General features: G+C 33.2%; 3 protein-coding genes across 3 annotated transcripts; 1 reads left to right on the top strand and 2 right to left on the bottom strand.

The window, feature by feature from the left end:
• The first annotated feature begins 22,520 nt into the window (after window positions 1–22,520).
• LOC139857643 (protein POLLEN DEFECTIVE IN GUIDANCE 1-like) lies at window positions 22,521–28,300 on the top strand. The gene is made up of 11 exons (XM_071846461.1): window positions 22,521–23,363; window positions 24,156–24,307; window positions 25,049–25,152; window positions 25,397–25,485; window positions 25,590–25,663; window positions 26,125–26,275; window positions 26,410–26,577; window positions 26,680–26,777; window positions 27,055–27,177; window positions 27,724–27,792; window positions 28,100–28,300. Exons 1-11 carry the CDS (start codon window positions 22,652–22,654, stop codon window positions 28,298–28,300), a joined length of 1,941 nt encoding a protein of 646 aa, XP_071702562.1. The 5' UTR covers window positions 22,521–22,651.
• A 6,676-nt stretch (window positions 28,301–34,976) lies between these two features.
• On the bottom strand, window positions 34,977–35,880 carry LOC139859575 (uncharacterized). Its single transcript, XM_071848360.1, has 2 exons — window positions 35,620–35,880; window positions 34,977–35,324 (listed from the first exon to the last, which is right to left on the bottom strand). Exons 1-2 carry the CDS (start codon window positions 35,878–35,880, stop codon window positions 34,977–34,979), a joined length of 609 nt encoding a protein of 202 aa, XP_071704461.1.
• A 543-nt stretch (window positions 35,881–36,423) lies between these two features.
• Window positions 36,424–37,390, bottom strand: LOC139859574 (uncharacterized). Its single transcript, XM_071848359.1, has 3 exons — window positions 37,283–37,390; window positions 36,890–37,045; window positions 36,424–36,744 (listed from the first exon to the last, which is right to left on the bottom strand). The coding sequence occupies exons 1-3, from the start codon at window positions 37,388–37,390 to the stop codon at window positions 36,424–36,426; spliced, it is 585 nt and encodes a 194-aa protein (XP_071704460.1).
• Window positions 37,391–72,089: the final 34,699 nt, after the last annotated feature.

The following is a 72,089-nucleotide window of genomic DNA, read 5'->3' as shown; positions in this document are numbered from 1 at the left end:
CTTGTGGTCTATATATATATTGCTGCGCACTAAACCTATATCTCACCAACTTTATGTTGACGTTTTTAAACATGTTTATTCTCAGGTGATAATTAAAGCTTCCGCTGCATTATGTTGAATCTAAGCAGGATCATGCGTACTCATATTTGTGTCAAAAATAAAACTGCATATCCGAGGACGTGTGTTGTAAAATATGCTAGAAATCGTGTTGTTATTATCATTTGTAAAGTTTGTAAGTCGAAGATTATCGTTAAACGATAATCATCTTTTTATTGTCTAAAGCTTGTAACAAAAATAATGGTTTGGTTTGTAATGTATAATATATGCAGTTTTCCTTTTTAAAAATGTCGCATATAGAGGTCAATACCTCGCAATGAAATCATACGTTATCTAACACGTTCTTATGGTTAAGGACGAGTTATGACATGTGGTATCAGAGCGTTGGTCTTAGCGAACCAGGTCTGCATTAGTGTGTCTAACCGAGAAGCCGTTAGGATACATTAGTAAGTCTGGACTTTGACCGGGTCTGATTTAAAAAAAAAAAAACCATTGCTTATCACTGTTGGTTAAAATTTATATGTAAATATTATATAAGTACTAATGGGTTAGTTGTTGTGTGATAGATGTCGAGCTCAAAAATTGTTATCACAATCAACGACTCCGAATCAGAATCTTCAGATGGCGTTCCAGTCATTAACCTGTCCGATGACGAAAATGATATCCTTGGGGAAGACTCACAATTTCCGGATGAACCAACTATAGAAATATCGGAAAGTGAACCCGAGGAGGAAAGTGAACCCGAGGAGGAAAGTGAACCCGAGGAGGAAAGTGAACCCGAGGAAGAAATACAGGAAATTACAAAAGACGAGTTCGAACTAGGAAAGAAACGAAAGGCTAATGAATTAGAAAATCCAAATCCCGAGTTTAATGAGAATGATGTGGCACCAATTCCACTCAACACTACTACCCCTATCCCCGCTATTCCTATTAGTGCTATCCCCGCATCTAGTTCTTCGGCACCTCAGCCAAAACGTAGGGAGACAGCTAGGATTCGCGTTGGGGGATTCCCTGGACATAAATGTTTTGGGAAATAGACCAAATGATGCGCTGCCGTATTAAACCATGGAATCACATAATGTTTTGTATAATATTATTAGTGTGGTTTGTTTAAAGTTTGATGTAAGCATATGTAAAATAGCGAAGTATGAAATGCAATAATTTTGCATGGTTAAGTATTATTTAGATTGTAGTAATTGGTTCTGTACTAAGCTATTAAGTATGAACATTAACGGGTAGGTACTACCCAAGATATAATTATAAAATGCTAATAAGAAGAAAAGGCTTTTATAATAATACCTGGTTCATATTATTAACAAGCTATAATGTACTATAAATACACACTACATCTATAATAATCCATGTGAATAATTATTTTCTTTCATTAGGAAATGGCGCGATTGAATCGAATGACGGAACAAGAACTCGAGGAACTCATCAACCAGCGAGTGAACGACAGAATATTATGGGTTGAGGCTGCAAGAGCTGCTGCAGTTAACCCAAATCCTCGTGTAGGATGCTCCTACAAGACGTTCCAAGCTTGCAAGCCATCATCATTCAGTGGAACGGAAGGACCTATCGGTTTAACCCGATGGATAGAAAAGATGGAGACGGTGTTCAAAATCAGTGGTTGTGATGAAAAAGACATGACCAAGTTTGCATCATGCACTTTACAAGATAGTGCACTCACATGGTGGAAGAATTATGTGAAGGCGGTAGGAGGAGATGTAGCTTATGATACTCCATGGGAAGAATTCAAAGCAATGATAATCACCGAGTATTGTCCAAGGAATGAGGTTATTAAGTTAGAAGATGAGTTACGAAGTTTGAAGGTGGTTGGTACTGAAATCACCAACTACAACCAGCGATTCATGGAATTAGTTTTGCTATGTCCTGAATTGGTTCCAACCGAAGCACGGAAGATTGAAATGTACAAAGGTGGTTTGCCCAAAAAGGTCAAGGCAAACGTTACAGCATCGAAACCTAAGACAATTCATGAAGCTATAACCATGGCGAACGAGCTAATGGATCAGGTCATTTTGGACAAGAAAGCATTCAATACTGAGGTGAAGGTATTGGGAAACAAGAAAAAGTGGAATGGAAGTTATGATCGAGGTAACCAACAACAACCTTATAAGAAACAAGAAACCACGAAAGGTGCGGGTAGCGGTTCAGGCTTTGGTTACAAAGGACAAAGTCCTTTATGCAACCGTTACCACAAACATCATTTTGGTTACTGTAGTGTGTTGTGCACTAAATGCAATAGACAGGGACATCTTGCTGAAGATTGTAAGGCTCTCGTTACAAATGCAAATGGTAACAAGACTCCTGCCACCAACGCAAATAGAACTGCTTTGGCTAACATTACTTGTTTTGGGTGTGGAAAACAAGGTCATTATAAGAGCCAGTGCCCGAATCAGAATGGCGGACCTGCACGTGGAAGAGCGTTTGTTATTAATGCTAGAGAGGCACGAGAAGACCCGGAACTTGTTACGGGTACGTTTACCATTAATAACTTATCAGCATCTATTTTATTTGATACTGGCGCCGATAGAAGTTACGTGTGTATAAATTTTTACACTAAATTGAATTGTTCATCATTACCTCTAAATGCTAAGTACTTGATTGAGTTAGCTAATGGTAAGCTAATTAAAGCCGATAAAATTTGTCGTGATTGTGAAATAAATCTAGCTGGAGAAACGTTTAAAATCGACTTAATACCCGTAGAATTAGGAGGTTTTGATGTAATAGTCGGCATGGACTGGATGTCCAAAATAGGAGCGGAAGTTGTTTGTGCCAAGAAGGCAATTCGTATTCCTGGTAAGGATAAAATGCCAGTGATGATTTATGGAGAGAAGGGTAATTCAAAGCTAAAACTCATTAGCTGTTTGAAAGCCAAGAAGTGTTTAGAAAAGGGATGTTACGCTATTTTAGCACATGTTAATAAAGTCGAAAAGAAAGAAAAGTGCATCAACGACGTGCCTGTGGCAAGAGATTTTCCTGAAGTTTTTCCGGAAGAATTGCCGGGATTACCTCCATTTAGATCGGTAGAATTTCAAATAGATTTAGTACCAGGAGCTGCACCAGTGGCTCGTGCTCCATATAGACTTGCACCGTCCGAGTTAAAAGAACTTCAAAGTCAGTTAAAAGAATTACTGGACCGTGGATTCATACGACCGAGTACTTCACCGTGGGGAGCTCCAATTTTGTTTGTTAAGAAGAAAGATGGATCTTTTAGGATGTGTATAGACTATCGTGAATTAAATAAGTTAACTATCAAGAATCGGTATCCACTACCGAGAATTGACGACTTATTTGATCAATTGCAAGGATCATGTGTTTATTCAAAAATCGACTTAAGATCGGGCTATCATCAACTACGCGTCAAAGAAGAGGATATTCCGAAAACTGCTTTTCGGACACGTTATGGTCATTACGAATTTTTGGTTATGCCGTTTGGGTTGACAAATGCGCCAGCTGTATTCATGGACCTCATGAATCGAGTTTGTAGTCCGTATTTAGATAAGTTTGTTATCGTTTTCATTGATGATATTCTTATCTATTCCAAGAGTGAGCAAGAGCATGAGCAGCATGTAAGGTTGATATTAGAGTTGTTAAGAAAAGAACAACTTTATGCTAAATTTTCTAAGTGTGCTTTCTGGTTGAAAGAAGTGCAATTTCTTGGTCACGTTGTTAATAGCGAAGGAATTCAGGTTGATCCAGCAAAAACTGAAGCTATTGAAAAATGGGAGACTCCTAAGACACCAACACAGATACGCCAATTTTTGGGTTTAGCCGGTTATTATAGAAGGTTTATTCAAGATTTTTCCCGAATAGCTAAGCCGTTGACAGCGTTAACGCAAAAAGGGAAGAAATATGAATGGACTTCCGAGCAGGAGAGTGCATTTCAATTACTGAAAAAGAAGTTGACTACGGCGCCTATTTTATCATTACCAGAAGGGAACGATGATTTTGAAATATATTGTGACGCTTCGCGACAAGGTTTTGGTTGCGTTCTTATGCAACGGAAGAAAGTTATTGCATATGCATCCCGACAATTAAAGATTCACGAGCGGAATTATACGACGCATGATCTAGAACTGGGAGCAGTCGTGTTTGCATTGAAGATATGGAGACACTACTTGTATGGGGTTAAATGCACTGTGTTTACTGATCATAAAAGCCTTCAACATATTTTCGATCAAAAACAGCTGAACATGAGGCAACGTAGGTGGGTCGAGTTAATAAACGACTATGATTGTGAAATTCGTTATCATCCCGGGAAAGCGAATGTGGTGGCTGACGCTTTAAGCAGAAAGGAACGAGAACCAATTCGAGTACGAGCAATGAACATAAAAATTCGCATGAATCTCAACTCACAAATCAAAGAAGTTCAACAAGAAGCACTCAATAAAGAAAACATAAAGAATGAAATAATGAAGAAGTATGAGAAGCAACTCGTTATACGGGAAGACGGAATTAGATATTTTGCAAATCGTATTTGGGTACCGAAGTTGGGTGGATTAAGGAAGTTGATATTGAACGAGGCACATAAGACAAGATACTCGATACATCCTGGAGTTGGAAAGATGTATCAAGATCTTAAGACACGTTATTGGTGGCCTAACTTAAAGACCGACGTTGCAACATATGTTGGGGAATGTTTGACTTGTTCCAAAGTCAAAGCAGAACATCAAAAGCCGTCAGGGTTACTTCAACAACCAGAAATCCCAGAATGGAAATGGGATGGTATTACCATGGATTTCATCACGAAGTTACCAAAGACTGCCTGGGGATACGACACCATTTGGGTGATTGTTGATCGTCTCACCAAGTCTGCACATTTCTTGCCTATAAAGGAAACAGATAGAATGAAGAAACTATTACGATTGTATATAAAGGAAGTTGTTTCAAGGCATGGAATACCTATTTCCATTATATCCGATCGTGATAGTAGATTTACCTCAAAATTTTGGCAATCACTACAGGAGGCACTAGGAACTCGGTTGGATATGAGTACCGCATATCATCCACAAACCGATGGACAGAGTGAGAGAACGATTCAGACTCTCGAAGACATGCTCAGGGCATGTGTGATCGATTTTGGAAACGGATGGGATAAATATCTACCGTTAGCAGAATTCTCGTATAATAATAGTTATCATGCGAGCATTGGAGCTGCACCATTCGAAGCATTGTACGGAAGGAAGTGTAGATCTCCTATCTGTTGGAATGAAGTAGGAGATCGACATTTAACTGGTCCCGAAATCATACACGAAACGACCGAGAAGATAGTACAAATCAAGGAGAGATTGAAAACAGCCCGTAGTCGCCAAAAGAGCTACGCCGATGTTCGAAGGAAACCATTAGAGTTTCAGGTCGGGGACATGGTTATGCTAAAGGTGTCACCTTGGAAAGGTGTAATACGTTTCGGCAAAAGGGGTAAACTGAACCCAAGATACGTAGGCCCGTTTAAGATCATCGAACGCATTGGACCGGTAGCTTATCGACTCGAGTTACCACAACAACTCGCCGGAGTACATAATACCTTTCACGTCTCAAACCTTAAGAAGTGTCTTGCAAAGGAAGACCTCACCATTCCTCTCGAAGAAATCCATGTCGACGAGAAACTACAATTCGTCGAAGAACCAATCGAAATCATGGACCGTGAAGTTAAACAGCTCAAACAGAGCAATATACCGATTGTTAAGGTTCGTTGGAATGCTAGAAGAGGTCCCGAGTTTACGTGGGAACGAGAGGATCAAATGAAACAAAAGTATCCACACTTGTTTCTCGATAACGCAAAATAGGTACAATTTTAAAATTTCGGGACGAAATTTATTTAACGGGGAGGTAATGTAACGACCCGCACTTTTTCGATCATTCTATACTTATAAGATTAATATTTACATAAATTAAACCTTGCCAACATGATAAGCAATCCAAATTGTCGAGACTGATATTTCCGAAAAGAGTTTTACACAACGTTTGACCGTCTAGTTTGACCGATGATATCACGAACCATACAATATATGATAATTATACGTTTGTGTATATATATGTATATATACATATTTAACATGATTAAGGAATGTTTTAATACCTCATTTTATATTAATAACAACAAGTTATATGTGTATTTTGAAACTACTAACTTAAGTTTTCAAAACGATAACTATACGTAACGTTATTTGACATAAATACTTAAGACATATAATGTTTATACATATATTGTATAAGTAATGTATTTAATCACTTTTAAGAACTTAAATACATAAAATCATATAAGTGTATTCACAAAAGATAGCTATATTTGAATCCTCATTCCATTTTTCACAAAATTTCTATACGTATACCTAGAGTATTTGTACTCGTATCATACCAAGCTTCTATACGTATTTACTATTGGTATATACACATCAAATCACCACCTAACCAGCCCTTATTCATGCCTTATGTATAAGGTAATTACTTTTGAATCATTGCAAGACTAATTACAAAAATACAAACTAGAATTTTGTCATGTTATCCTTAAAGATCACATTTTTAGGAGTATATATGTATCATCATTTTTGATTCATTTTTACTTCAATCTCTTAACTAAAAACACACACTCTTTCTTACTCTCTAAACTCCATAACAATCCAGCAAAGTTCCATAAAGATCTAGCTTCAAAAACCATACTAAAACACCATAAGAAAACCATACAAAAACACTTCAAGAAAACCTTCCAAGAACACCAACTTACTTCCAATCTTTCATCCACTTCTATCACCCTTTTGATTCTAGCTTCTTACTCCTCTTTTACAGCAAACTTATCCAAGGAACTTGAGGTAGAATCTATGTTCATAATCTTATTCAATTCATATATATATAGCTATCTTATTTTGTGGTACAAAAGTTTAACAACAAGAACATAGTTTGAATGTTTTCAAACTTGTTTGCAAACTAAATAGATCCTTCTAACTTAACTTTTAAAATACTTCAAGACCTGTAATATAACTTATGTATATGCTAATTTAACAAGGTAAAACTTGGTTTTTCAAAGTATAAGTATTTTTAGAAAAATGGTCATTAAATGATTTTAAAAATGTTTAACTTCATATGTTTCACTAATGTTTCACTTATGCCGTATGATTTTGAATACAAACCAAGGTATTTACAGTTCATAGTCTTAAAGAAGAACTCGATCCAAGAAGATGGCAATTTGAATCAACGAAAACGGATTTGTAACGAAGAAACTATGACCGAAACAAAATTGGTTATCCTAGATCATTTCAACTACGGGATCAATTGAAAAAAATGATATAAATCACATATTTCTAAGATAACATGATATTTTATATATATGTACTTATAATTCAATTTTATATGGTTCAGGATCACCCGTAAACAACACGAGAAGATTAATCATAAGATCCCATGATTGTACGCAACACGTCATTTGACAACACCGGTACTTTATGTACGCAACACGTCATTTGACAACACCGGTACCATGGGTCAAGATTAATCTCGACCAATACATATACGATGGGGTTTTATTTATTTCGTTGGGGGTTTTGTTTATTGCGGGTATATTAAACATCTAAAAATGAACCATTAAAAATTGAATTACTAACATCGGAATGCTAACTACGGACTAAGGAAATATTCAAAATATTAAAAGTATAACAAGTATATATATATATAACGTTTGTTTTAAAATGAAAACATATTGATATATTATATATGGATAGGTTCGTGATATCAACCGGAAGACCGAGTCAAAATATATATATCATCAAGACAAGAGTGAGTATATAGTCCCACTTTTAAACTCTAAATATTTCGGGATGAGAATACATGTATTTTATGTTTTACATTATGGACACAAGTAACTGAAAAATATATTCTACGTTGAGTTGTACCACTGGCATACTTCCCTGTAGCTTGGTAACTAATATTTACAGCGGTATTGTAAACGCGAATCCTGTTGATAGATCTATCGGGCCTGACAACCCCAATCGGACTGGACGACCAGTATTCAACGGTTGCACAGTACTTCGTTTTGTGACTACACTTGGTACGGTGTAGTAAGATTTCATATTAAAGGGAATATGCGACGTGAAAATGTTAAGTATGGTTACCAAGTGCTCAACCACTTAGAATATTTTTATTGAAATGTTTATATACGAAATCTTGTGGTCTATATATATATTGCTGCGCACTAAACCTATATCTCACCAACTTTATGTTGACGTTTTTAAACATGTTTATTCTCAGGTGATAATTAAAGCTTCCGCTGCATTATGTTGAATCTAAGCAGGATCATGCGTACTCATATTTGTGTCAAAAATAAAACTGCATATCCGAGGACGTGTGTTGTAAAATATGCTAGAAATCGTGTTGTTATTATCATTTGTAAAGTTTGTAAGTCGAAGATTATCGTTAAACGATAATCATCTTTTTATTGTCTAAAGCTTGTAACAAAAATAATGGTTTGGTTTGTAATGTATAATATATGCAGTTTTCCTTTTTAAAAATGTCGCATATAGAGGTCAATACCTCGCAATGAAATCATACGTTATCTAACACGTTCTTATGGTTAAGGACGAGTTATGACAACGAGTTTCGAGAGGTCTCGGGTTCGAGCCCCAGTGTGGGCGTTTATTTTTTTAAAAACCTAATCTTTTGAGGTAAAATTTATATTCTTTTATTATTATTATTATTATTATTATTATTATTATTATTATTATTATTATTATTATTATTATTATTATTATTATTATTATTATTATTATTATTATTATTATTATTATTATTAATATTATTATTATTATTATTATTATTATTATTATTATTATTATTATTATTATTATGATTAATATGTTGTTGTTATGGCTAGTATTATAAATATTATTATTATTAATAATATCATATTTATATTTATAAGTAATAGAAACTTTGTTATCATTATGTATTATTAACATTATAAATTTTAGCATTTAAGTTTTAATATTATTATGATTATGATTACTATTATTAATAATATGAAAATAATAAAAGTTATTATTATTTTCATTAATACTAGTATTAAGTATTATGTATTATTATCAAAATTATAATTTTCAATATCATTATTATTAAACTTTTCATCTCATTAAAAACTACTGCTATTATCATTATTATAAGATATAAGATTTATTATTAAAAAATATCATGGTTAATAGAATCATTAATATTATTATCATTATTATTATTATAAATACTAGTATTATCATTATCATTACTAATATTATTTTATGTATTATTATAAATACTATTTTAACAAAAAAATGATCTTCATATAAATATATGTTTAGCTTACATAACTTAACTATATTAATATCTTTATTTATTTAAAATATATGAAATGAATATATTTAAACAAATAAGGAAACCTATAATTATTAATATAAAAATGATATCACTAATAAATATATATATATATATATATTCAATTACAAGTATATGTTTTAATATATATACAATTAATATAGGTTCGTGAATCCGAGGACAACTCTGTACTTGTTCAGTGCCATCATATGCATATTTACTACAAACTATCATATCGTATCGTGAGTTCCTCTGCTCCCTTTTTATCTATATTTTTGGGCTGAGAATACATGCGCAACTTTTATAACTGTTTTACACGTATCAACTATTAAACTGTAATATGTTGGGCTATGACCAGCAAGTCCCCAACCGACAAATATAAACGATAACTTGTTACGGGGTAAACTGAAAGTCTAGTCTAAATACAAGTACCAACTATTAAACTGTGATATGTTGGGCTATGACCAGCAAGTTCCCAACCGACAAGTATAAACGATAACTTGTTACGGGGCAAACTTGAAAGTCTAGTCTAAATATCAGTACCAACTGTTAAAACTATGCTATACCCGGCTATGTTACTAAGTCCCTACAGTGATATTTTTAATTGCTGCGGCATTCTTAATTATTGGGGATAGGCCTATCGGGAGTAACATCCCCGATACATTTGACTAAGTCTTTATATTACTTAATAATGAAATTAAAACGACAAGGACAGAACAACTTGTCATGGGGCAAACAACGTTTAGTCTAAATAAATATCATGCACTGGCATAACTTTTTGATCCTGCGGGAGATCAACTTGACTGGATCTGAGTGATCTACTTATGAAAACAAATCTTGTGGTCTAACACTATTACTGAAATCATTATTTATGATAAACCTAAGAACTCACTCAACCTCGTGTTGACCTTTTTAAGCATGTTTATTCTCAGGTACTTAAGTATTGCTTCCGCTGTATATCTACTGCTTTGATGATGATTGCTTGCTATGCTTGGAGTCTTCATTACATATCATATCAATTAAAGACATATTTATCTTCCGCTGCAAAACTCAACAAAACGTCTCATGTAGAGTCGTTCTCGTTTATACAACTGTGAGTTGATATAATTAGTCACAAATACCCCAGGCCCTATTTGGGGGTATGACAAGTGTGTGTGTATATATATATATATATATATATATATATATATATATATATATATATATATATATATATATATACAAATCATGCTAGTGGAGATATGCACCAAAAACAGTAACATAAATCAATAAATATCTAATGTGTGAAGAATGAGAATCAACTAGCACATCAATATCCAATTAGGCACAGTTATAATCAATCATATTCCTCATTCACGGATAGTTAATAGGATATATAGTACCATAATATTTGTAATAATTAATTTACTCACAATTATGTGAATGTAAAGAACGTGCAGTAAGAAAGATATAGAATAGTTTAGCCGCCTCTACCAACGGTTTTAATTTTTTTTGAATATTGTATCGTGGTCCGTTATATATCAATGACAGATAAAAGTGTTCAGAAAAATCTCATATTTTTAAATTAACTATTTTTATTTATTTTGGTCATTATGGTATAAAATTTGGCCAATAATTGTTAAATAAAAATTACATCAACTGTCCCTCTCAATTCTGGGTAAAATATCAAAAGTGTTAAAATTTAATAACTAGATCCTAAATACATTTTTAGTAAGCCTAAAATTTATAGAACTCATTTTTTGGATCACCGTTTATTTTAAAATCATACGAGTTTGGATTTAACCTGCTTAAATGACCAACGAGTGCTACAGTTGTTTACTAAATAGATTCGAACTCATAAAATATATATTCTATATATTTTTATTTATATATAGATGTATTTTAAATATTAATTATTATAATATCCTATTTTTTTATTTTATTTTATCTAATTAATTTTAATAACAACAACTTTTAATATTTCAAAATTGTACTTCTAGTTATTATTTATTTATATATATACACACACGTATCTATTTACAATTAATGGTTCGTGAATCGTCGAGATCCGCAGGAGGTCAATTGAATATATGAAACAGTTCAAAATTCTTGAGACTCAACATTACAGACTTTGCTTATCGTGTCGAAATCATATAAAGATTAAGTTTAAATTTGGTTGGAAATTTCTGGGTCGTCACAGTACCTACCCGTTAAAGAAATTTCGTCCCGAAATTTGAATGTGGTAGTCATGGTTAACGATAAGAATATTTTTATGACGAATATGAGTTGATAAATAGAATTTTTATTACCATAGAGTAATATGAATAAAATGATTTGATTATTCGAAGAGTACGAATGAAGCTATCACTAAATAGTGAAGTAAAGAAATAGAGGTTCGTCTTATCTTTTGACGTAGTCACTGTTGAATTTAGAAAATAAGGTGCGTCTTAGCTTTTGACATTGTCTTGGTTGAATTCCGGAATTCAAGGGATTTAAAGAAAATCTTCGAAATCTAAAAGATCTTATTCTTCGGCGAGTAAGGAAATTAAGATCTCTATAATTAAATACGGTGATCTATCTCGATTACTCTGTCTGATATTCCCATTATAAATTAAACTTCTTCTGTTCCATTATTTTCACCATTCCTATACTTTCTTTCTTAGTTCATACATCCAAAAGATTGTGAAAACGCTTAATCTAGTTCTGATCATTGTCCTTATCCTGACTATCGCAACAATCATTCTCCTATTCTAACTTCCACCCGAGGAATTCGTTTACTTCTACTTCGCCCTTGGGGTTATAGTGTTTTTAATTCTCCCGTGTCTTTATGTTGCGATAAACATTGATATACACGGTTTGTAATTTATGTATTGTTATTGGGCTTTAAATTTTCCCTTGTATTTAGAAGTTCCATTCTTTTGTCTCCTCTTCCCGACTTCAAGTCAAGCGAATAATGGTCCAGAATTTGTAGGTGTGGAGTTTCGAATGATTACAATATTCCAAGCAGGGAGAAACGTAATAGCATGATTTGATTTGTTAAATTACCAGAATCACAAAAGATAGAACTATCAAGAATGTATGTTCTTGATGAGTTTAGAGATTAGATATAACGTAAGAGTCGTGTAACATGGCACATGATGACGTTATGACCTGTGAATCATCACGTTCTATTAGAAACTCAGCATGACTTACTGTAATATAATCACATTGATCAAGTGTCATTATATTATACTAACTCATACTTCAGTTCCCAACACTACTTCAAAATTCATTCATAGTTTATACTTAGCTTTTACAGAAATTTCCAATATAATGTATTACAGATAGTACGAAGAGGTATATAATTTCGGACGAGATTATTTTTGAAAATATCTTCAGAAGTATCGAAGATATTTATGATGATGTTTTGGAATTTCTAAGTTCGAAAGTTGATAAGGAAAAATTTTCTGCAAGATTTTTAACATGACTTCGGAGCAGGATATTCTCTAAAGATTTTATCGGATCCAGAATTGCCTGGATTCTTTGAATATAGGGTATGGTCCTTGTATTTGTCCTTGGTCTCCTTCGTGGTTAGCTCAATCCGTTTTCCAGTTCAAACTTTTCTGAGCTTTTCCAACATACTATTCTTTATCATCAAACTTCCGATGATTAAGGTCATTTACGGTTGTCTACGGTTTCTGCTGCTTCATTAAGCTTTTTCAACATTCAGAGTATTGATTTGTAGACTGAGTGCTTTTCAGAATTTCAGAATGAAAGATCATAATTCTAAGAGATAAATGTTATACATATAACTGTTGATGTAGATATGCTGTGAGTTTTCAAAGTACTGATTGCTGATTCCCGGTAATTGGTATGGCAGTTCTCGTTACAAGATGTCGATGAGTATATGATAGGGTTCCAATGAATAAATATAACGATTTATCAGAGAGATTTAAGCCAAGAAGAAACGAGGTTGCTGGTACGTCTGCTGGTAATATGGTGGAATATAAAAGGTTTCCTAGTGATAATAAAAGAGCACGCATATATATCAAGGTTATAATAAAGTTGTTTCGAACGAAAAGTCGAAGTTGACTTGCTGGAGCTGTGACAAAATTGGCTAATTTGGAGAGGGATTGTAAAATTATTTTTGGTAATAACAACGCCAAAGGAGCTACACAGATACGTGTTAAACGTTTACTCAGGTTTCGAGTTGTAGTGACCCGTCCTAATCCACCCTGACGAAGTCATCAACATCTGGTCCCATTGCGAGGTACTGACCTAAATATGCCATGAATGACTCCAAGTAATATCTTTAAAATGAGCAAATGCACAGCGAAAGATTTCTTTCATACCTGAGAATAAACATGCTTAAAAGTGTCAACCAAAAGGTTGGTGAGTTCATAGGTTTATCATAATAATCATTTCAATATATTAATAGACCACAAGATTTCCGTTTATAAATATATGTACACTTGCAAATGTATAAAAGTATTCTATAAGTTGTAGGCACCCGGTAACAAGCCTTAACGTTCATGTTTTACCCTCTGAAGTACACCAGATCAGGTGTATTTAAAATAACCTCGAAGTACTAAAGCATCCCATAGTCAGGATGGGGTTTGTCAGGCCCAATAGATCTATCTTTAGGATTCGCGCCTACCGTACATAGACAAGTAGTTTAATGTTACCAAGCTAAGGGTATATTTCTGGTTTAAACCCACATAGAATTAGTTTTAGTACTTGTGCCTATTTCGTAAAACATTTATAAAACAGCGCATGTATTCTCAGCCCAAAAATATATATAAAAAGGGAGTAATGAAACTCACCTAATGTATTTTGTAGTAAAAATACATATGACGTCATTTAACAAGTGTAGGGTTGACCTCGGATTCACGAACCTATATCATTTATATTTATATTAACACATATAATTGAAATCGAACGAAGTTTTATATCATTAGTGATATATTTATTATTTTAGTAAATTATATGTTATATGTATTAAATAGAATTTTATGTAACTATTTGTTATCTGGTAAATTAATATTAATAAAAAGTTGTATTAGCTTATAATAATAATAATAATTTTCAATAATAAAAATAATTACAATAATAATAATCATGATAATAATAATAATAATACCAGTAATTATAATAATAATGATCATAATAATAATAACAATGTTAAAAATAATGATAATAATAATAATAGGAGTAGGAAGGAAAAACGAAAAAAAAAACGAATCAGATAGTAATGTAAAATAGGATTCTGTTTTCATATATTTATATTAATATTACTAATAAATAAATATAAATATCTTAATAATAATACAGTTAATAATAATATTAATTGTATTAATAATATTACTAAATAAGTTGCATTAATAAATATAATATTAATAATTATTATTATTATTATTATTAATGATAATAATTTTTTATTATATTGTTAATAATAATATTTATAATAATTATAACAATATTTATATTTGTATTCTTAAATATATATGTATCTATTTACAAATAGTTGTTCGTGAATCGTCGAGAGCAGTCGAAGGGTAATTGAATATATAAAACAGTTCAAAATTTCTGAGACTCATCATTACAGACTTTGCTTACCGTGTCGGAATCATATAAAGATTAAGTTTAAATTTGGTCGGAAATTTCCGGGTCGTCACACGAGTGTTTTCAGGTGCATAACTATATGCATCAATCTCTTATTCCGTAGATGAAATGCGGTTAGTTCATCCTCTCAATTGAGGTGTTTTCAAGAATCATAAAAGGTTTGAACGCAGATGGTAATCCTCAAGATACAAATGAGGTTTAAGATGAAATCAAGTGGCAAACTTGAAGAAATGTTTAGTTTCATATGCTATAATCAATATTTTAATTCATTTTAATTGTCCAATATTATTAGTCCACAGTCGATAGTCCACAGTTAACAGTCCAATAATTCATATATTGTTTAATATATAATATTCGAATTAATTAATACGTATCGCGACCCGGGTACATGTCTCATACTCGATCACAACTCAAAGTATATATATTATTTGAGAATCAACCTCAACCCTGTATAGCTAACTCAAGCATTACTGCATATAGAGTGTCTATGGTTATTCCAAATAATATATATAGATGCGTCGATATGATATGTCAAAACATTGTATACGTGTCCCGATATTTAAAATGCGTAAATAACAGTAATTAAATGTCGATAAATAAAGTGCGTAAAATAAATAACAGAAATTAAATGACGATAAATAAAATTGCGAGAATATAAATTGCGATAATTAAATTGCGATACATAAAATGTAATCAGTTAGCAAGGAACAGTTAGCTAGGAACAGTTAGCGTGGATTCTTAACAAAATTTCTCATAGTTAATTTGTTTGTTTCTAACAAATTTTATTTTTGTCCAATGTTTTCTTCATTATGCCACTTGTTGGATTCTGATAAGTCAAAATCCAAATATGAAATTGAATGAAAATGGTTATTTTGTGGTGAACGGATACGTATATAGGTGGATGTAAATAGGATAGTAAATGACTGTTGAATCAGATTCGAAGAATGTACAGTGTAACTTATTAATGTGAAATCTAAATATTCCTCAGGTATTACCTACCCGTTAAAATATTTTCACCATTAACAGTTTGTACGAAAGAATTTTTAATTACAATCTTTATGAAAATATACTTACATATATATTTTCTTCAGATGTAATCATAGATTTAATGAGTTAATATAATATTAATCTCATTTGATTTACCGTTAGAACTAGAATACATAATCTCTAAAACATTAAAGATTACATAATCGCCATGAAGAACGAAGATATTTGATGTAGAACGATACGTAGAACGATGATTATACTCGAGGTACAGAATGAGATGTTGAGGCATGGATTGTTGATGGTACGGGTGCTGTTACTGATGGTACTATTGGTGCCAGTGATGTTGCCGAAGCTGGTATGTTTTGCACCATATTTTCCAAGGCTACAACTCGGGCGCGAAGCTTGTTGACTTATTTTATTATTCCGGGATGATTGTCGGTCGGAACGAGTGGATGAATAAGGTTTAGAATTTTAGATAGAATATAATCGTGGTGAGATATTCAGGAAATGAGGGTGAAAATGGTGTTTCAGACTGGTTCGCCGGTAAGTGCTTCAGGTTCATCGCCAAGAGGTAAATTCGGTTGGTGAAAAGGATCGCCTTCTTCGCGTCTCCATTGATTAAGTCGACTACGAACCCATCCCCAATTCATCCAGAATTGGTGATGACTAGTTGGTTGATCCATTCCAGTTACACTGCTTTCGGAGCTCGAGTGAAAATCCATATCGGAATAGTTGTCGGAAGCCGAGGAATTTGAACTAGTTGTGAGTTCCATCTTGTACGGTTAGATAAAGGGTTTTCAATATGAAATGATTTTTGGATATCAGATGATATTCTAATTACATAGAATACTTATGTATAGTACAGAAGATCCCGTAGATTACGGAGGAATTTTAGGAAGCTGTCAGGAAAAGTTTACAGTAACAGATACACTAAGATACGAATTTATCTATACACTATCTATGCAATAGAGGCAGTAAGACGTGTCTAGACTAAGAATGATAAGCAAATGATTCTCTAAGAATGATAAGCAGGTAATTTTTGACACGAAATGATAAGCAAAACTTTTGACATGCAGACATGGTCGAAGTCCAGACTCACTAATGCATCTAAACAACTATCAGTTAGACACACTAATGTAAGACCTGATTCGCTAAGACCACCGCTCTGATACCACCTGAAAGGACCCGTCCTAATCCATCCGGACGAATACATTACATTTGGTTACATCGCGAGGTACTTGACCTCTATATGATACATTTTACAAACATTGCATTCGTTTTTAAAAAGACAAACTTTCATTACATCGAAAGTTGACGGCATGCATACCATTTTATAATATATCCAAACTATAAATGACTTGATAATAATCTTGATGAACTTAACGACTCGAATGCAACGTCTTTTGAAATATGTCATGAATGACTCCAAGTAATATCCTTAAAATGAGCAAATGCACAGCGGAAGATTTCTTTCATACCTGAGAATAAACATGCTTTAAAGTATCAACCAAAAGGTTGGTGAGTTCATTAGTTTATCATAACGATCATTTTCATCATTTTAATAGACCACAAGATTTTCATTTCCATTTCTCATAAATATACGTCCCATGCATAGAGACAAAAAAATCATTCATATGGATTGAACACCTGGTAACCGACATTAACAAGATGCATATAAGAATATCCCCTATCATTCCGGGAAATTCTTCGGACATGATAAAAACGAATTCGAAGTACTAAAGCATCTGGTACTTTGGATGGGGTTTGTTAGGCCCAATAGATCTATCTTTAGGATTCGCGTCAATTAGGGGTGCACTAATTCTCAAAATTAGTGATGTTCCCTAATTCTTAGGCTACCAAGCAAAAAGAGGCATATTCGGCTTCGATCATTCAACCATATAATGTAGTTTCGATTACTTGTGTCTATTTCATAAAACATTTATAAAAGCGCATGTATTCTCAGTCCCAAAAATATATATATTGCAAAAGCATTTAAAAAGGGAGTAATGAAACTCACTATACTGTATTTTGGAGTAAAAATACATATGACGACATTGAACAATTCAGGGTTTGGCCTCGGATTCACGAACCTATATCATTTATATATATATTAACACATATAATCACATAATTCATTCTATATATATATATATATATATATATATATATATATATATATATATATATATATATATATATATATATATATATATATATATATTAAATGTTGTAGTTATATAGATATATACTTTATTTATATTTATATTTATATTTTCAGTTATATTTTATATATAGTTGTTTTGTAAAATAATCAATATTCATACATATAGTTATATTAATATATTACATTTGTATTTAGTATTATATCAAAAATTAATAACTTGTTATATGTAATAATTATATAGTTAATGTTAATATGTTTAATATAAAATTTTATGTAATCTTAATATATAATATTTATTTGTTATATAAAAATTATACTATTAATAATAATGGTAATGGTTATAGTAATAATAAATAAAAATTGTATTTTTATAAATAAAAAAAATAATCCTTAATAATAGTTTTTAATATCAATAATACTTAATTCTAGTAATAATAATGATAAAAATGATAATAATAATAACAATAATTATAATAATAATAATAGTTATAATGATATTAATTTTACTGATGTTGATAACAATATCAATAATTCTTATTTCAATAAATTTAACGATAGTAATAATAATAATAATAATAATAATAATAATAATAATAATAATAATAATAATAATAATAATAATAATAATAATAATAATAATAATAATAATAATAATAATAATAATGCTAATAAGAATAGATATAAATACTACCTTAAAGGAAAAGCTTCAAAAATAAACTGGCGTTGCCTGGGCTCGAACCCACGACCTCTCGATTAAGCACATACACCTCTAACCATTGAACTGTTATATGATTTATTTAGTTTGCAAAATTCTTTTAACCCGTAATTCATCAACATGTTTCACCTTCATTATCATATCATCTCTAATCATCATTTATCTTATTATCAATACAGCATCATCATCACGATCACATCATTTCATCATCATCTTAATTTGTTTTCGCTATGATAACTATATCATTATCATTATTTAACTCGTATCATCTTATCATCATCGTCATAACGTTAATTATCTAATCATCATCCTAACTCAACTATTATGATATCATATGTAACTCAGAATTTTATCATTTCATGTCACCTTCATCGTCATCCTTTATCATCGTTAACACATACCATTATGTAATCATCATCATTTAGTCCTATATCAACTGATCTCGGTCCAATGTCACAAGGGACTATACGGCCCAACCAGAAACAATACATGACCCATTAACACAACTACTAATCGACACAATTAATAATCTTGCAAGTGGTTTGTTTGGTTAAATAGCTGTCGGCCAAAAGGAAAAGGAAATAACGCTTTTATCATCTAACCTAATCATTGTTATCATTATCTCAACATAGACGCATCTTCAAGGTAGTAATCATCATCATCTTTAATTACCATTATCATTATCATATACCATGAAAACATACGGCTGCAATTCATGTGTTTGATTGAAACAGAAAGATAAAATAGAAGCAATCGAGACTTACAGTAGGTAAGGCGAGTATATTTGCAAGCTGTGGCGTTTGAAATAGGAAACATACGTGTAACAGTGAAAACAATTATCGATGGTGGTTTTGTTTGGGTGTGCGTACGACATAAAGAAAGAAGGAAGAGAGTGAGGTGGTGGTGGAGAAGATGGTTTGGGGTGATGGTGATCATCATCAGGTAAACATCATTATCACTGTTGTCGTCGATTTTAAGATCATTATCATAATCATTATCATCATATCTTCATTATCTTTTTCTTTTTGTTTCTAAAAAAAAAATCAACAGCAATAGTAATTGCAGTAGGGACGATGGGTCTCTGTTTTGGGTCTTGATGGGTATGTCGAATGAGGGTTCAAAAAGAAGAGAAACAAAAACAGTTAACCCAATGGTTCGGTTAATGGTGATAGGGTTGAGTTTTTGTGATTAATCGAATCAGGAAATAGAATTGATGGTGTTTTGTAATGATTATAACTGAAATAGAAACACACTCACAGCATCATCGTTATTGCAGTTTGATCATGAAACAGTAGTTTATAGCTTCTGGTTCGATCAATTATACTGAAACAGAAAGATAAATAAAAGTGGGTTATGGTGGTTGAAGTGTTTCACGGCTATTATGGTTGTTTCACAGTTGCACATCCGAAGAACTAATCAGCAATAGCAGCAGGTAAAAGCAGTTAATAAGTGGTGGTTTGCGAAGGTGGTGTTTGTTAATGTCAAAGTGGTTGTTCTCGATTGTATCAAGAGTCGAGTAAATGGGTGATGTTTACGGTTAAAAGGAATAGGAGATAGAAAGAGGATAGAGAGATGGTAGTGATTGATTAAGGTGTTCTTGGTGATGGTTTCACGATCATAAGCATGAACAGAGATTAGTAAACACGGGATGACCGATGGTAGTACCACTGTAGCAGTTTCAAGATGATGTTCTTGATTGCATTTTGATTAGTAACCGTTCCGGGTTTGGTGGTTGTTGGTTCAAACAAACTAGGGATAATGTTCTTGAGTGAGTTTAGAGCAAAAATCGAATCGAAGCAGCCAAGTGGATTTCGAACAAGAAAGTGGACTTCAGAAACAAAATGATATTATTATGGTGATGGTTCGGTTGTGGAGAAGGTGGTACAATTGAAGTGGGTTGTTCAAGAGAAAAAGAAGAATGTATGCATATGTGGGAAAATCAGTGTGTGTGTGTGTGTGTATATATATATATATATATATATATATATATATATATATATATATATATATATATATATATATATATATATATATATGTATGTAAATCATGCTATTGGAGATATGCACCAAAAACAGTAACATAAATCAATAAATATCTAACGTGTGAAGAATGAGAATCAATTAGCACATCAATATCCAATTAGGCACAGTTATAATCAATCATATTCCTCATTCACGGATAGTTAATAGGATATATAGTACCATAATATTTGTAATAATTAATTTACTCACAATTATGTGAATGTAAAGAACGTGCAGCAAGAAAGATATAGAATAGTTTAGCCGCCTCTACCAACGGTTTTAATTTTTTTGAATATTGTATCGTGGTCCGTTGTATATCAATGACGGATAAAAGTGTTCAGAAAAATCTCATATTTTTAAATTAACTATTTTTATTTATTTTGGTCATTATGGTATAAAATTTGGCCAATAATTGTTAAATAAAAATTACATCAACTATCCCTCTCAATTTTGGGTAAAATATCAAAAGTGTTAAAATTTAATAACTAGATCCTAAATACATTTTTAGTAAGCCTAAAATTTATAGAACTCATTTTCGGATCATCGTTTATTTTAAAATCATACGAGTTTGGATTTAACCTGCTTAAATGACCAACGAGTGCTACAATTGTTTACTAAATAGATTCGAACTCACAAAATATATATTCTATATATTTTTATTTATATATAGATGTATTTTAAATATTAATTATTATAATATCCTATTTTTTTATTTTATTTTATTTTATCTAATTAATTTTAATAACAACAACTTTTAATATTTCAAAATTGTACTTCTAATTATTATTTATTTATATATATACACACACGTATCTATTTACAATTAATGGTTCGTGAATCGTCGAGATCCGCCGGAGGTCAATTGAATATATGAAACAGTTCAAAATTCTTGAGACTCAACATTACAGACTTTGCTTATCGTGTCGAAATCATATAAAGATTAAGTTTAAATTTGGTTAAAAATTTCCGGGTCGTCACATTTTGAACAAAATTTGAAGGTTTGTAGGCAAAATATGTAAGTTTTGAGGCAAAAAAATCCACCGAAGACGAAGTCAAAAAATTCAAAATTTTAACACTAAAAATTGCAAATCGCCCCCTTGTCCCCAAATAAAACCGCCCTGTTGCGTGGCTAAGACTATATTTAACCCGACATCACTTTTTCTCCGTCATCTCACATGGCAGCTTTTTTGACGCCCTTGACGTCCTTAACGCGACGTCAAAATTTGACGCCCCGGGCGTCAGTTGCAAATCTGACGGATCCAAAAGTTGTGTCAAATTTTTTTCCAGCCAATCAGGTTTTGACACATATTTTTATATATTATTAATTAATAAATTATATACCCAATTACCAATAATATTTTATCACATCACCTATTCACAAATTTAACCCTCAAATTTGACATTCCATTTTATTTAAATTCATCTCTTTACCTTAACACATCACCAAAAAGTACATCATTTGACTTTGATGTCACCGCCACGGTTAGAAATAGTAAAGGCATTTTGTTTATGAGTTACATACATACACAAAATTAAATTATTAAATATTTATTATAAAGATGATTGTGATGTGATTGTGATCGTGATCGCGGGAGCCAATGACAATTGTAACGACTAGCCACAGCTGAAAACCAGAAAACGTAACTTATAATACAGTAATAATTTTATTTATCTAACCAATTTCAATATCATGATCATCTCACACACTTGATATCTACTCTCAAATTCTTCTTATCACCATTTCGATCCACGCCACCCTAAAACCACCGATGTCAGACCTGAGATCCGGCGGCCGTACGCTCTCCTTCGACGTTCTAACCACCACCGATTCCTTTTTCGACGACGATGCTGACGATCGCCATTTCTTACTCAGATCCGATTCTGTTCAAACCGAACCTCTCGTTAACACAAAACCTAGACGGAAGCGAAAGCACAAAAAGAAGAAAAAAATTAAACCTAGCGATGATGATGAACATCATCTCCAGTTCGTTAATGATAGTCATAATTTGAATACGTCTGGTAACCCTAACCCTAACCCTAGGTCTAGTGATAGTGGTGATTGTAAGTTTAATTCTGATAGGTTAATTATTGATAGTAGTTGTTGTGGTGTTGCGGCGATGTTGACGGAGACGACGGTGGTGTATGAGGAAGTGTATGTGCCGCCGGAGGAGAAACGAGTTTATCCGGTGAGTAGTTCGGTTAGGGAAACACGTGAGTTGAGGCAAAGGAGTAGTAGTGTGTGTAGTAGTTTAGGTGAGGATCAGGGGAATATGATGTTTAGGATTGATGAGATTGTGAAGGAGGTTGATGATAGTAGTTGTAGTAGTAGGAATGGGAGTTTATCTGGTAAGGAATTCGATACTGAATTAATGATGAAACAGACAGCTGAGATGAAAGTGAATGGATATTGTGCTGGTAGGATGCTTGAAAAGGATGAGTCACTTGATTGGAAACGATTGATTGCTGATATCGATCCAAATCGTGAGTTTTTTCTTCAGTTTCAACCCTGTAAATTGAAATATACTTGCTTTTTATTGACATAGATTAGATTATTTGAATGTTTATAATTTTTATCTGAGGTATTGGTCGATAAGTTAATATATTGCATAAAGAAGCAAACTTGGCCTTTTGTGGCTTTAGAAGTCAAGTAGAAAGAAGTTTTTGTTCGATAAAGAAAATTGAAAGAATATAGTATGAGTAAGGAACTTAAAGTATGGTAAGGGGAACTAACATTTTTGAACCTTCATCCTGTTTTATAGCTTTATATATATTGTAAATAGTACTTAAATCATAAATCTAGTTTAATGTTGACTAATTTTTGTACCGCTGACTGTCACATTATTCGTTAGGCGGTCACCAATAGATTGACATATTATTTATCCGTCTAAATTGTTAAATTTTTTAGCTTCATGGTTGTCTAGGTCATGGACTCATGGTACAAGTTTAATAAGCTCCTATCATATGATTTCGTGTATGTTAGAGTTTCGATTATGTAATTTCAGATCTCTAGGAATTATATGTCTGTTGATGCTCGTTAATTTCTGCTTTTCGATAAAGGTTGTGATCAGATTGTTCACATGTTAGGATTTGTTAACTGTTTTTAAGTGGCATCTTTGGTAATATTGTGTAGTTTTAACACGATTATTTTTGTATTTGAGTTATTAAATTTTGTGAACATATGTATCAATTCTTACACTGAAAAAAAGTTTGACCACCACCAAACAGTGGTATCTTATCTTCTTCTCATAATTTGTGCTGGTACATTTGTGTCAGTCAACTTTCTGTTGGAGACGTCTCCAGTTAAGTACTTTGTGGACGAAATGCATGGTGGAAATTCGTTAAGGACGACAACAACCCTTGCCAATGAGAAAGACCGTGAGAGAGTATATGACACTATTTTTCGCATGCCTTGGCGTTGTGAATTGGTAATTTAGACTTTTACACAATCATCCTTATACAGTAACATGAATATCATGTATGTCAAGTTGTGCATTGTTTTATGTGTTCCTTTGTGATCATACTTTTCCTCCCATTATGACTTGACTATATATATTATTTGGTTATTAAGATTAGTATATAGCTTAAGGATGCCTATGTTATAAGAATCTTGACCAAATATCCCTTGCAGTATATATCATGAACTGTAGGTATCTTTTTGAATCTCAATTACTATGTATTACATCCAGAGTTAGATTTTCATGGATGGTTGTCTCTTTCATTGTCTCTCACCACATATATATGATCTGTATACCAGCATACCGCACATCTGCATACAAAAGCCAAATATGTTTGTGTTATATCTATATGTCAAGCATGTGAACTTTTGTATATCATATATGTTAAACATGCAGTAACGGGAACACAACATTATGAAAATCATATATATATATATATATATATATATATATATATATATATATATATATATATATATATATATATATATTTCATATATGTGTATATATATATATATATATATATATATATATATATATATATATATATATATATATATATATGATTGGTTACTTCCCCATTGATCCTGCCTATATATATATATATATATATATATATATATATATATATATATATATATATATATATATATATATATATATCTGAATTTCTACAAGTTATTTAGAGTATTCATGACAATTGTTTTGCAGCTCATAAATGTCGGCTTCTTTGTCTGCCTGGATTCTTTCTTGTCTCTTTTAACCATCATGCCAATTAGACTTCTCATTACCTCTTGGAGGCTTTTAAAAAAAAGGTATATTATATCATCTCCCAACGTTAGGAGGTTTGACTTTTTACTGCATTTCAAGATATATAATTAGGTTAGCAGCATCTATTAGGTCATGCATCTGTGCATTGAACAATATCCTGTTACATTATTGCAAATATTAAATGCTTTGGATCTATTAAATTCTTATGTGCTATAATCTTTTGTGATGACAAAGAGGAATCGTTTAATAGGTGTGATGGTACATGACTACTTTTTATGCTTTTGACAGGCAGTTTAAGATGCTTTCAGCTGCAGAGCTTTGTGATCTGGGTTGTTTTTTAATACTGGCTTCTGGAGTAATTCTATTACAACAAACAGGTTCAGTTAGGGAATTTGTTCCTTAATCGATTCTTTCAGTTTAGGATTGTCTGATTCATTGCTAAATTTGGATTACATTGTTTTCTTTATATGTTTACTGCTAGATATCAGCTTGATTTATCACATGATTCGTGGTCAAGGAACGATTAAACTCTACGTGGTGTATAATGTATTGGAGGTAAGAACATAATTTTATTACATCTATGGGTTACTTTTATCTCAAATGTCATAATTAAACAAAAAATAATAATAATGTGGAAACTATTAGTGTAATTTGTCATGAATACGTGATGAATTGATGGCTGTTATGCAAAAAGTAGGTAGCATAAATTCTTTGTCTAATGATTTATTGCAGTCACTTTGTTTGTATTCATTATTACGTTTCTACCCCTGTAAGAATACCTTGTGGACATGGTGAATATTTAGTCTATGATCAGTTATTGTAAGAATCTTTGTTGAAAATTTTTACTTAAAAAACTATTATGATTATGATTGCACAATCAAGTAGTAAAAGGTGTTTTCAGTTGGTTACTGCAAAGAGTAAATGGTTGACTCATGTTAAATATCCATCAAGTTGTTATTTTGGTCTCAATATCTTTTGCTTATGTAACTAATGTAAACTTCGTCATTAACTTTCAGATATTTGATAAATTATGCCAAAATTTTGGTGGAGATGTGTTGCAAACACTATTAAATACAGCTGATGGTTTAGCAAATTCTTCATCAGAAGATATGAGACATTGGCTATGGAGGTTCATATCTGATGAAGCCTTGGCTGTGACTTCATCAAATATCCTTGTATATTAATTGTTTATATGTGTGTGTGTGTGCGCGCGCGCGCGCTATTCCTGAAATGATTTTGTTTCCCCTTTGATATCTTTTTTCTTTCAAATGATACGCTCTTGTTTCCTTAACACATTGCACTTATTCATTCGTTCATCTTATTAGCTCAAGCCATCACTCTGTCAACCTGTATAGTTGCCCACAACAATGCATTGTTTGCTTTATTAGTCTCAAACAATTTTTCAGAGATAAAAAGCAATGTTTTTAAACGCTTTAGCAAGGATAACATACAAAGTCTGGTATATTTTGGTGAGTCTCCATTCATCTTCTTTTTTTCTTTTATTTAAAATTATTACTTAATATTGTTTGAAAATTTTGGTTTATTACTTAAGTTTCCTGCACCATTTTCAGATTCTGTGGAGAGGTTTCATATTGCATCCTTTCTCATTTTTGTCTTGGCTCAGAATATATTAGAAGCTGAAGGTCCATGGTTTGAGAATTTTTTTTATGTAAGCTTATTTTTTTTCATGATATTAAACATTAAATTGTATTAATTTAGAGCTAATTTTTTCTTATTTGGCTTTCTTCTTGCTATTTTTTTCGTTATTGGTTTGGGAATCAATTCTTAGATCAAAATGGGCCACTTTTATAAATATTCACCTTACAAGCACCAGAAAACATCTTTGATGGTCTTTACGTATATGCAAATTATTAAAACCATTAAATGTTATGCAAATTTTTCCTGTATTGTCTCTCTTAGTGCTTTTTTTTTTTTTTTGGATGCAGAATGCTCTTGTGGTTTATATATGCGAATTGATGATTGATATAATCAAACATTGTTTTATTGCTAAATTTAATGAAATAAAGCCGATTGTATATTCTGAGTTTCTTGAAGACCTCTGCAAACAGGTAACATTTGTTATATTTCTTTACAATTTCATACTCCTGGAAATGCTCATATTTTCTCTTCATGCGTATGGCTAGATCTTGCATTATAGTCTGTATTGCCTTTTTCTTTTTTTCTTTTTCTTGTTACCTTGTTAATTAGCCATTTTCATTTTTAGTAAATAGTAAAATGGTCCCAATGTATGCGCACTTTATCTTTTTTTTTTTTTTCCTTCTGCATAAGTAGGTAATTATTTTATGGATGTCATAGGATGTATCGTTATATTTTATTTTTGAATTTTACCATAAAAAAATACAGATTGACGTCTTCTATTCATTTTGAAAAGCAACTTTTATTACCAACAAAATAAAGAACAAACAAACAAAAACCGACAAATAACTCAGCCCAGCTAAATCTTTTTTAAAAATTTAGAGATTGGTTTATAGGATTGCTATATGTGTTATGAAAGACTCTTTTTTGTTCAGTTTGTTCACTTAAATTAGCATATTTTTCTTTGATACTTGTCGGTCTTGAATACTCTTTTTATATTAATTTTTTTTTTCCTACAGACTCTAAACGTGCAGCCCGAGAATCCAACGAAAAAACTTACTTTTGTTCCTTTGGCACCCGCTTGTGTGGTAAGTATTAATTTAAAATTATGAAATTGTTAAAAGAAACTTGAATAATATCTTGATACCCTGCTGATCTCGTTAATGAAGTCTCATGTCAAACTTGTGAAAAAACGAACACCGACTTGAATATCATGTAAAATGAAGAAGTGTACAAGTGGATTAATGAAAAGTTACACCTATAATGAATATTACAAAAGCTAAAAATGGAAACTTTGAAATTTATATGGTTACTTTAGCCAAATTCTAGCACCGAGTCCAATTCAGGAGCCATTTTAACCTTTCTATGTATTCTTTTGAAATTTTGTTGTTTCAGGTAATTCGAGTAGTGAGTCCAGTTTACGCTGCACATCTTCCCTGTGGGCCCATTTTATGGAGACTTTTGTGGATACTTATGTTGTCGGTCATGAGCTTTGTGATGCTCACAACTTTGAAAGTGATGATAGGTATGGGCCTTCATAAACATGCAACTTGGTATATTAAAAGGTGCCAAAGGAGGAAACTACACTCAGATTAATTAGCATCACTGATCAATATATAAAACCTCTGATGAATACCATGATCAGTGTCTCTGTTAGTTGATGTAAATGGAGCATTCGTAAGCTGTTGGGTTGTCTAAGTACGTGAGGCCATAACCGTATAAAGTATACATCACTTGTACAGTTGTACCTTTTACTCCAACCTATATATAACTAAAATTAGGGTGGATGGTGATTATTGAATCTCAATTTTGATCGTGAAGGATAAAAACAATAGAAATTCACATCTTTTGTACAATTTATGCATTATGTATTGAATCTCACTTTGCTTGCTAGCTCTCGGATTTTCCTCCTCATAACATCGAATATGGGCAGAAGATTCTGAAATACAAGGACTGAAGTACATGATTAGTAAAATGACCAAGGTTACCCAAAAGCCTATATCGGTGATAACACAGACGCTCAAAAAGTCAACATCACAATTAAATAGGGAAATTAACGAAAAAGCCCCTTTCCCAAATATTTTATTAGATTTCACCATGAAAAAAAAGGTTGCTGAAAAGTGAAAATTCCTCACAAATCTCAAATCCAATTTTGCAATTTTGCAATTTTGCGACCACTTGCGAGCAGCCTTTTGCAAATAGATGTCAAATGGTGCTGCCGAGTGTTTGAGACGCAAGTCGCAAGCCGCCCAATTGGGACTTGCGATTTGCGTGACACATACAAATGATTTCTACAGCGTGTGAGAAACTAAAGATTCTCATGGATAAGAACAGAGGCGCTTCAAGCTCGTTCTACAATATCACTAAGCTCGATAACCTCGAGAGACTATAAAACTATTAAATGACACATTCCCAAATCCGCCATCTGAAGGTAAATTACGAGGTCTACCACCATCTCATAAATTCCCGCCTCATCTGAACAAGTTGAGTTTATCAGACACCTTATTGTATTGGAAACATAAGATATGTATACGATTGGCATGCTACCTAATCTTAAACTGAAAGTGTGTGCGTTTAAAGGAAACTGCTTGATGCTGGGTTTCATTTGCTTAAGGTATTACAAATGGGTCATGGGGCAAATCAAGTACTCTTAGTTAACCGATCAGATTGACACAAGGGTAAACACTATATTTCGAGAATCGACTTCATATTCAACAACAGAACTTGACAACAACATAAGCAAATTTTAACAGCAACGATAATCTTGTTGAATACATTAACAGCAAACAAAGAAAATAACTTGGCAGTTGAAAACTGTTTTAAATATTGAATTAGTCTAGCAATGTTCAACCACTTCAAACAAGCTTATTAACGGCTAGATATATTGGAGCCGCACACCAGCTCCTTAATAGCCCATTGATTCGAATATTGGTTTAAGAAACGAAGTTATTGGGTCTTGGTTGGTTGCCAGGACTGGTACTTGGTCCAATCTCTCTGGCCTGGGTTAAGTGTGTGTCCCTTGGAATGGTAGATGTATTCATCACCTTCCCCTGTGAAATTCTCCTTGTGATCCAACCCGTATCTCTTCGGTTTAAGCATTAGAAGCTGCAACAAACATAAACAACATGCATTACTCAAGATGTAGTAAAACATCAAAAAATGCTATTATCATGAACTTAAGAAAATGCCCATACACGTTAATTAGTAACCTCCCTTATTTTCTAAAAAAATATTTCTACATTTTAATTAATTAATTCTTAAAAAAAGAATAATACCTATTTTTCGTCATGCTCATCCAAATACTCCAGATCCGCTTTCTTCCCAAATCATAATATCTCTAGTTCTCTACCATCCATTGTTAACTTTATGGAGCTCTTGAAATTAATTCGTTAAATTAGAGATGGTGTTTAATTGCTAATGAATTTTCAATCGATTTAGATTTAACGACTGAGTTTGATAACATGTAATTACGTCATTATCTTATGGGTTTCATCACTAGACTACGCAAGCTACAGTGAACATACATATATATTTTTTTTTTTTTTTTTACTAAGTTGAACATACATATTTCTGATTAGATTTTTTAAAAGAAAGTTTTGTTAATAGAAATATAATTTATTGTAACTACTAATAAGAATTTGTAACTAAAGTGATTGATGCCTTCATCGGAGTTTCTTCGATTATATATCATTTGGGTCACATGTAAGAGTACGGTGACACTGGGCTCGGTGTTAAATCTCAGTGTTAAGCTTAACACTGAAATTACTGAGACCAAAATAGGAGAAATCTTTCAGTGTTAAATTTCAGTGTCCAATTCATTATTTAATTATTTTTTATACATTAATAATATTATTGAAAGAAAAGAAAAAAACCACAACGTTATCCATCCGATCAGGGTCGGTCCCGAGAATTCGGGGGCCCTGAGGCGAAAAAAAGGCCCCTTTGAAATCAGATTTTTTCGATTTTAAACCGATTTATTCGGCCTTTTCCAAATTCGACTTTGACTTTTTTCCGGATTTGATTTTTACGCGTTACAAATTTAGCGGATAATTGCAATAATTTGCAAATATTTAATAACGATTAAGCCATGTAAATAATCAATCTTCATTCCAAGCATAAAATAAAAACTTTAAGTTATTTTAGTTTCCCTTTACAAAAAAAAAAAAAAAAAAAAAAAAAAAAAAGAAAAAAAAAAGAAAAGATTAAAACTAATACGAAGTTCTATGTATTCAAAATATAAGCACAACATTTATATACTTATACTCACGGGTGACATTATGACAACACACTTGAATACAACTAATCTGATTTATTTATTATGGTTGCTTGTTTCCCTTGTTTACTTTCTAAGTTATGGTTGCTACGATACTTATTATACTTATTCAATTCATCCCACATCGCTAGATACACAAAAGAAATACTAAATAAAAACAGAGGCCTTTGGTTGTATTTCAAGTTGGAAAACAAATTGGGCCTGATTCATGCCGGCCTGCTTTTTTTATTGGGATTATCACCAAAATACTCTTTTTTTTAAGCTTGTTGACTGACAGTCCTAAAAAAAAAGTTTGACAATTTGCCCTCGCAAGGCGCAAGACACCTTGCGTCTTTGCGACCTTGCGTCTTTGCGATCTTGCGACCATGCGACCTTGCGTTACTGACAAACGCAACAAAGAGACTTGCGTCCTTGCGTATTGCGTCTTGCGTCTTGCGACTTGCGCCTTTGCGTCTTGCGTCTTGCGTCTTATCCCGATAAGATTTTCATGATTTCGTGGATAAGATTTTGTACGATTTTTGTACTATTACGGATAACTTTTTCAATTCATATAAGGTATTACCAGCTCTATTTTCACTTCATTTCCACCATTTCAACATAAATCATATAATTTCAAGCGTCATTAAGGTAACTTTCTTTGTTTTAAATAATGAGTTTTAGTGATAATGAAACCTTTGTTATTCATATATGTTGTGGTGGTTCTTTTCAATTTATTAATAACTTACCTATGTATTTGCCTCTAGATTGTTTTAGAACACGATTAAAACTCCCAGTTGCTCCCCAAAAACTAATTACTCGAAGAATATTGTTAAAAAATGTTCTTAGAAAAATTAATTTGCCACCTAATGCTCCTGTTTCAATGAGATATGTTGTAGATAATCTTGTTTTTGATATTACTGATGATTATGAAGGCTTTCGTGATTTTCTACAACATGCAATATCAAATGCTCCTATTAATATTTACATTGTCGACAAAGTTACAATGCATCAACTCCCAGAAAACTTACAGTCAGTGCAAATCCTACCAATACACAATGTCCATCAAAACCTACCAACACACGATGTCCAACAAAACCTACCAACAAACGAGGAGAGCACAAACCTTCAGACACCCAATTTGGAAGAAGCACGACCTGAAGTACCACCTCCAAACACAGAAGAGTTTGATTTCTTCAACTATGGAGTTGAGAACGTATGTAAAATTAAAAAAACAGATCACCCTTTTGAATCAGTTGTCGCGTCTAGTGCTTCGGAGGAAGAAAATGACAGAGAAGATCAAGATGAAGATGAAAATGAAGAAGAGGAAGAAAAAAAGGATGTATTCTGGAATATGCCACTTTTATTGAGTGAGCATGACCAAGAGACTGAATCTACGAGCCAAATAATAACCAGTTATAGAGTATCCGATTTGATTAAAGTTCGACAAACTTTTTTAAACAAGGATGATTTTGTAAACCATCTATACACAAAATGTCTTGAAGAAAACTTCCAAATTAAGCCTGTAAAGTCTGACAAATCTCGATTCACTGCTAAATGCATGTTGCCAAATTGTGAGTGGAAATGTAGTGCATACAAAATACGCCACACTGACAACTTCATCGTAAAGAAATTGCATGACGTACACACATGCTCACGTACCCAAATTATGGGAAATAATAAACATGCTTCCAAAAAGGTGTTAGGAAGTATTCTGATGGAATCGTTCAAAGCTGCAAATCGAGACTATAATCCAAAAGATATACGTGATGATGTTGGCAACCGTTTTCGGGTGAGCATTTCTTACAATCAAGCATGGAGAGCCAAGTGTCATGCAATAGAGATGCTTCGTGGCAGTATGGATGACTCGTTCCGAATGCTTCCCATTTATCTTCATAACATTAAGATTCATAACCCAGGAAGCATGACAAATGTGGTGACTGACAATGAAAATAGATTCGTGATGTGTTACATGTCCTTTGGCGCAGTTGTAAGTATCACTCATCCTACAATTGTTTTATCTTAAACTAATAGCAATCTCATGTGATTTGTTTGCGTGCAGATTCGATCATTTGTCCAAAATGTTCGCCCTATTATCATCGTTGATGGTGCACATTTGAAAGCTGGATACTTGGGTACAAATTTAGTCGCTGTTGCAATGGATGCCAATAACAGAATTTTGCCATTGGCTTATGGAATTGGTGAAGGCGAGACAAACGAGGTTTGGTCATGGTTTTTTGGCAATCTAAGAGATCATTTAGAGAGTTGTGGTATGAGTAATCGTATGTCAGAGATTACCTTTATTTCTGATCGTGCTCCTTCAATAGCACATGGTATTTCAAATGTGTTTCCTGAAGCCTTTCACTCTTTTTGCGCACGTCATCTATTCATGAACATAAAAACGATGTCCAACAAATTCAAATATTTTGAATGGCACTATTGGAAAATGGTTAAGGCTTATCGTTTGTCAGATTTTCAAGATCATGTTAGTGTATTTCAACGAAGATTAAAAGCGTCTCACAAGTATCTAAATGACGTTGGTTTCAACAAATGGTCCAGAAGTCATGCTGGTCATGTTAGGTATGCATACCTTACTAGCAACAGTGTAGAGTCTATTAACGCTCTATCCAAACATGCTCGCAAACTACCAGTTTGCATGTTATTGGAATTTTTTCGCGCTTCTATACAGGATTGGTTTTTCAAACATCACAACAAAGCAGTTAGTCTCACTTCAACGGTTACTCCATATGTTGAACGTAAATTAGGTAAGAGGACGAACAAATCAAGAAGATGGCAAGCATTTCCATCGACAAACAATCTAATAGAGGTGCGTGATGGAAGGAAAAACGGCCTCGTTAATCTAGAAGATAGAACATGTACATGTGGGCAATGGCAATTATCAGGCATACCTTGCGGACATGTATTGGCAGCAGCACGACTCTTCGGAGTTGAAGATGTTACATGTTATGTATCACATTGGTTCTTGTCTCAAACTTATATAAATACATATTCCGAACACATCCTTCCTTTGCCCCATCGATCCGAATGGTCCGATCCAGGGCCCAAGATCTTGAAAATCGTAAAGCCCCCAATTCAAAAGAAAAGAGCACCTGGACGCCCAAAAAGTACCGATCGGATTCCATCTCAAGGTGAAGAAACTGAAAAGAAAGTAAGAACATGTACTCGTTGCAAGCAAGCAGGTCATAACCGAACAACATGTAGCGCTTCTTATGACCTAACCGGTGAATCTACTTCTCAGAGGGTTAAAAAAACAGCCTCAAAATCAAAGTCAAAGTCGAAAGAGAAAGTTGAACCTTCGCAAGCTTATCAGTCTCAATTTTATCAAACGTACGATTTAGACCAGAATTAGGGGACCAGAATTAGTTGCTTGTTTATCAGTCTCAGTTTGTTGTTTATCAGTCTCAGTTTGTTTTTATGTTTATCAGTCTCAGTTAGTTGTTTAAATATGTGTCATGGATTGACCTACATACAGACGCAAGAACGCAAGAAAAATCTTGCGTATGTCATCAAACACACGCAAATACGCAAACAATAACTTGCGTCTGTCTTTAAAAAAGACGCAACTTTTCAAACAATACCTTGCGTATGTCATGAAACATACGCAAGCACGCAAACATCAACTTGCGTATATCTTTTAAAGAGACGCAAGGACGCAAACATAACCTTGCGTAAGTCTTCAAACATACGCAAGAACGCAAACAAAACCTTGCGTAAGCCATTTAAAGAGACGCAAGGACGTAAACAACACCTTGCGTCTGTCAAAAAACCAGAAGCAAGGACGCAAAAAAGGCCTTGCGTCTGTCCCAGATTATTTACATACAAAAATTACATGTTTTACCTAATAACTGTATAATAATTACATCTACAAGTTAACTAATTAACAATCTTTGGGTCCTCTGGTGGTGGTGGTTCCTGTGTATCAAAGCGTGCACGGAAGAATGTTCTTGCCATTCGAATTCTATAGTCCTTAGCAGCCTTTTTAGGGTCTCCAATGTTGTCAATCTAATCCCAACCAAAAACTATCCTCTCCATATGAAGGCAGACCCAAACACCACAATCACCATGGCCACCACTCTGCATTGGCACATACGGTGCATCCTCGATCATCAACTCTACATCTTCTCTGTTCTCATAATAGTCAACAATTTGTGAGTCCTGCTTCTTGTTAAAGTAATCAATAGCCTTCAAATATAACGGCAAGTTGTCTGATAAGTTTTTGAAGACAGCCTCGAGTTGACCTTTTTTCAAACAACCCTTTAAACTATCATAGACTAATACTCTCTGTTCATCTAAGTTCAAAGTGAGTAGTATAAAATGTTCAGGATCTGAAAAATGTACTGGAATCAAAATCTGCAACAAAAGAAACATAAAAAGTCAATAAGGAAGGACGCAAGGTTGACCTTGCGAGACACGCAAGGACGCAAGGTAGACCTTGCGTCAGGCACAAGGACGCAAGGTCTACCTTGTGGGTGGACGCATGGACGCAAATTTGAATTTGCGTCTATAATGAAGACGCAATGTTAATCTTGCGAGGGTCGCAAGGACGCAAGAGAGTGTTTGCGAACGGACGCAAGGGCGCAAGATTTGTCTTGCGCCTATTACAGTTTACTCAAAATGTATAGTTTATATAAAAAAAAGGACTAACCTTATCACATTCAGCCCAGGATGGATAAAGGTCATCACTACCATCCCCAAGACCAATCAAATACATATAATCTGGGGGATTGAATTTAATGATCCCCTCTGCTTCAGGATTAGATGTATCCCCCTTCTCCTCCTCATTTTGAGTGTCATCATCATAAAAGGACTTGAATTTCTCCAGTTGATTGAGGAAACCCAATGGCATAATCGTCCATCGAGAACTACATGTATAATCTGCAATCGGAAACTGAGGACTCGAGGACATCTGGCTAGCTCGGGCAGAAACCTCTGCCGAAATCTCAACAGGAAGGTAGCCTATCCATCAATATGCTATAATCAGATCAAGTTGATTATGAATGTTATAAAGCTAAAAACAAAACAAAACATGCATAAGTTTATAATTATTAACAAACTTACTATGTTTTCCAAATAACCAGAAAATGCAATTCCCAATAAACTTTTCCAAAACTCAGTATCAAGGAAGAGGAAGGTTTCATTTTGGAAAATGAACATGCAACGCGTATCTTGCTTATTGAGGATTAGTGATTTCAAATCTTTTGCTGGCCCCACATGCTTCCTTTGATCTCTCCATGCATTTGGTGGTGGTGGTTGCAAAGTTCCTTGATCGTTTATAAATTTATCAACCATTGACCAAATTTCCTCCTCACCAACCCAATCCTTTTCCTTCCTTTTTCTCTTCCTTTCTTTTTTCTGAAAAAAAAAATTAGTAATAAAGACGCAAAGACGCAAGAATTGTCTTGCGTCGGTGTAATGCAAACGCAAATACGCAATATAGGTCTTGCGTCCATCAGTGAAGTATACGCAAAGACGCAAGGTAATCCTTGCGTCCAACAATGAAGAAGACGCAAAGACGCAAGGTGATCCTTGCGTCATTCACTAACCTCATGCTGGTCTGCTTGTTTTCTGCTTCATTAACCAATGGCAAATCAACTCCTTGCTCAATCTCCTCAGACACCAGAGCCACGTTCTCATCTTGTTTATCAACAGCTTTTTCAGCCCCTTTTTCAGTAGGCTTTTCAGTTTCCATTGGCAACACATTCTCAGCTTCTTTAGTCCCTTGATGAGAAACTTTCAGCCTTTTTACTCTAGAAGCTACTTCGTCAGACAACTGTATATAATCTATGAGTCATCAAACATACGCAAGGACGCAAGATATATCTTGCGTATACAAAGACGCAAAACGCAAGGTCTTATAAACATCAGGCGCAAGGACGCAAGGAAAACCTTGCGTCTGGTGAATGTTACAGACATACCTTCTCCAATGGTTTTCTGTAGCCCGGTGTTGTGAAAGGGGAATTTAAAAAATGAGTGGGCCTTCTTTCTCTTTTCCCACGTCTAACAACCCTCGGAGATGTATCATTGTCAGAGAAAGATCGAGGATCCACATATGCATCCTCGTTATCAACATACTATAATGAACAAAACGCAAAAAATAAGAAAAGTATCCATACGCAAGGTCGCAAGTAAGTCCTTGCGTCTGAGTTAGGGACGCAAGTACAACCTGCGCCTAAATTACAATCAAGACGCAAGGACGCAAGATGGTACTTGCGTCTGATATAACGTCAGGCGCAAGGACGCAAGTAAAACCTTGCGCCAACATAACAGGCAAGACGCAAGGTCGCAAAAAAAACTTGCGCCTAGTTTACCTGATGTTCCTGGTGTTCCTGTTCTTTCAAACGTTTTTCATGATCATCAAGCTTCTTTTTACAATCAGCCAACTCCTTTTCTTGATCGTCCACCCTCTTAGTCAACATATTAACCATACGCAACAATTCCTGCAAATTGTTGCCTTTTTGTGTTGGATGAGGGTCCGATGTCTACTCTGACTCCTCCTGCAATAATTCCTTCAAACTGCCACCCAACTCCTCTTCAACTTGATTATCATCTTGTGTATTTTTCTCGTCTTCAACAACATCTCCTTGAAAGTAAGAGGAACTCTGGATCCACCATTGATAAACTCTCTCTGTCTCAGATGGGTGCAGGGAACGAAAAGGTCTTTTTCTCTTCGGACAATCATCCTGAAATGAAGTTATATTAGTAAAAACAAAAGGACGCAAGGACGCAAAAGTCATTTTGCGTCTAGACGTAAGAACGCAAAGATCATCTTGCGAGTAGACGCAAGGATGCAAGAGTAAACTTGCGACACACGCAAGGACGCAAGCATGATTCTTGCGCCTGTAACAAGTATAACCCAGGGTTCACACGCAAGGACGCAAGGATATCCTTGCGACACACGCAAGGACGCAAGGTGTATCTTGCGTCCTCATGCGACACACAAAACTGCTCTGTTAAAACAGAAACTGCCGTATATAAACTATATAAAAAGCTCTTGGAGATATTAACTAACCATTATATGTAGAAGTTTTAGGTAGTCAGACACTGTAAAGGTTTCAGCAGATGAACGATTCCAAAATAATGCTCTTGGTACTCCATCCTTATCAGTTTTGGTTGCAAAACTCTTAATGGTACGACGGTATGCCTCGAGGATCCAAATCTTAAATGCCCACATAAAACCAGCCAAAGTGTAAGCCTTTCCACCCCCACTCTCTAATTGGCTTTCTCGAACCTCAAAACCTTCGCTCACCGCTGAGTAAGTAGCATCCCAAATACGAGACCCCCATGGGTACGCGTTCACCTTATTGAAATCTTCAACCAACCATAGAAACTGTTTACTAACCACATGTTGCCCCTGCTTCCCCATAAACGCTCTCTCTACGATCAAAATTATAGCTAGTCGAACAATATCATCGTCACTAACCTTGGGAACCTTTACATCACCTTGTTTTTTGATAAGGATGTTTTGTATATCACTAACCAAAATGTTGCTGGCATCGGGACGTTCTGGAAAACAATGTCGTCTAATGGGTGCGGTCTTAGATTCATAATTTCGAGGGATGTAATGTGCCATGTCCGTCCGGCTACCAAACATAAAGCCGGTGACTAAACAAAATTCACGCCGACCAAATCTAATCATAAAATTAGGAGAAAAATGAAACCATATATCTTGTTGCTCTTCAGGGTACTTAGTAGCATCTAATTTTGCTGAACGCTCACATTTCCGTTGGAGCATGGCATGTACTAGGCCAGGATCATTACCCGTGTATGAAAGATCTAACCAGGGACCAAAGCATGTACTTCTAAATAATTTTTCTTGTCTCTCAGTCAACATTTTCTTGACCTGAGGAATCACGGTCAACATATTCTTCATGGTCAATTTACCTTCCACATAGCCCTGTAAAAGTCAGAAGAACAACAGAAGAAAATCACATAGACGCAAGCAAGCAAGACAGAGATTGCGTACAAGGCCACAAGGATGCAAGGTTAACCTTGCGTAACAGATGTGCAAGACGCAAGGACGCAAGGTTAACCTTGCGTAACTTATGATCAAGACGCAAGGACGCAAGGGTTACCTTGCGTGCACATGCAAAGGTAAAATTATAGCAAACGTAAGGTCGCAAATATCACCTTGCGTACATTGTGAGGCATACGCAAGGACGCAAGGATTGTCTTGCATCTACATAGCAACAGAGTTACACAACTTGAATCTAGCAAAAATTCCTGGGTATCGTACGCAATCTCAATAATATACAATCAAAAACACAAAATACAAACAAATTTCGTTGACACATTTTTTCGAACAGTTGGCGTGCAAAGAGTGCAAAAACTTTGTTTTAGCACATAAATCTAAGCACTATGAAGTAGATCGAATAATATAACATAGATCTAAGAAATCTAACCTGTTCTTGAGACATAGTGAACGATGATGGTGATTCGATGATGTTGGTGGCGTAGAAGCTCGCTTGTACTCGGGAAGATCGAAGATGGAAGGATGAAGAAGATCTAGTAACGATGAAGATGTGAGGAGGATGACGTGAGGATGATGATGAAGATTTTGCGAGTGATTTGCGAGTGTTTGGATCTTGCGAATGACGAGCGAAAGGGCACCAGAGAGGAGTTTGCGTATGTGTGTGGGAACAGTGAACGCAAACTGATCATTTAACTAGTTCTTTTACTGCTACACGCAAGGTCGCAACGTCGCAACGTCGCAAAGACGCAAAGACGCAAGGTCGCAAGGATGCAAGCTGTCTTGCGCCTTGCGAGGGAAAATTGTCAAACTTTTTTTTTTAGGGCTGTCAGTCAACAAGCTTAAAAAAAGGGCATTTTGGTGATAAGCCCTTTTTTATTTTCTTTTAAAAGATAAAACTAGGCTTAATTATATATATCGGGCCTCTAGATATAATTTGTGTGTTGTGTAATAAATAATTGGGCCCCTAAAATAATTGAGCCCTGTGCAATTGATCATGTTGCAATTGATCATGTTGCACTCCTATTGGGCCGGGCCTGCATCTGACACTGGCATTTAATACCGGCCTTTAACACTGATTTAACACCGGAGGGGAGTCGTCGGCACTAGTGTTCCTGACGTTAAATCCCCGTGCGACTCCGGTTTATATATAATAATATATTAATGGATAATAGCTAATAGCGATGGTTATTATGACACGGTGATGTCAGTTTTCCCGATGGCGAAGACGGTGCGGTGGATTCGGGATGCTCTACTACCTCCAATTTGTTCATTCGAAACAGATATTTTGTAGCTTAATCGGAGAAATTTATCTTAGCCAATAAGTCAAATAGTCAATGAGTATTGTTACTTTGTTATTTTATTATTATGAATCAAGCTACTCTATATTTTTATAGCCCAAGCCCACATTTTATACTTAAATAAAAATTTCATTTAGCAATTCGACTAATGGATTATAAAATCTTACTCCCTAATATACAAAAATAATATCCGATGTCATTCTCAACTTTCTCTAAAAGTTCTTAAAAAAGCCGGCTGTAGCCCTGGTAAAGTGGTTGAAAATCGTGGAGAAAGTGGAAGAGGCGATTCATTAAATGATATTGGATCTGCAAACCCAAGGCCCGATATTGATAAAAAAGACAATGAGGCTGGTAACGCAGAAGGTAATGCAATTGGGCCAGCTTACAAGGCCCAACAAGAATGTGAGAAAAATAGCTGCGATGTACCAAAAGAAGATGGACTGGAAAAGGATAGTGGATCGACGGCCCATGAGATGGGCAATGAAATGAATGAAGAAAGCCCAGTCCATTATAACGTATCTGATGCAGAACTAGAAAAGGTCGATGAAGTAGTTCAAGATTCCTTTAAAGAAAGGGAGCAAGAAAAATCGAATGAGTTAGATGACATACTTGGTAAAGATTATTTCGAGGAAGATTGTAACCCTTCAAACTCAAAGGAAGACAAGATCAACGAGGTTAATTCGGAGGTAAGAGACTCTAATCAGAAAAATGTTAGCAATTGTAATGGTAAAAATGGGGGTCAATCAAAAGAACAGATTTGGAATAGGATTGGAAATTGGAGAGCTTCATCTCGAATTAGGTTTGCCAAATCATTAGCCCGTAACCTTCATGTTCGATCGGGAAATATTCGAGTGCATAAGGGTAAGAGTCGATTATCGATTTCAAAGAATAGGACCTCATTATCCAATCGTGGTAGGTCAAAAACTCAAGCGAAATCACAGGCAGCCAGTAGAACACATTCAAACTCAAGTGTCAAGTTAGACGAATTTGCAAGGGACTTGGGGTTAAAGTGGGGCTGCTCAGCCCCATAAAAGCTGCCAAGGTAATCATTATTTTCGCTATCTCTTATTTACTTAAAAAAGATAGTTTTGGTTAATATTCGTGGCTTCAAAAAAGAAGGTAAAGAGAATTGGTTTAGGAATATTTGTGCTCAATCGAAAGCGGATATTGTTGCTATACAAGAAACGAAAAGTGGTTTAGTAGGTGATAATTGGATTGAGAACCTATTGGGATCAAATGACTTTGGATATATACAAAAGGCAGCAAGGGGTAGATCAGGAGGAATGCTCCTGATATGGAATTCAAGCACATTCGTCGTAAACCAAGCAGTTGAAAGAGAATATTTTTTTTAGAAATTAAAGGACATTGGAAAGGAAAAGAGTGCGAAAGCATAATAGTGAACGTGTATGGTCCTCATAGTGATGACAAGAAGCGCATGTTTTGGAAAAGTCTAAAGGATCTTATGAACTTCGGGGATGTAGCTGTAGTGACCCGAACTTTTCCATGTTATATATATATATATATATATATATATATATATATATATATATATATATATATATATATATATATATATAATGAAATTGGTATATTTACATGATTAAATGTTTTCAACATGTTAAGCAATCAAACTTGTTAAGACTTGATTATTTGAAATGAGTTTCATGTAGACAATTGACCACCCAAGTTGACTGGCGATTCACGAACGTTAAAACTTGTAAAAACTATATGTTGATATATATATATGGACATATATATATAGTAAACATGATATTATGATAGGTAAGTATCTCACTAGGTATATTAACAATGAGTTTTATACGTAAAATGAGACTATTGAATTAAGAAACTCGAAACGATATATATAACGATTATCGTTATGACCACGTCTTACTAAGTACATATGTATCATATTAAGATATTGTTACACTATATTTAACATGATAAAATGATAATTATTTATATCATTAAGTATGTTAACAATGAACTACATATGTAAAACAAGACTACTAACTTAAGGATTCCGAAACAAGACATATATGTAACGATTATCGTTGTAACGACATTTAAAGGTATATATATCGTATTAAGATATATTAATACATCATAATATCATGATAATTTAATAATTTAACATCTCATTAGATATAATAAACAATGGGTTAACAACATTTAACAAGATCGTTAACATAAAGGTTTCAAAACAACACTTACATGTAACGATTAACGATGACTTAACGACTCAGTTAAAATATATATACATGTAGTATTTTAATATGTATTCATACACTATTGAAAGACTTCAAAACACTTATCAAAGTACTTCTACTTTGTCATGACCCGGAAAATTTCAACTAATTTTAAACCAAACTCTCGATACGATTTAATATTTTTGACACGATAAGCAAAGTCTTTTAGGTTGGATCTCAAAAATTTTGAACTGTTTCATATATTAATTTGACCTTCGACTATTTCCGACGATTCACGAACTATTATTTGTAAATAAATGTGTATACATATAAAAATAAATATAAATATAATTAAATACATGTATATAAATAATAATTTGAAATATTATAATATAAGATTTAATTGTTATAATTAAATATGTGAAATAATATACACAATTAAGAATATTGTAATAAGTTATAAATATTATATGTAGAAATTATTAATATTTAGTTATATGTAAATAATTACAAGATAGAAATATATTTGTTATATTAACACTAATATTATTATTACTAATCCTATTATTATTATTAATATTAAAATCAATATTAATATTATTAATATTATGAATATTGTTATTACTACTATTATTAATATTATTAGTATTATTATTATTATTATTATTATTATTATTATTATTATTAATATTAATATTAATATTATTATTAATATAATTATTAACTATTAACTATTAATATTAAATCAATAAAATTAATTACGTAATAACCACATCAATATCAAAATTTGTTATGTATCACTGTCAGAGTTACTTTTCCTGTCTCCCTTCCTATTCAACTTGTGATATAATTTTTGCAAAAGTTAAAACTAGAAAACTGATCTCCTTAATCAATCTATTTTTTTTCTATAATATATATGCTTGATCATCTTAAATCTCCATCACCTACATTGAGCAGTCACCACATGTTTACACTTACTGTTTTCTATTCTTGTGACAACTAATTGGTACGTTTAAAATATCTTGTTAGTACAATAACAATATGTACTGATTGAAGAATGGAGTTAAAAATTTGAGAGACTGTGCTTGATTGATTACTGTACTAATGATTGCACATGATTGATCAATATGCTTGATATTAATCTGGTTCCTTTTCATTTACAAATTCATTCACACATACATACAAATTCCTTAACCAACCTCTTACCATAAAACTTCTTCATCGTTCATCACTTGAAACCATCCTTCATCTTTTACTACTACATTTTCAGCCGACAACCACATATAATCAACAAGAACAAACACTTGATATTATTTGTTGTTACAATCAATCGGTCAAACCATCACCTTTAACCATAGCTATTTGATGATTTTGTTCTCGATCAAACAAAAACCGCTTCCATCTATTTTATCTATCTACTCTATAATTCTATCTATATACATATATATAAGCTTACATATTTATAGATAAGCTAGATCGAACTCCACTCCATCACCACTTTAGGCTAAAGTCATAGCCGAGAACCATCAACACAAACACCACCTTGATTGCTTCCATTCCTTTACAGCCGCTGCTTTATATCAATTTATGTCACAACTTGAACACCCATATCAAACCCGTAAAGGCTACTGCTGTGATGGCTTGTTGTTGCACAAAATCAAAACAAACACAATATTAGTTGCTATTCAATGATGATCAACCACCTTCTTTTTCAACTCTTGATAACCACCACCTTCACACTATCATCATTCCATAAAACCATCACCCGTGACCAACGAGACCATCACTCTATGCTACTACAGTGGATGAACCAGGCCACCATAGACCCATTAAGCATGAATCATCAAACTTTAAACCACTTGTTTCAATTTCCTGGATACATGAAACCTCATCACTTTCATAAAAACTCTTGTACGATCATCACCTACAAACAACACTCATTCACCTTCGTCTTCTATCTCTATTAACCGAGAACCAAACTTAAGAACCATCAATTACACGACACCTCTTAAACACCACAACCACATATAAAGATCGTTACTGCTGCTACGAGATTTTTTTTTTCTTTTTCTTCTATTTTCGAACAAAATGATTGAATAAAGAATGAAAGATGATGATTATGATTGATGAGTGATAATGAAAGATGAGCTGTAAAGAATAAGTGGTACATGGTCATGCTTAACTATCTATTTCTATTTATTTATATAAATGAAACCCACTTGCAAAAACTACGGTTTTTTTCGTTAGAAACTGAGATATTTTTTTTATTTGCTTAATACAACTTGGGCTTCTTAGTTGTTATAGGATTACACATAAAGTGGGCTGATGTCGGGCCATATTCCATTTTAATTAGTTGGGCCGTGACACTGTAATTGCTTTTCTAGTTGGGCTGTTTGACAATGAACCTCACACATCATTCATTTGAACCGTTGTACTGTTATGAAACCATAACCGAGAATGATGATAATTACGTGAGGAATTGGTGATGATATTGATGTTATACGATCGAGGTTATGATGATAATGAAAACCCGTTAAGATGATAATGATGTATAGTCAAGATGATGATTTCATGATTCACGATAGGATTATGATTATGACAATGGTTTAGACAACGATTAGGATTATGGTTTGATTATGATACATATAGAAGCGAATAACATGAAATAATGGGAGAGAAGGATGTCGAGTATAAATGATAGAAAGGAGATGATGAACGGTTTAATATAGTTTATATATTTTAGCGTGCAAATTATTTCAGAAAAGATCAAACAGTTTGAACGGTAAAAGGTGTTGTGTGTTGAACAATAAGTCCTGGGTTCGAATCCAGGCCACTGTAAACAATTTTTTTTTTTATAACATAAGCTGTCTTGGGCCTTTTGGGTTTGGATGAGATATATTTTAGGCCAGATTCAGTTTGTTAATAGGCCGAGATCCGGATTACTATTGGGCCGAAAAGTTTAATAGCAATGAAGTTTATGATGATGAAACTATATTAGCGAAAATGGTAATGACGAGTTATAAGAATATAAATTAGTAAACAAAACATCAGGTGTCGGGCATCACACTGGTTAGGGGAGTTTGTGTTAAACTAAAATGGAAGAATGGTTAAGTATGTTATGGGTTAGCGGAACATCGCGAGTTCAAACCCGGACTTGGGCAATTTTTTTAAGGACAACTCCTTTGAGGTAGTATTACGATTACCATTATTATCATTGTTGTTATTATTACTATATATTTATTATTATTATTATTATTATTATTATTATTATTATTATTATTATTATTATTATTATTATTATTATTATTATTATTATTATTATTATTATTATTATTATTATTATTATCATTATTATTATTATTATTATTAATTTCAAATCTGATTATTATTATTATCTTATTATTATTATAATTATTATTTTTACAAACAAACGATATCTATATAAAAATATATATATTGATTTATGTAATCATAAGTATACTAATATTAGATTTTTAATATATTAACTGATATAATATTATTTATATAAATCTCACATTTATTAAGGTATATATATCATATAATTATTATGACAATTAATAAGGATTAATATAATAATATATAAGGATATTAATCAATATATATATTATATAATATATATAAACTTAGTTGATTAATATTACAATGTGTTAATATATATACTCGATATAGGTTCGTGAATCCGAGGCCAACCCTACACTTGTTTAATGTCGTCATATGTATTTTTACTACAAAATACATTAGGTGAGTTTCATTTGATCCCTTTTTAAATGCTTTTGCAATATATATTTTTGGGACTGAGAATACATGCGCTGTTTTTATAAATGTTTGACGAAATAGACACAAGTACTTAAAACTACATTCTATGGCTGGATTATTGAACCGAATATGCCCCTTTTTAGTCTGGTAATCTAAGAATTAGGGAACAGACACCCTAATTGACGCGAATCCTAAAGATAGATCTATTGGGCCTAACGAACCCCATCCAAAGTACCGGATGCTTTAGTACTTCGAATTATTTTATATCATGTCCGAAGGGTTTCCCGGAATGATAGGGGATATTCTTATATATGCATCTTGTTAATGTCGGTTACCAGGTGTTCAATCCATATGAATGATATTTTTGTCTCTATGCATGTGACGTATATTTATAAGAAATGAAAATATTGTGGTCTATTAAAATGATGGAAATGATTATTTATGTTAAACTAATGAACTCACCAACCTTTTGGTTGACACTTGAAAGCATGTTTATTCTCAGGTTTGAAAGAAATCTTTCGCTGTGCATTAGCTCATTTTAAGGATATTATTTGGAGTCATTCATGACATATTTCAAAAGACGTTGCATTCGAGTCATTGAAGTTCATTAGGGATTATTATTAAGTAAATGACGAATTAGATCATTTATAGTTGGATATTATGAAATGGTATACATACCTGTCAACTTTCGATGAAATGAAAGTTTGTCTTTTAAAAACGAATGCAATGTTTGTAAAATGTATCATTTAGAGGTCAAGTACCTCGCGATATAATCAACTATTATGAATCGTTTATAATCGATATGGACTTCGTCCGGATGGATTAGGACGGGGCATCACAGTTGGTATCAGAGCGGTGGTCTTAGCGAACCAGGTCTGCATTAGTGTGTCTAACTAAGAGTGTTAGGATGTATTAATGAGTCTGGACTTCGACCTAGTAGTTATTAGGTTATATTAATGAGTCTGGACTTGAACCTGGTCTGCATGTCAAAAAGATTTGCTTATCATTTCTTGTCGAAAATTACCTGCTTATCATTCTTAGTCTAGACACATCTTACTGCATTGATTGCATGAATAGTGTATAGACAAAAATTCATATCTTAGCGAATCTGCTAATTCATATCTTAGCGTATCTGTTACTGTAAACTTTATCTGACACATTTTATTGATTCCCTTCGTAATCTACGGGATCTTCTGTACTATGAATAGGTATTCTATGTAATTAGAATATCATCCGATATCCGAAAATCATTTCGTATCGAAAAATCCTTTATTCAATCGTACGCAATGGAACTCACAACTAGTTCAAGTCCCTCGGATTTCGATATGGAGTCCCACTCCAGATCCGAAAGCAGCGTCACCAGAGTGAATCAATCAATCAGCCATCCCCAATTCATCTGATGAGTGCGTAGTCGACCAAATCAATAGAGACGAGAAGAAGGTGATCCTTTCACCAATAGAATTCACCTTTTGGCGAAGAACCTGAATCACTTACCGACGAACCAATCCAAAACACCATTTTCACCCTCATTACCCGAATATCTCGCCACGAACATATCATATCTCATATTCTAAACTTTATTGATTCGTTCGTCCGAACCGATAATCATCCCGGTGTAATAGAAGACGTCAACGAGCTTCGCGCTCGAGTAATCAATTTGAAAAATATGGTGCACAATGTACCAGCTTCAGCAACATCAACAGGACCACCATCACCAACAGCAACATCCGCATCCCACACATCAACATCACAATCTGTTCCATGAACATCAACCTCATACGCACCATAGATACCAAGGAGTACCAACAACAATTAACGATGAAGTATTGACCCATAACTTCATTAATATTTTGCGAAGAATATGTGGTTCCTAATAGTTTTAGAGATTACTTATTCTAGCTCGAATCAAAAATCAAATGAGTCTAATATTATATTGACTCATTAAATCCATGATTACATCTGAAGAAAATATATATGTAAGTATATTTTCATAAAGATTGTAATTAAAAAATTCTTTCGTACAAACCATTAATGGTGAAAATATTTTAACGGGTAGGTAATACCCGAGGAATATTTAGATTTCACATTAATAAGTTACACTGTGCATTCTTCGAATCTGATTCAACGGTCATTTACTATCCTACTTAAATCCACAGATATATGAATCCGTTCACTACAAAATAACCATTTCCATTCAAATTTCATATTTGGATTTTTACCTATCAGAAATCCAACAAATGGCATAATGAAGAAAACATTTGAAGGAATAAAATTTGTTAAAAATAAACAAATTAACTATGAGAAATTTTGTTAAGAATCCACGCTAAAAAAATCCTAGCTAACTGTGGACTAATCAACTGAGGACTACCAACAATGGACAATTAAAATGAATTAAAATATTAATTATAACATATGAAACTAAACAATTCTTCAAGTTTGCCACTTGATTTTCATCTTAAACCTCATTTGTATCGTGATGATTACAATCTGCGTTCAAATCTTTCATGATTCTTGAAAACACCTAAATCGAGAGGATGAATCAACCGCACTTCATCTACGGAAGAAAAGATTTACGCATATAGTTATGCACCTGAAAACACTCGGAACCTGAGTAAACACTTAAAACGTATCTGTGCTAGCTCTTTTGGCATTGTTATTATCGAAAATAACTTTGCTATTCATTTTCAAAGTAGCAAATTTTGTCACAGCTCCAGCAAGTCAACATCGACTTTTCGTTCGAAACAACCTTATTATAACCTTGATATATATGCGTGATCTTTTATTGTTACCAGGGAACCTTTTATATTCTACCATATTACCAGCAGACATACCAGTAATCTCGTTGCTCCTTGGTTTAAATCCCTTCGACAAATCACTATATTTATCTATTGAAGTCTCATCATGTACTCATCCACATCTTGTAACAAGAATTGCCATACCAATTACCGGGAATTAGCAATCAGTATTTTGAAATCTCGCAGCATGCATATGACAACAGTTATATGTGTACATATAACGTCTATCATCTGGACTTACATGCTTGAATGTGAAGTTTCTGAAAAACACCCCGAACTGCGAACTAGTCATCAAAATGCTGTTGAAGCAGCAAAAACCGTAAAACGACATTAATCGTTGGAAGTTTTATGATAAAGAATAGTATGTTGGAAAAGCTCAGAAAGGTTGGAACTAGAAAACGGATTGAGATAACTACGAAGGAGACCAAGGACAAATACAAGAACCATACCCTATATTCAAAGAATCCAGGTAATTCTGGATCCAATGATACCTTCAACATATATCTTGCTCCATACTCATGTTAAAATCTTGCGGAAAATCTTTCTTCATCAACCATCGATATTAGAAATTCCAAGATATCATCGTATCTTTCATTATAAATATCCTCCATATTTCTGAAGATATTTTCATAGCTATTCTTATCTGAAATCATTAATTTCTCCGTGCTATCAGTGTTACATCATATAGAAACTGTTAGTTTTTATATTCTGTAAACTTTCAAGCTTAAAATATGAATGTTATTGAAGTAATGTTGGGAACTGATGCATGAGTTAGTATAATATAATGACACTTGATCAACGTGATTATATTACACTAAGTCATGCTGAATTTCTAATGGAACGTGATGATTCACAGACTATAACGTCATCATTTGCCATGTTACACGACTCTTACATCCTATTTTAACCGCAAACGTATCGAGAACATATTTTCTTGATAGTTCTATCTTTCCCTTGAATTCTGGTAATTTGACAAGTTAGATTGTGCTATTACCATTTCTTTCTTAGAACATTAACTATGTTCATTCCGAAATTTATATCTACGAATTTTGGACCATTATTCGCTTGACTTAAAGTCGGGAAAAGAAAACAAAAGCATGAAGCTCCAAAATAGAAATGGGGGTATAAATCGCAGCAAATAGGAGAGAGCATTAACTGTGGATGACAATGATTATAGGAAACAAAAGTAGGGACATCGAACTATAAGGGAAGATATAAAAACCAATAACAACACAGAGATTACAAACCGTAGATATTAATACGAATAGCAATATAAAGACACGGTAGAATTAAGAATAGAATCACCTCAAAGTAATAGTAGAGGTAAACAGATTCTTCTGGTGGAAGATTGAAAAGAAGGATAACAGGAATAATAATTAGGAAAATATCAAGGATTAGAAATGAATTAAGCATTTTCAAAATCTTTGGGTGTATGAACTAAGAAAGAAAGTATAAGAATGGTGAGAATAATGGAACGGAAGAGTTTAATTTATAATGGAAATATCAGACAGAGTAATCGAAGCAGATCACCGTATTTAATTAGAGAGATCTTAATTTCCTTATTCGCCGAAGAATCAGATCTTATAGATTTCCAAGATTTTCTTTTAAATCCCTTGAATTCCGGAATTCAACCAAGACAACGTCAAAAGTTAAGACGCACCTTATTTTTCTAAATTCAAATGTGACTACGTCAAAAGTTAAGACAAAACTTTAATTCTTCAATCCACTCTTTTGTGATAGTTTCACTCGTGCTCTCCGAGTAATCGAATTATCTTATCCATATTACTCAATGATGATAAAACTTTACTTATCAACTCAAATTCGTCATGAAAACAATTTTATTGTTAGCCATGACCACCTCACTCAAATTTCAGGACGAAATTTCTTTAACGGGTAGGTACTATGATGACCCGAAAAATTTCGACTAATTTTAAACCAAACTCTCGATACGATTTAATATTTTTGACACGATAAGCAAAGTCTTTTTGGTTGGATCTCAAAAATTTTGAACTGTTTCATACATATTAATTTAACCTTCGACTATTTCCGACGATTCACGAACTATTATTTGTAAATAAATGTGTATACATATAAAAATAAATATAAATATAAATATAATTAAATACATGTATATAAATAATAATTTGAAATATTATAATATAAGATTTAATTATTATAATTAAATATGTGAAATAATATACACAATTAAGAATATTGTAATAAGTTATAAATATTATATGTAGAAATTATTAATATTTAGTTATATGTAAATAATTACAAGATAGAAATATATTTGTTATATTAACACTAATATTATTATTACTAATCCTATTATTATTATTAATATTAAAATCAATATTAATATTATTAATATTATGAAATTGTTATTACTACTATTATGAATATTATTAGTATTATTATTATTAATATTAATATTATTATTAATATAATTATTAACTATTAACTATTAATATTAAATCAATACAATTAATTACGTAATAACCACATCAATATCAAAATTTGTTATGTATCACTGTCAGAGTTACTTTTCCTGTCTCCCTTCCTATTCAACTTGTGATATAATTTTTGCAAAAGTTAAAACTAGAAAACTGATCTCCTTAATCAATCTATTTTTTTTTCTTTCTATAATATATATGCTTGATCATCTTAAATCTCCATCACCTACATTGAGTAGTCACCACATGTTTACACTTACTGTTTTCTATTCTTGTGACAACTAATTGGTACGTTTAAAATATCTTGTTAGTACAATAACAATATGTACTAATTGAAGAATGGAGTTAAAAATTTGAGAGACTGTGCTTGATTGATTACTGTACTAATGATTGCACATGATTGATCAATATGCTTGATATTAATCTGGTTCCTTTTCATTTACAAATTCATTCACACATACATACAAATTCCTTAACCAACCTCTTACCATAAAACTTCTTCATCGTTCATCACTTGAAACCATCCTTCATCTTTTACTACTACATTTTCAGCCGACAACCACATATAATCAACAAGAACAAACACTTGATATTATTTGTTTTTACAATCAATCGGTCAAACCATCACCTTTAACCATAGCTATTTGATGATTTTGTTCTCGATCAAACAAAAACCGCTTCCATCTATTTTATCTATCTACTCTATAATTCTATCTATATACATATATATAAGCTTACATATTTATAGATAAGCTAGATCGAACTCCACTCCATCACCACTTTAGGCTAAAGTCATAGCCGAGAACCATCAACACAAACACCACCTTGATTGCTTCCATTCCTTTACGGCTGCTGCTTTATATCAATTTATGTCACAACTTGAACACCCACATCAAACCCGTAAAGGCTACTGCTGTGATGGCCTGTTATTGCACAAAATCGAAACAAACACAATATTAGTTGCTAATCCATGATGATCAACCACCTTCTTTTTCAACTCTTGATAACCACCACCTTCACACTATCATCATTCCATAAAACCATCACCCGTCACCAACGAGACCATCACTCTATGCTACTACAGTGGATGAACCAGGCCACCATAGACCCATTAAGCATGAATCACCAAACTTTAAACCACTTGTTTCAATTTCCTGGATACATGAAACCTCATCACTTTCATAAAAACTCTTGTACGATCATCACCTACAAACAACACTCATTCACCTTCGTCTTCTATCTCTGTTAACCGAGAACCAAACTTAAGAACCATCAATTACACGACACCTCTTAAACACCACAACCACATATAAAGATCGTTACTGCTGCTACGAGATTTTTTTTTCTTTTTCTTCTATTTTCGAACCAAATGATTGAATAAAGAATGAAAGATGATGATTATGATTGATGAGTGATAATGAAAGATGAGCTGTAAAGAATAAGTGGTACATGGTCATGCTTAACTATCTATTTCTATTTATTTATATAAATGAAACCCACTTGCAAAAACTACGGTTTCTTTTCGTTAGCAACCGAGATATTTTTTTTATTTTCTTAATACAACTTGGGCTTCTTAGTTGTTATAGGATTACACATAAAGTGGGCTGATGTCGGGCCATATTCCATTTTAATTAGTTAGGCCGTGACACTGTAATTACTTTTCTAGTTGGGCTGTTTGACAACGAACCTCACACATCATTCATTTGAACCGTTGTGCTGTTATGAAACCATAACCGAGAATGATGATAATTACGTGAGGAATTGGTGATGATATTGATGTTATACGATCGAGGTGATGATGATAACGAAAACCCATTAAGATGATAATGATGTATAGTCAAGATGATGATTTCATGATTCACGATAGGATTATGATTATGACAATGGTTTAGACAACGATTAGGATTATGGTTTGATTATGATACATATAGAAGCGAATAACATGAAATAATGGGAGAGAAGGATGTCGAGTATAAATGATAGGAAGGAGATGATGAACGGTTTAATATAGTTTATATATTTTAGCGTGCAAATTATTTCAGAAAAGATCAAACAGTTTGAACGGTAAAGGGTGTTGTGTGTTGAACAATAAGTCCTGGGTTCGAATCCAGGCCACTGCAAACAAATTATTTTTTTTTATAACATAAGCTTTCTTGGGCCATTTGGGTTTGGATGAGATATATTTTAGGCCAGATTCAGTTTGTTATTAGGCCGAGATCCGGATTACTATTGGGCCGAGAATTTTAATAGCAATGAAGTTTATGATGATGAAACTATATTAGCGAAAATGGTAATGACGAGTTATAAGAATATAAATTAGTAAACAAAACATCAGGTGTCGGGCATCACACTGGTTAGGGGAGTTTGTGTTAAACTGAAATGGAAGAATGGTTAAGTATGTTATGGGTTAGCGGGACGTCGCAGGTTCAAACCCAGACTTGGGCAATTTTTTTAAGGACAACTCCTTTGAGGTAGTATTACGATTACCATTATTATCATTGTTGTTATTATTACTATATATTTATTATTATTATTATTATTATTATTATTATTATTATTATTATTATTATTATTATTATTATTATTATTATTATTATTATTATTATCATTATTATTATTATTATTATTTTCAAATCTGATTATTATTATTATCTTATTATTATTATAATTATTATTTTTACAAACAAACGATATCTATATAAAAAAATATATATTGATTTATGTAATCATAAGTATACTAATATTAGATTTTTAATATATTAACTGATATAATATTATTTATATAAATCTCACATTTATTAAGGTATATATATCATAAAATTATTATGACAATTAATAAGGATTAATATAATAATATATAAGGATATTAATATATATATATATATATATATATATATATATATATATATATATATATATATATATATATATATATATATATATATATATATATATATATATATATATATATATATATATATATATATATATATATATATATATATATATATATATATATATATATATTATATAATATATATAAACTTAGTTGATTAATATTACAATGTGTTAGTATATATACTCGATATAGGTTCGTGAATCTGATGCCAACCCTACACTTGTTTAATGTCGTCATATGTATTTTTACTACAAAATACATTAGGTGAGTTTCATTTGCTCCCTTTTTAAATGCTTTTGCAATATATATTTTTAGGACTGAGAATACATGCGCTGTTTTTATAAATGTTTGACGAAATAGACACAAGTACTTAAAACTACATTCTATGGCTGGATTATTAAACCGAATATGCCCCTTTTTAGTCTGGTAATCTAAGAATTAGGGAACAGACACCCTAATTGACGCGAATCCTAAAGATAGATCTATTGGGCCTAACGAACCCCATCCAAAGTACCGGATGCTTTAGTACTTCGAATTAATTTATATCATGTCCGATGGGTTTACCGAAATGATAGGGGATATTCTTATATATGCATCTTGTTAATGTCGGTTACCAGGTGTTCAATCGATATGAATGATATTTTTGTCTCTATGCATGGGACGTATATTTATAAGAAATGAAAATCTTGTGGTCTATTAAAATGATGGAAATGATTATTTATGTTAAACTAATGAACTCACCAACCTTTTGGTTGACACTTAAAAGCATGTTTATTCTCAGATTTGAAAGAAATCTTCCGCTATGCATTAGCTCATTTTAAGGATATTATTTAGAGTCATTCATGATATATTTCAAAAGACGTTGCATTCGAGTCGTTGAAGTTCATTAGAGATTATTATTAAGTAAATGACGGATTAGATCATTTATAGTTGGATATTATGAATGAAATGTCCCGTTCTTATTGATTAAAAACGTTCCATATTAATTGATTTCGTTGCGAGGTTTTGACCTCTATATGAGACATTTTTCAAAGACTGCATTCATTTTTAAAACAAACCATAACCTTTATTTCATCGATAAAGGTTTTAAAAAGCTTTACGTAGATTATCAAATAATGATAATCTAAAATATCATGTTTACACACGACCATTACATAATGGTTTACAATACAAATATGTTACAACAAAATAAGTTTCTTGAATGCAGTTTTTACACAATATCATACAAGCATGGACTCCAAATCTCGTCCTTATTTAAGTATGCGACAGCGGAAGCTCTTAATAATCACCTGAGAATAAACATGCTTAAAACGTCAACAAAAATGTTGGTGAGTTATAGGTTTAAGCTATATATATCAAATCATAATAATAGACCACAATATTTCATATTTCAATACACATCCCATACATAGAGATAAAAATCATTCATATGGTGAACACCTGGTAACCGACATTAACAAGATGCATATATAAGAATATCCCCATCATTCCGGGACACCCTTCGGATATGATATAAATTTCGAAGTACTAAAGCATCCGGTACTTTGGATGGGGTTTGTTAGGCCCAATAGATCTATCTTTAGGATTCGCGTCAATTAGGGTGTCTGTTCCCTAATTCTTAGATTACCAGACTTAATAAAAAGGGGCATATTCGATTTCGATAATTCAACCATAGAATGTAGTTTCACGTACTTGTGTCTATTTTGTAAATCATTTATAAAACCTGCATGTATTCTCATCCCAAAAATATTAGATTTTAAAAGTGGGACTATAACTCACTTTCACAGATTTTTACTTCGTCGGGAAGTAAGACTTGGCCACTGGTTGATTCACGAACCTATAACAATATATACATGTATATCAAAGTATGTTCAAAATATATTTACAACACTTTTAATATATTTTGATGTTTTAAGTTTATTAAGTCAGCTGTCTTCGTTAATAACCTACAACTAGTTGTCCACAGTTAGATGTACAGAAATAAATCGATAAATATTATCTTGAATCAATCCACGACCCAGTGTATACGTATCTCAGTATTGATCACAACTCAAACTATATATATTTTGGAATCAACCTCAACCCTGTATAGCTAACTCCAACATTCACATATAGAGTGTCTATGGTTGTTCCGAAATATATATAGATGTGTCGACATGATAGGTCGAAACATTGTATACGTGTCTATGGTATCTCAAGATTACATAATATACAATACAAGTTGATTAAGTTATGGTTGGAATAGATTTGTTACCAATTTTCACGTAGCTAAAATGAGAAAAATTATCCAATCTCGTTTTACCCATAACTTCTTCATTTTAAATCCGTTTTGAGTGAATCAAATTGCTATGGTTTCATATTGAACTCTATTTTATGAATCTAAACAGAAAAAGTATAGGTTTATAGTCGGAAAAATAAGTTACAAGTCGTTTTTGTAAAGGTAGTCATTTCAGTCGAAAGAACGACGTCTAGATGACCATTTTAGAAACATACTTCCACTTTGAGTTTAACCATAATTTTTGGATATAGTTTCATGTTCATAATAAAAATCATTTTCTCAGAATAACAACTTTTAAATCAAAGTTTATCATAGTTTTTAATTAACTAACCCAAAACAGCCCGCGGTGTTACTACGACGGCGTAAATCCGGTTTTACGGTGTTTTTCGTGTTTCCAGGTTTTAAATCATTAAGTTAGCATATCATATAGATATAGAACATGTGTTTAGTTGATTTTAAAAGTCAATTTAGAAGGATTAACTTTTGTTTGCGAACAAGTTTAGAATTAACTAAACTATGTTCTAGTGATTACAAGTTTAAACCTTCGAATAAGATAGCTTTATATGTATGAATCGAATGATGTTATGAACATCATTACTACCTTAAGTTCCTTGGATAAACCTACTGGAAAAGAGAAAAATGGATCTAGCTTCAATGGATCCTTGGATGGCTCGAAGTTCTTGAAGCAGAATCATGACACGAAAACAAGTTCAAGTAAGATCATCACTTGAAATAAGATTGTTATAGTTATATAAATTGAACCAAAGTTTGAATATGATTATTACCTTGTATTAGAATGATAACCTACTGTAAGAAACAAAGATTTCTTGAGGTTGGATGATCACCTTACAAGATTGGAAGTGAGCTAGCAAACTTGAAAGTATTCTTGATTTTATGAAACTAGAACTTTTGGAATTTATGAAGAACACTTAGAACTTGAAGATAGAACTTGAGAGAGATCAATTAGATGAATAAAATTGAAGAATGAAATTGTTTTTAGGTGTTTTTGGTCATTGGTGTATGGATTAGATATAAAGGATATGTAATTTTGTTTTCATGTAAATAAGTCATGAATGATTACTCATATTTTTGTAATTTTATGAGATATTTCATGCTAGTTACCAAATGATGGTTCCCACATGTGTTAGGTGACTCACATGAGCTGCTAAGAGCTGATCATTGGAGTGTATATACCAATAGTACATACATCTAAAAGCTGTGTATTGTACGAGTACGAATACGGGTGCATACGAGTAGAATTGTTGATGAAACTGAACGAGGATGTAATTGTAAGCATTTTTGTTAAGTAGAAGTATTTTGATAAGTGTATTGAAGTCTTTCAAAAGTCTATAAATACATATTAAAACACTACATGTATATACATTTTAACTGAGTCGTTAAGTCATCGTTAGTCGTTACATGTAAGTGTTGTTTTGAAACCTTTAGGTTAACGATCTTGTTAAATGTTGTTAACCCAATGTTTATAATATCAAATGAGATTTTAAATTATTATATTATCATGATATTATCATGTATGAATATCTCTTAATATGATATATATACATTAAATGTCTTTACAACGATAATCGTTACATATATGTCTCGTTTAAAAATCATTAAGTTAGTAGTCTTGTTTTTACATATGTAGTTCATTGTTAATATACTTAATGATATATTTACTTATCATAGTATCATGTTAACTATATATATATCCATATATATGTCATCATATAGTTTTTACAAGTTTTAACGTTCGTGAATCACCGGTCAACTTGGGTGGTCAATTGTCTATATGAAACATATTTCAATTAATCAAGTCTTAACAAGTTTGATTGCTTAACATGTTGGAAACATTTAATCATGTAAATATCAATCTCAATTAATATATATAAACATGGAAAAGTTCAGGTCACTACAGTACCTACCCGTTAAATAAATTTCGTCCTGAAATTTTAAGCTGTTGAAGGTGTTGACGAATCTTCTGGAAATAGATGCGGGTATTTCTTCTTCATCTGATCTTCACGCTCCCAGGTGAACTCGGGTCCTCTACGAGCATTCCATCGAACCTTAACAATTGGTATCTTGTTTTGCTTAAGTCTTTTAACCTCACGATCCATTATTTCGATGGGTTCTTCGATGAATTGAAGTTTTTCGTTGATTTGGATTTCATCTAACGGAATAGTGAGATCTTCTTTAGCAAAAAATTTCTTCAAATTCGAGACGTGGAAAGTGTTATGTACAGCCGCGAGTTGTTGAGGTAACTCAAGTCGGTAAGCTACTGGTCCGACACGATCAATAATCTTGAATGGTCCAATATACCTTGGATTTAATTTCCCTCGTTTACCAAATCGAACAACGCCTTTCCAAGGTGCAACTTTAAGCATGACCATCTCTCCAATTTCAAATTCTATATCTTTTCTTTTAATGTCAGCGTAGCTCTTTTGTCGACTTTGGGCGGTTTTCAACCGTTGTTGAATTTGGATGATCTTCTCGGTAGTTTCTTGTATAATCTCCGGACCCGTAATCTGTCTATCCCCCACTTCACTCCAACAAATCGGAGACCTGCACTTTCTACCATAAAGTGCTTCAAACGGCGCCATCTCAATGCTTGAATGGTAGCTGTTGTTGTAGGAAAATTCAGCTAACGGTAGATGTCGATCCCAACTGTTTCCGAAATCAATAACACATGCTCGTAGCATGTCTTCAAGCGTTTGTATCGTCCTTTCGCTCTGCCCATCAGTTTGTGGATGATAGGCAGTACTCATGTCTAGACGAGTTCCTAATGCTTGCTGTAATGTCTGCCAGAATCTTGAAATAAATTTGCCATCCCTATCAGAGATAATAGAGATTGGTATTCCATGTCTGGGGACGACTTCCTTCAAATACAGTCGTGCTAACTTCTCCATCTTGTCATCTTCTCTTATTGGTAGGAAGTGTGCTGATTTGGTGAGACGATCAACTATTACCCAAATAGTATCAAAACCACTTGCAGTCCTTGGCAATTTAGTGATGAAATCCATGGTAATGTTTTCCCATTTCCATTCCGGGATTTCGGGTTGTTGAAGTAGACCTGATGGTTTCTGATGCTCAGCTTTGACCTTAGAACACGTCAAACATTCTCCTACGTATTTAGCAACATCGGCTTTCATACCCGGCCACCAAAAATGTTTCTTGAGATCCTTGTACATCTTCCCCGTTCCAGGATGTATTGAGTATCTGGTTTTATGAGCTTCTCTAAGTACCATTTCTCTCATATCTCCAAATTTTGGTACCCAAATCCTTTCAGCCCTATACCGGGTTCCGTCTTCCCGAATATTAAGATGCTTCTCCGATCCTTTGGGTATTTCATCCTTTAAATTTCCCTCTTTTAAAACTCCTTGTTGCGCCTCCTTTATTTGAGTAGTAATGTTATTATGAATCATTATATTCATAGATTTTACTCGAATGGGTTCTCTGTCCTTCCTGCTCAAGGCATCGGCTACCACATTTGCCTTCCCCGGGTGGTAACGAATCTCAAAGTCGTAATCATTCAATAATTCAATCCACCTACGCTGCCTCATATTCAGTTGTTTCTGATTAAATATGTGTTGAAGACTTTTGTGGTCGGTATATATAATACTTTTGACCCCATATAAGTAGTGCCTCCAAGTCTTTAATGCAAAAACAACCGCGCCTAATTCCAAATCATGCGTCGTATAATTTTGTTCGTGAATCTTCAATTGTCTAGACGCATAAGCAATCACCTTCGTTCGTTGCATTAATACACAACCGAGACCTTGCTTTGATGCATCAAAATAAATCACAAAATCATCATTCCCTTCAGGCAATGACAATATAGGTGCCGTAGTTAGCTTTTTCTTCAATAACTGAAACGCTTTCTCTTGTTCATCATTCCATTCAAATTTCTTCCCTTTATGCGTTAATGCAGTCAAGGGTTTTGCTATTCTGGAAAAGTCTTGGATGAACCTTCTGTAGTAACCAGCTAGTCCTAAAAACTGGCGTATGTGTTTCGGAGTTTTCGGGGTTTCCCAGTTTTCAACAGTTTCTATCTTTGCCGGATCCACCTTAATACCTTCTTTGTTCACTATGTGACCGAGGAATTGAACTTCTTCCAACCAAAATGCACACTTTGAAAACTTAGCGTACAATTCTTCCTTCCTCAATACTTCTAACACCTTTCTCAAATGTTCACCGTGTTCTTGGTCATTCTTTGAGTAAATAAGTATGTCATCAATGAAAACAATGACAAACTTGTCAAGGTATGGTCCACACACTAGGTTCATAAGGTCCATGAACACAGCTGGTGCATTAGTTAAACCAAACGGCATGACCATAAACTCGTAATGACCGTAACGTGTTCTAAAAGCAGTCTTTGGAATATCATCTTCTTTCACCCGCATTTGATGATACCCGGAACGTAAGTCAATCTTTGAATAAACAGACGAGCCTTGTAGTTGATCAAATAAGTCATCGATTCTCGGTAGTGGGTAGCGGTTCTTGATGGTAAGTTTGTTCAACTCTCGGTAGTCGATACACAACCTGAATGTACCATCTTTCTTCTTGACAAACAAAACAGGAGCTCCCCACGGTGATGTGCTTGGTCGAATGAAACCACGCTCTAAAAGTTCTTGTAATTGGCTTTGTAGTTCTTTCATCTCGCTGGGTGCGAGTCTGTAAGGAGCATGAGCTATTGGTGCAGCTCCCGGTACAAGATCTATTTGAAATTCAACGGATCGATGTGGGGGTAATCCCGGTAATTCTTTCGGAAATACATCGGGAAATTCTTTTGCAATGGGAACATCATTGATGCTCTTTTCTTCAGTTTGTACTTTCTCGACGTGTGCTAGAACAGCATAGCAACCTTTTCTTATTAGTTTTTGTGCCTTCAAATTACTAATAAGATGTAGCTTCGTGTTGCCCTTTTCTCCGTACACCATTAAGGGTTTTCCTTTTTCTCGTATAATGCGAATTGCATTTTTGTAACAAACGATCTCTGCTTTCACTTCTTTCAACCAGTCCATACCGATTATCACATCAAAACTCCCTAACTCTACTGGTATCAAATCAATCTTAAATGTTTCGCTAACCAGTTTAATTTCTCGATTCCGACATATATTATCTGCTGAAATTAATTTACCATTTGATAATTCGAGTAAAAATTTACTATCCAAAGGCGTCAATGGACAACTTAATTTAGCACAAAAATCTCTACTCATATAGCTTCTATCCGCACCCGAATCAAATAAAACGTAAGCAGATTTATTGTCAATAAGAAATGTACCCGTAACAAGCTCCGGGTCTTCCTGTGCCTCTGCCGCATTAATATTGAAAACTCTTCCGCGGCCTTGTCCATTTGTGTTCTCCTGGTTCGGGCAATTTCTAATAATGTGGCCCGGTTTTCCACATTTATAACAAACTACATTGGCATAACTTGCTTCGACACTACTTGCTCCGCCATTACTCGTTCCGACACCATTTGTTCCTTTCGTTCTGTTAACCCCTGGTCCGTAGACATCACACTTCGCCGCGCTATGACCATTTCTTTTACACTTGTTGCAAAATTTGGTGCAGAACCCCGAGTGATACTTTTCACACCTTTGGCATAGCTGCTTCTGATTGTTGTTGTTATTGAGGTTATTATTGTTGTTAAGATGATTGTTGTGGTTGTTGTTGTTGTTGTTGTTGTTGGGCCGTTTGTTGTAGTTGCGATTGATGTTGCGATTGTTAGGATAGTTGTTGCGATTATTGTTATAATTGCTGTTGTTGTTGTATTGGTGATTCTTATCACCGTTTTCCTCCCACTTTCTTTTGACTTGCTTCACATTGGCCTCTTCAGCAGTCTGTTCTTTAATTCTTTCTTCAATCTGGTTCACTAGTTTGTGAGCCATTCTACATGCCTGTTGTATGGAGGCGGGCTCGTGTGAACTTATATCTTCTTGGATTCTTTCCGGTAATCCTTTCACAAACGCGTCGATCTTCTCTTCCTCATCTTTGAATGCTCCCGGACACAATAGGCACAATTCTGTGAATCGTCTTTCGTACGTGGTAATATCAAATCCTTAGGTTCGTAACCCTCTAAGTTCTGTCTTGAGCTTATTGACCTCGGTTCTGGGACGGTACTTCTCGTTCATCAAGTGCTTGAATGCTGACCACGGTAGTGCGTACGCATCGTCTTGTCCCACTTGCTCTAAATAGGTATTCCACCATGTTAACGCAGAACCTGTGAAGGTATGCGTAGCGTACTTCACTTTGTCCTCTTCAGTACACTTACTTATGGCAAACACTGATTCAACCTTCTCGGTCCACCGTTTCAATCCGATCGGTCCTTCGGTTCCATCAAATTCCAAAGGTTTGCAGGCAGTGAATTCTTTGTAGGTGCATCCTACACGATTTCCTGTACTGCTAGATCCAAGGTTATTGTTGGTATGTAGCGCAGCCTGTACTACGGCTATGTTTGAAGCTAGAAAAGTACGGAATTCCTCTTCATTCATATTCACGGTGTGTCGAGTAGTCGGTGCCATTTCCTTCAAAATAGTTAAATGGAACAAGTTAATCATACAGAATATTAAGAGTAGTTAATAGTATTTCGTAGCATAATATGAACTCATTTATAAAAGCTTTTTCTTCATATTAGCGTTTTATAAGTTTAAATTCGGGTAGTACCTACCCGTTAAGTTCATACTTAGTAGCTAATATACAATTCAACTACTACAATTCTATATGAAAAACTGATTATAATAATATTTCGCGTTCAAACTTTTACACAATATTTTACAAACTTACAATACCGCTTATTTTACATATAGCATGAAATATAGCACACAATAAATTTGATACTAGATGGTTGTGAAGATAATTCTAGCTAGTACACAAGTCGTTCAGCAAAGGCAATAAAGACACGTAATTCATACGTCCAGAAACAAGTCATGCATTCTGGTTTTACTAGGATTACTTCCCATCCTTGGTCTTGTGGAACATAACCGCTATGGCCGTTGATAAGACAGCGTGTTGTAACGTCGTCAAAGGGACGAGGGTTACGTAATGTCCAACAGTCCCGTAACAATCTAAAAACCTCATTTCTTACCCCAATTACCGACTCCGTCACTTGTGGGAACGTTTTGTTTAATAGTTGTAGCCCGATGTTCTTGTTCTCACTTTGGTGAGAAGCGAACATTACTAATCCGTAAGCATAACATGCTTCTTTATGTTGCATGTTAGCCGCTTTTTCTAAATCACGAAGTCCAATATTCGGATATATTGAGTCAAAATAATTTCTTAACCCATTGCGTAAAATAGCATTTGGGTTCCCCGCAATATATGCGTCAAAGTAAACACATCGTAACTTATGGATTTCCCAATGTGATATCCCCCATCTTTCGAACGAAAGCCTTTTATAAACCAAGGCATTCTTGGAACGTTCTTCGAATGTCTTACAAACTGATCTCGCCTTAAATAGTTGTGCCGAAGAATTCTGACCGACTCTAGACAAGATTTCATCAATCATGTCTCCGGGTAGGTCTCTTAAAATATTGGGTTGTCTATCCATTTTGTGTTTTTATACTGTAAAATAGACAAGAGTTAGATTCATAAAAAAAATACTTATTAATACAGGCAATTTTTACATATATCATAAAGCATAAGCACACTATATTACATATATTACACCACACGAATACAACTATCTTATTCCGACTCGCTTGTTTCTTCTTCTTCGATTTTGGTTCGTTTTGCCAAGTTTCTAGGGATATATGATGTTCCCCTAATACGAGCCGTCGTGATCCACATTGGTTTAGAAAAACATGGTGGTTTAGAGGTTCCCGGGTCATTGTTACAACTTAAGGACTTCGGGGGTTGACGATACATATAAAGTTCATCGGGGTTGGAACTAGATTTCTCTATTTTTATGCCCTTTCCCTTATTATTTTCTTTTACCTTCTTAAATTCAGTTGGGGTAATTTCTATAACATCATCGGAATTCTTGTCGGAATCCGATTCATCGGAGAAATGGTAATCCTCCCAATATTTTGCTTCCTTGGCGGAAACACCATTGACCATAATTAACCTTGGTCGGTTGGTTGAGGATTTTCTTTTACTTAACCTTTTTATTATTTCCCCCACCGGTTCTATTTCTTCATCCGGTTCCGATTCTTCTTCCGGTTCCGATTCTTCTTCCGGTTCCGACTCTTCTTCCGGTTCCTCTTCGGGAACTTGTGAATCAGTCCACGAATAATTCCAATTTACATTTGACTCTTCATTATTATTAGGTGAGTCAATGGGACTTGTTCTAGAGGTAGACATCTATCACATAATATCAAACGCGTTAAGAGATTAATATATCACATAATATTCACATGTTAAAAATATATAGTTTCCAACAAAATTTGTTAAGCAATCATTTTTCAAGTAAACACGGTCGAAGTCCAGACTCACTAATGCATCCTAACAAACTCGATAAGACACACTAATGCAAAATTCTGGTTCTCTAAGACCAACGCTCAGATACCAACTGAAATGTCCCGTTCTTATTGATTAAAAACGTTCCATATTAATTGATTTCGTTGCGAGGTTTTGACCTCTATATGAGACATTTTTCAAAGACTGCATTCATTTTTAAAACAAACCATAACCTTTATTTCATAGATAAAGGTTTTAAAAAGCTTTACGTAGATTATCAAATAATGATAATCAAAAATATCCTGTTTACACACGACCATTACATAATGGTTTACAATACAAATATGTTACAACAAAATAAGTTTCTTGAATGTAGTTTTTACACAATATCATACAAGCATGGACTCCAAATCTCGTCCTTATTTAAGTATGCGACAGCGGAAGCTCTTAATAATCACCTGAGAATAAACATGCTTAAAACGTCAACAAAAATGTTGGTGAGTTATAGGTTTAACCTATATATATCAAATCATAATAATAGACCACAAGATTTCATATTTCAATACACATCCCATACATAGAGATAAAAATCATTCATATGGTGAACACCTGGTAACCGACATTAACAAGATGCATATATAAGAATATCCCCATCATTCCGGGACACCCTTCGGATATGATATAAATTTCGAAGTACTAAAGCATCCGGTACTTTGGATGGGGTTTGTTAGGCCCAATAGATCTATCTTTAGGATTCGCGTCAATTAGGGTGTCTGTTCCCTAATTCTTAGATTACCAGACTTAATAAAAAGGGGCATATTCGATTTCGATAATTCAACCATAGAATGTAGTTTCACGTACTTGTGTCTATTTTGTAAATCATTTATAAAACCTGCATGTATTCTCATCCCAAAAATATTAGATTTTAAAAGTGGGACTATAACTCACTTTCACAGATTTTTACTTCGTCGGGAAGTAAGACTTGGCCACTGGTTGATTCACGAACCTATAACAATATATACATGTATATCAAAGTATGTTCAAAATATATTTACAACACTTTTAATATATTTTGATGTTTTAAGTTTATTAAGTCAGCTGTCCTCGTTAATAACCTACAACTAGTTGTCCACAGTTAGATGTACAGAAATAAATCGATAAATATTATCTTGAATCAATCCACGACCCAGTGTATACGTATCTCAGTATTGATCACAACTCAAACTATATATATTTTGGAATCAACCTCAACCCTGTATAGCTAACTCCAACATTCACATATAGAGTGTCTATGGTTGTTCCGAAATATATATAGATGTGTCGACATGATAGGTCGAAACATTGTATACGTGTCTATGGTATCTCAAGATTACATAATATACAATACAAGTTGATTAAGTTATGGTTGGAATAGATTTGTTACCAATTTTCACGTAGCTAAAATGAGAAAAATTATCCAATCTTGTTTTACCCATAACTTCTTCATTTTAAATCCGTTTTGAGTGAATCAAATTGCTATGGTTTCATATTGAACTCTATTTTATGAATCTAAACAGAAAAAGTATAGGTTTATAGTCGGAAAAATAAGTTACAAGTCGTTTTTGTAAAGGTAGTCATTTCAGTCGAAAGAACGACGTCTAGATGACCATTTTAGAAACATACTTCCACTTTGAGTTTAACCATAATTGTTGGATATAGTTTCATGTTCATAATAAAAATCATTTTCTCAGAATAACAACTTTTAAATCAAAGTTTATCATAGTTTTTAATTAACTAACCCAAAACAGCCCGCGGTGTTACTACGACGGCGTAAATCCGGTTTTACGGTGTTTTTCGTGTTTCCAGGTTTTAAATCATTAAGTTAGCATATCATATAGATATAGAACATGTGTTTAGTTGATTTTAAAAGTCAAGTTAGAAGGATTAACTTTTGTTTGCGAACAAGTTTAGAATTAACTAAACTATGTTCTAGTGATTACAAGTTTAAACCTTCGAATAAGATAGCTTTATATGTATGAATCGAATGATGTTATGAACATCATTACTACCTTAAGTTCCTTGGATAAACCTACTGGAAAAGAGAAAAATGGATCTAGCTTCAATGGATCCTTGGATGGCTCGAAGTTCTTGAAGCAGAATCATGACACGAAAACAAGTTCAAGTAAGATCATCACTTGAAATAAGATTGTTATAGTTATAGAAATTGAACCAAAGTTTGAATATGATTATTACCTTGTATTAGAATGATAACCTACTGTAAGAAACAAAGATTTCTTGAGGTTGGATGATCACCTTACAAGATTGGAAGTGAGCTAGCAAACTTGAAAGTATTCTTGATTTTATGAAACTAGAACTTTTGGAATTTATGAAGAACACTTAGAACTTGAAGATAGAACTTGAGAGAGATCAATTAGATGAAGAAAATTGAAGAATGAAAGTGTTTGTAGGTGTTTTTGGTCGTTGGTGTATGGATTAGATATAAAGGATATGTAATTTTGTTTTCATGTAAATAAGTCATGAATGATTACTCATATTTTTGTAATTTTATGAGATATTTCATGCTAGTTGCCAAATGATGGTTCCCACATGTGTTAGGTGACTCACATGGGCTGCTAAGAGCTGATCATTGGAGTGTATATACCAATAGTACATACATCTAAAAGCTGTGTATTGTACGAGTACGAATACGGGTGCATACGAGTAGAATTGTTGATGAAACTGAACGAGGATGTAATTGTAAGCATTTTTGTTAAGTAGAAGTATTTTGACAAGTGTATTGAAGTCTTTCAAAAGTGTATAAATACATATTAAAACACTACATGTATATACATTTTAACTGAGTCGTTAAGTCATCGTTAGTCGTTACATGTAAGTGTTGTTTTGAAACCTTTAGGTTAACGATCTTGTTAAATGTTGTTAACCCAATGTTTATAATATCAAATGAGATTTTAAATTATTATATTATCATAATATTATCATGTATGAATATCTCTTAATATGATATATATACATTAAATGTCTTTACAACGATAATCGTTACATATATGTCTCGTTTAAAAATCATTAAGTTAGTAGTCTTGTTTTTACATATGTAGTTCATTGTTAATATACTTAATGATATATTTACTTATCATAGTATCATGTTAACTATATATATATCCATATATATGTCATCATATAGTTTTTACAAGTTTTAACGTTCGTGAATCACCGGTCAACTTGGGTGGTCAATTGTCTATATGAAACATATTTCAATTAATCAAGTCTTAACAAGTTTGATTGCTTAACATGTTGGAAACATTTAATCATGTAAATATCAATCTCAATTAATATATATAAACATGGAAAAGTTCGGGTCACTACAATGAAATGGTATACATACCTGTCAACTTTCGATGAAATGAAAGTTTGTCTTTTAAAAACGAATGCAATGTTTGTAAAATGTATCATTTAGAGGTCAAGTACCTCGCGATGTAATCAACTATTATGAATCGTTTATAATCGATATGGACTTCGTCCGGATGGATTAGGACGGGGCATCAAATACTTAACAAAAATGCTTACAATTACATCCTCATTCATTTTCATCAACAATTCTACTTGTATTCATCCGTATTCGTACTCGTACAATACTCAGCTTCTAGATGTATTTATTATTGGTATATACACATCTAATCATCCATTCTTAGCAGCCATGAATGAGTTAAAAACATGTGGGAAACACCTTTAAACATTTATTAACTTCTTATGCCAAATTATTAAGCTAGATTATAAACTAATTTTGTATATATCCATCCATTTGTCATGCCATTATGCACACACTCATATCCATTTCATTTCAAATTTGATTACCTCTAATCTCTCTCTAATCTCCTACTCATTCAAGAACACAAAAACCTCCATCAATTCAGCAAGTTTTGATCATCTAAACTAAGCTATAAGCATCATAACAAAGCTTGATCAAGAACACATCAAGAACACTTCCAAGTTTGCTAGCTTACTTCCAATCTTGCAAATCCATTTTGAGTGATCATCCAAACTTAAGAAATCTTTCTTATTTACAGTAAGATATCTTTCTAATACAAGGTAATACTCATATTCAAAATTTGATTCAATTTCTATAACTATAACAATCTTATTTCGAGTGGAAATCTTACTTGAACTTGTTTTTGTGTCATGATTCTACTTCAAGAACTTTCAAGCCATTCAAGGATCCTTTGAAGCTAGATCTACTTTTCTCATTTCTAGTAGGTTTATCTACAAAACTTGAGGTAGTAATGATGTTCATAACATCATTCAAATTATATATATAAAACTATCTTATTCGAAGGTTTAAACTTGTAATCACTAGAACATAGTTTAGTTAATTCTAAACTTGTTCACAAACAAAAGTTAATCCTTCTAACTTGACTTTTAAAATCAACTAAACACATGTTCTATATCTATATGATATGCTAACTTAATGATCTAAAACCTGGAAACACGAAAAATACCGTAAAACCAGACATACGCCGTTGTAGTAACACCACGGGCTGATTTGAGTTAGTTAATTAAAAACTATGATAAACTTTGATTAAAAAGTTGTTCTTCTGGGAAAATTATTTTTCTTTTGAACATGAAACTATATCCAAAAATCATGGTTAAACTCAAAGTGAAAGTATGTTTTTTCAAAATGGTCATCAAGACGTCGTTCTTTCGACTGAAATGACCACCTCTTACAATATTGACTTGTAACCTGTATTTCCGAATATAAACTTATACTTTTTCTATTTAGTTTCATAAATTTCAGTTCATTATGAAACCATAGCAACTTGAATCACTCAAAACGGATTTAAAACGAAGAAATTATGGGTAAAACAAGATTGGATAATTTTGCTTGTTGTAGCTACGTGAAATTTGTACCAAATCTATACAAATTATAACTTAACTAACTTATATTGTATTATACATGTAATCTAACATATATTATGTAATCTTGGGATACCATAGACACGAATACAATGTTTTGACATATCATATCGACCCATCTATATATATTATTTGGAACAACCATAGACACTCTATATGCAGTAATGCTGGAGTTAGCTATACAGGGTTGAGGTTGATTTCAAATTAATATATATACTTTGAGTTGTGATCGAGTCTGAGACTTGTAGACACTGGGTTGTGGATTGATTCGAGATAATATATATTGCTTTATTTCTGTACATCTAACTATGAACAACTAGTTGTAGGTTACTAACGAGGACTGCTGACTTAACAAACTCAAATCATTAAAACGTAATAAAAATGTTGTAAATATATTTTGATCATACTTTGATATATATGTACATATTTGTTATAGGTTCGTGAATCAACCCGTGGCCAAGTCTTACTTCCCGACGAAGTAAAAATCTGTGAAAGTGAGTTATAGTCCCACTTTTAAAATCTAATATTTTTGGGATGAGAATACATGCAGCTTTATAAATGTTTTACAAAATAGACACAAGTACGTGAAACTACTTTATATGGTTGAATGATCGAAGCCGAATATGTCCCTTTTTGCTTGGTAACCTAAGAATTAGTAAACCAGTCTACTAATTGACACGAATCCTAAAGATAGATCTATTGGGCCCAACAAACTCCATTCGTTGTAGCGGATGCTTTAGTACTTCGAGTCTTTATATCATGTCCGTTGGATGTCCCGAAATGATGGGGATATTCTTATATGCATCTTGTTAATGTCGGTTACCAGGTGTTCACCATATGAATGATTTTTATCTCTATGTATGGGACGATGTTTACAAAAAATGGAAATATGAAATCTTGTGGTCTATTATTACGATTGATAAATATATAGGTTAAACCTATAACTCAACAACATTTTTGTTGACGTTTTAAGCATGTTTATTCTCAGGTAATTGTTAAGAGCTTCCGCTATTGCATACTAAATTAAGGACAAGATTTGGTGTCCATGCTTGTATAATATTGTTTAAAAACTGCATTCGAAGACATATATTGTTGTGTAATATTATTGTAAACCATTATGTAATGATCGTGTGAGAACGCTATATTTTTATTATCATTATTTGATAATCGTCGTAATATTTTTAAACCTTTATCGATAAAATAAAGGTTATGGTTGTTTTAAAAAACGAATGCAGTCTTTGAAAAACGTCTCATATAGAGGTCAAAACCTCGTAACGAAATCAATTAATATGGAACGTTTATAATCAATATGAACGGGACATTTCAGTTGGTATCCGAGCGTTAGTCTTAGAGAACCAAAAAATTGCATTAGTGTGTCTTACCGAGTTTGTTAGGATGCATTAGTGAGTCTGGACTTCGACCGTGTTTTCTTTAAAAACGATTGCTTAACATTTTTTTTGTTAGAAACTATATATTATTAACATGTAAATATTATGTGATATATTAATCTCTTAACGTGTTTAATATTGTGCGATAGATGTCTACCTCTAGTACAAATCCCATCGACTCACCTAATAATAATGAAGAGTAGAATATATTTTGGGAAGATTCAAAAATTCCCGAGGAAGAACCGGAAGAGGAAGAACCGGAAGAGGAGGAACCGGAAGAGGAGGAACCGGAAGAGGAGGAACCGGAAGAAGAGGAACCGGAAGAAGAAGAGGTTTCAGAGGATGAAATATTAATACCTACAGTAAAACGATTAAATAAAAGATAATCCTCAACCAATGGACCAAAGTTAAAAATGGTCAATGGTGTTTCCGCCAAGGAAACAAAATATTGGGAAAATTACTAATTTTCTGATGAATCGGATCCCGACGAGGATTTCGATGATGTTATAGAAATTACCTCAACTCAATTTAATAAGGCAAAAGAGAATAATAAGGGAAAGGGCATCAAAATAGAGAAACCTGATTCCGACCCCGATGAACTTTATGTGTATCGTAAACGCCTGTATTTCTTAGATTTTAACAATAATCCTGGAACATCTAGGCCACCAGGTTTTTCTAAACCATTTGTGAAAATGACGGCTCGTATTAGAGGGTTACCATGTATCCCTAGGAAAGTAGCCAAACGAACTAAGTCCGAAGAAGAA

Source organism: Rutidosis leptorrhynchoides, chromosome 7 (assembly GCF_046630445.1).
Source record: "Rutidosis leptorrhynchoides isolate AG116_Rl617_1_P2 chromosome 7, CSIRO_AGI_Rlap_v1, whole genome shotgun sequence".
Lineage (NCBI taxonomy): Eukaryota > Viridiplantae > Streptophyta > Magnoliopsida > Asterales > Asteraceae > Rutidosis > Rutidosis leptorrhynchoides.
This window is presented reverse-complemented; position numbering and strand designations above follow the sequence as displayed.

What these genes read in the sequence shown, in the direction of transcription:
- LOC139857643 (XM_071846461.1), top strand. Translation starts at nt 22,652, where the DNA reads ATGTCAGACCTGAGATCCGGCGGCCGTACGCTCTCCTTCGACGTTCTA. An exon ending in TGGAGGCTTTTAAAAAAAAG is followed by an intron (nt 25,153 to 25,396) that starts GTATATTATATC and finishes TGCTTTTGACAG; the next exon opens with GCAGTTTAAGATGCTTTCAG. An exon ending in CTTTGGCACCCGCTTGTGTG is followed by an intron (nt 27,793 to 28,099) that starts GTAAGTATTAAT and finishes TTGTTGTTTCAG; the next exon opens with GTAATTCGAGTAGTGAGTCC.
- LOC139859575 (XM_071848360.1), bottom strand. Translation starts at nt 35,880, where the DNA reads ATGTCCTCGAGTCCTCAGTTTCCGATTGCAGATTATACATGTAGTTCT. An exon ending in CCTGGGCTGAATGTGATAAG is followed by an intron (nt 35,325 to 35,619) that starts GTTAGTCCTTTT and finishes CTTTTGTTGCAG; the next exon opens with ATTTTGATTCCAGTACATTT.
- LOC139859574 (XM_071848359.1), bottom strand. Translation starts at nt 37,390, where the DNA reads ATGTTGACTAAGAGGGTGGACGATCAAGAAAAGGAGTTGGCTGATTGT. An exon ending in AGGAACACCAGGAACATCAG is followed by an intron (nt 37,046 to 37,282) that starts GTAAACTAGGCG and finishes TGTTCATTATAG; the next exon opens with TATGTTGATAACGAGGATGC. An exon ending in ACAGAAAACCATTGGAGAAG is followed by an intron (nt 36,745 to 36,889) that starts GTATGTCTGTAA and finishes GATTATATACAG; the next exon opens with TTGTCTGACGAAGTAGCTTC.